At 35.4% G+C, this 72,089-nt stretch overlaps 1 protein-coding gene, 1 long non-coding RNA gene and 1 pseudogene across 3 annotated transcripts in view; 1 reads left to right on the top strand and 2 right to left on the bottom strand.

Annotated features, from left to right (window-relative positions):
• Positions 1-11,309, bottom strand: part of LOC141596671 (mediator of RNA polymerase II transcription subunit 12) — a 14,070-nt gene extending 2,761 nt beyond the window's left edge. Inside the window, exons 1-12 of one of the 2 annotated variants that reach the window (XM_074416891.1) lie at positions 10,964-11,309; positions 10,752-10,807; positions 10,428-10,633; positions 9,710-9,769; positions 9,340-9,445; positions 9,074-9,142; positions 8,941-8,994; positions 8,565-8,672; positions 7,635-7,784; positions 6,321-6,653; positions 3,883-6,200; positions 636-3,218 (exon numbers count right to left, since the gene is read on the bottom strand). In XM_074416891.1, coding sequence (XP_074272992.1) covers positions 636-3,218; positions 3,883-6,200; positions 6,321-6,653; positions 7,635-7,784; positions 8,565-8,672; positions 8,941-8,994; positions 9,074-9,142; positions 9,340-9,445; positions 9,710-9,769; positions 10,428-10,567 — 5,921 coding nt within the window. In that variant the 5' untranslated portion in view covers positions 10,568-10,633; positions 10,752-10,807; positions 10,964-11,309. The remainder of the gene's footprint in view (positions 1-635; positions 3,219-3,882; positions 6,201-6,320; positions 6,654-7,634; positions 7,785-8,564; positions 8,673-8,940; positions 8,995-9,073; positions 9,143-9,339; positions 9,446-9,709; positions 9,770-10,427; positions 10,634-10,751; positions 10,808-10,963) is intronic. The other variant, XM_074416892.1, reaches the window with a different exon arrangement.
• A 34,936-nt stretch (positions 11,310-46,245) lies between these two features.
• Positions 46,246-66,965, top strand: LOC141594961 (uncharacterized; annotated as a pseudogene).
• A 3,760-nt stretch (positions 66,966-70,725) lies between these two features.
• Positions 70,726-72,089, bottom strand: part of LOC141594262 (uncharacterized) — a 2,232-nt gene continuing 868 nt past the window's right edge. The window contains exon 3 of the long non-coding RNA XR_012522084.1: positions 70,726-70,891. This is a non-coding gene — a long non-coding RNA (uncharacterized LOC141594262). The remainder of the gene's footprint in view (positions 70,892-72,089) is intronic.

Genomic DNA, 72,089 nt, shown 5'->3' with positions numbered 1-72,089 from the left:
TGGCATCCATAAAATTATCAAATTATGTTGAAACAGACAACAATAATGAAAGCAGGGTGCTCAAAAATTAAGCACAAAAAAGAATTAAATCTAAGCAGTACTCAGAACTTAGATAGTGATGAAAGCAGCATGTCCAAGAAACAGTGGAGAAATTAAATTAGGCGACATTTTCAAAAAGATGAAGAAAATATTGACATATAAATATATAATGACAGGAAAAAAAAAAAAAAAAAAAAAAAAAGATTATTTCATAGGAATAGTCCAAGCTATCGGTGCCCTTCCTATATTACTCCAAAGTCCAAACTTCAATATAACCCAATTTAATCCCCTATATCCCCCTCCCTTCCCAAATCAGACTTAGCTAATTTTTTTAATGACTATATCAGGTAATTTAGGGAGGAGATGAGTAAACAAAGAAGAAAGACAATGAATTAATTGAGAGTTAAATAAAGAAGGTATATAAGTTACCTGATATAGCCATTAAAAAAATTAGCTAAGTTTGATTTGGGAAGAGAGGGGGATAGGAGGGATTAAATTGGGTTAAGTTGAAGTTTGGAGTAATATAAGGTCACCCATAGTTTGGATTATTCCTATGAAATAATCCAATAAAAAAAGTGCATTAATAACATAATTACCCGTCTGCACAAATTGTAGGAAGCAGTCTCATGAGGAGCTGTAGCCGCAACGATAATGATGCTCGCAGTGCCATGGGTGAAGATGGAGTGGAATCAATTGCTACTACGGCTGCCCGTCTGGACAGGCCAGGGCTACCACCTTTCATGCTCTTGCGCGAATTAGATTTGTTGGAACTTTCTGTTCCAATAGGAGACAATCCCGTCTGTTTACCAAACCCAAAAGTGACCCCACTGATTTGCTGCTCAATACCATTCATCTGCTTTATCAACTCACTGGCAAACCTAGAGCGAGAATCATCAGTGCTTTGATCAATGCAGGGAAGAGCTAACTCAACAAGAGCTCTCTCGGTTACGAACTGCTGGTCAGTGTTAAGACCATCATGATCCAAAATCTTAGCGGCACCCCTGATATGCCTCTTGCAGTCTTCTTCGATCACTTCACCTTCTTCAAGAAACGGAGTTTCACACCTCCTTTTGTCTCTCCGAGTGCTTATGGAATCTGTGCTAGAATGACACCAGCCCCAGGGCTTCCAGAAGTGGGCCCTTGTAGAAAACCCTTTACTCTCTGCCAAGTTAACAAGACGCTGTCTGATAGATTTCCTTCCAAACAATACATCTTGACCTTCCAAAAACCATTTCACATGGAGCAGCATAGAATCCTCCAGAGATCTTCCCAAAAGATGTACAACTTCTGAAAGGAGAGGAGCAGCATCTGGCCTCACCAACAGCCTTGTAAGGACAATTGGAATAAAGTTATTGTCATTATCTAAAGAGCCAGCCTTGTCAGGATTAGGCAAAAGAGACCGCATAGCATCTGCTATTGAATGTGCATCATTAGAATCAAGTTTTTCAACGAGGGTCTGCTCGCTTAACAAAAGCCTCAGCTCAAGCCACTGCCAATGAAACTTAGCTGGTTGCAAGGTATCCAAAGCACGCACAAGCCTGTCAGATATTTTTGTTTCACTTTCAGCGATTCCAGGCAACCTACTACCATTGTCCAGTACAGAAATTGGCAATTTACAATCAATCAGTGCATTGAGGAAAAGTCTAGCACGCAGAGGAGCGAAAGCCTTGGCCTTCAAATGTCTATCAGAGCTATTCGACTCTAAGATGGATGCAAACTCAGAATCTGTAACGTCGGCACTCACAAGATCAAAGAAACCATGGGTATCTCTAAGACATATATCCCGAAAAGGTGCATGTTTTACTGCATCACTTAAAGCCAAAGTCAGAGATTGCAGCAATTGAGGAATCTCTTCTAGATTTCCCATGGTAAAATTGAAAATATAGGGCCTCCAGATTATGAATGCCAACAAAGAATAAGCAGGGGGCAACACCAGATTAAGAGGAAGTGTCCGTTGCATCCTTGAAAGAGCTAAAACAGATGATTCACCAAGAAGGTCCACAATGAGACCATCACAAACTGTTCTGCAATTACCAATAAGAAGCCTGAACCAATGAACATAAGCTTCAACTGAACTTTCTACCTTAAGCACACCGACAGATCTGGTAGTCCCATTAGCATGGGATCTTGTATTCCTCATAAATTGCATCAAATCTAAACCTTCTTTAAGTCTAAAGACTGATACCATTCTCTCCAGGCTAGCAACCCCGTGAATGACAGCCCCAACAACAAGAGCAGACAGTGCAGCTGCAGTCTTCGTAACCCTTCCAATAGCGACTTTCGTCGAATTACTAGGTACATCATTTAATGAATTCACATTAGATTCTTGAGTATCAGGTGATAACTGAAACTGCCCCCGAGCACCTTTTGGAGGGAGAAAATTGGCAGTGAGAGCAGAAGAAGCTTCTGAAGCGAGAGCTATCTCAAAAACACGGCTATGTCTCTCGCCAAGTGCTTCCTTAAGCAGGCAAAGGCAATTTATGTGTATCCTTAGAATTCGACGAGCAAAACTCAGTGAACCCGTAGGAGCAGGAACGTTTGCATGATTACTGACGGCTGTGAAATCAGGCATTTTTGCTATAGCAGGCCCAACATTCGCGACAATAGCAGAAACAGCAAAAGATACCAAAGATGGGTCTCCTTCTTGGGCAGCACCCCCAGTTTGCCTAATACAGTCCATAAGGCCCGCGATGATTTGTTGAGCTATATGATATCCATCATCCCACCTGTCAATGCCAGCATTTTTTTGAGCAACAGCGGCAAAAAGCTTTCTCTCTTTGCCAAAGAGATGACGTACTGCATCATCGACAAATCTCTGCACTATGTCTCTCATATTCATCCCAGTTCTGGATAATCGGTTTCCAGTTATCTTTTGGCGGATAAAATCATCAGGATCTTCAACTCCTGCTGGAACAGCAAAAGAAATTCCAAATTCCCCATTTTGCAATTTTCCAGATTCAAGTTCAGAAAAGAGTCTCTTGTCACACGTAGCTTTGCAAGTCTTCTCCCACTCTAAGACACTGCCAACACTGCCAAATTTCTTCAGCAAATACCTAGCATACAAAAAGGTCGGCGAACCCGAAAGCCTTCCATTCGAGGCCAAAACAACGGTCGATCGTTGCATTGCAGCAGACAAGATATCGGGAACCAGATCCACCGCAACAAGTACATTCTCATACCTGTAATACGCAATTTTCACAATACATAAATCAGAAAAAATGTTTCAAAACAACCACATCATCCAGAATATAGTAGATCGGGATATCAAAACTGAATCTGAATGGTTATAAGTTATATAATGGATGAAAGGATTACAGCCCCCACACACCAAAAAGAAATTAAAAAGTAGTTCTTCGTAACAGCTACACCAGAGTTTAGATGTAGTGGTGACGAATCTCATCAACTTCACCAATTAGTCAGAAGTAAATACGACAAAAATATATAAGAAAAGTAATGGAAAATTGCAAACAAATCAGCAACAATGAACACTGATTGCCCAGAAAAAATACATGTACGTAAATTAATATATGCTTTCTTTTGAGGGAGATACATGTGTTTAAGGGTGTGAAATTCTGTGTTTTCATACTTACACTGAGAGTCTATGAGCAGAACCAGCCTTCGACACACACAGCTCAACAACGTTTCAGGCAAATAGAAACTTAAATAAGAGATATAAGAGTAATACAAATACAAAGAGAACCACAAAGGAGGCCCCATCACAATGACAAAATGACAATCACAATTCATGAAGGAAGGAGAGCATCCCTTTCTAAAATTAAAAGCTCTACAAGAACAGTATACAAGTGAAGACACTCAGAAACGAATAAATGAAACTGAATATACCTTCGAATAGCTGACAAGAGAAAGGGTTCCTTAACTTCACATGTATGGCTTTCCACATTCCTCGGCAACATCATCATATTCCTTCCACCATGGACAGGAGTGGTGAGATTACCAAGAGCTTTGGGCAACAGCCAAATTAGAAATCTGAGTGCTGAAGGTAAATCAGCACAAACGTCCATGAAATAGAGTATGACAGATAGTTCATCCTCACCAAGCTTCCACCTTATCGAGCTCTTTTCATCAGCAGCAGCAGGTAAAGCTTTATTCACAGGGCCCAATTTCTCAAATGACTTATCAGACTCTTCAACAATCCGCTTTACTGTACTTATAAGCCAAACAGCAATACTCCTCTTCTCCACAAATTTCAGGCACTTCAACATCTTCCCAATTGAAAGAATGTCTATGCCACTGGTTGCCTTGTTATTTTCGGCATATTTAGGAGCTTCGCCTTCCATAACGGGACAATGGTGAGGACATACTATCCTATTATCACATATATGGCTGGTTGATGCGCCCTGACTACTCTCAATTCTAGCAGCAGCAAGCTGTGCAAGACTTTGTGTTTTACGCACCGATTTTTGCCTCCCTCTAGATGCCTGCTTGCTCTGCTTAATTGGCTGATCCACTTTAATCGTATCCAAAGACTTCACCTCCTTCTTAAACCACCAAATGTCTTCTTCTGATTGGTATATTGATGACCCTTGCAGAAATGAATATTTCTCCTCACCTACTTTCTGTCTCTTTGCCCTTCGACATTCTTCACACCCAGGTGTTCCTTCTATCATATCTATATTGCCAGAAACCAGTCGAGCTGTTCTTTTCAAGCTCACCTGAGATTCATCAACTAAAGCTTCAGCAGAAGACTTTGGAAGAAGCAACATCTCCATGATTATATGTTTAATTTCCTCAAGATCTCTATCATTCTTCTTATTTTTCTCCTGAGGCAAGTTCGATGACTGTAACAATTTCAGTTGGTACACAGAACGAGGTGAAGACTGATCAATTTGATATACTTGAGATTCTCTTGGTCTCTTAGATGATTTCGCAGTGCTACTGGATTTTTTGTGTTCATCGCCAAGTAGTCCACGAAGAAGGAGCCGCCTCTCATTTGAGTAGACATGTATCGCTTCAACAAGAAGTGAGCGATCAGAAAGCTGTTCTTCATCAAAAACTTCACACAGACAGGAGCTTGGAAGTTGTTTCAAGATACGATAATGCCTCCTTCGTCGGTCCACGTCAGTCACAGGCCCATTTTTATCCATTATCCCACTAACTAAAAGTTGTCGGACATATCCCGAAGGAGAGAAAATTCCAGCACGGGTTAGTTCCGTGAGAAGCAGCTGCACACGCTTAAAACCTTCGCCTTTGTAGGCTTCATGTTGATCCAGCCAGCAAAGTATAACATCATGCAACGGACCAGGACTTTCGAATAAATCCGATGTTTCGATGCTTACATTCCCTAAATTATTATGATTGAGCTTATTCTCGGACCTTTTCTTGCCCTTCTCAGATCTTTGCATCTCTCGCGTTTTTAACTTTAAAAGCCTAACAGCAACATATATTTGGGAAAAGTCTTTTCGGCCAGTAAATTTCAGATCATGAAGTGGGATAGTTCTAAAATCTCTGAAGTCACAGGTACACCATTCGCAAAGAAGAAAAACAGAGTAAACCAATTGTGGGCCGAGAGATCTAATCCCTTTCAAGGACGACCTTAAGCAAGAGCTTACCTCTGCAATCCAACCTTCTCCAACAGAGGGATCAGAAAAACCTTCAAACAGACACTTGTAGGCCTCTTTCACATCACCTTGCACGAGAGCATTATCCAAGGCTTGAACTACTTTGGCCACATTCTGCCCAGAATAACCCGGGCTACCAGCCTTCGCTAGATATATCGCACGTTTCTGGATTGACGAAACTATGCGATGGAACCCTGAAGACGAATATTTAGTGCCGGGAATTTTGTTTCCTGCTAGACCATTCTTTGAACGATCAATGTCTATCGGTGTCTTACAAAACGAGTTTCCAATGTCGTCTAGTGGCATCATGAGACGCTGGGGCAAAGGAAAGCAATCCAAAGCAACAAATGTATCCGGTACCGACAGAATAAGAAATTGAAGCATTTCAACGACAGCAGAAATAGCATAGGCTTTTTGCGAATCACCTACTAGATCAGAACCTCCTGTTGGAGGAGGTTCTTTGAGAAAACGAAGAGTGACATCCACAAGTTTACGCACATATGTCTGACATGAAGCAATGGCCTCCAACACTCCATATATAATTGGCAGCAGGAATTGCATTATCTGGAAAAAATCTCTATCCTACAGCAGACAAAGAAAATACTGTCACAAATAAAACGTGTAAATCTACTGGATAAAAGATCTCAAAATAACCAAATAACTTAGCTAGATTCAATGAGCTTTTAAGCCAACAATGAGTACCTTAAATTGGAGGAAAACCCAATCTATAATTTGAGAAGGAAGAACAAGTCCTTCTGACAGGTGGCAATTCAAAATACGAACCACATACCACCACTTGAAATTCAAGGAGGGCTCCTCAGCCTCGATAGCAAAAGATGCTGGATTCGATTTTAACTGTGATGATCCCCCATAAAGCACCTGTTGTGATCGATCCCTACTTTGAGGAATATGCTGAGAATTACTCTTTGAAAATTTTTCATCCAGAAGAGAATGCAAGTACTCGGTGATATCTTTTGTCCAGAGCTCTGAACGTGACACCTGAATTCTATCAGCGGCAGAAGAACTGGGTCGGATCTATGGAGAAACAAATACTCATGCCGTCAAATGGATAAAACCGTAGGCGTGTTACAAAGTTTTTCATGCCATATAAGCAGTGTAACAGAACAAAATTATGACAGAAAGACTCAAGAGAACATACAAACACAAAAGCATATACAAAAACTTAGGCTGTTAACTGTCAAAACAATACAATCACATTTCCTATTTCAAGTATATCAGTTTACTACAATGAGGCCGCAATCATAGGATAAGTTCTAAATTTTTTCACAAAGAGGGCCATTGCCCGAATTCTTATATCAGAAATTTAACAATTAACATTAATGCATGAATAAAAAAAATGCAAATCAATCTTCCTACAACATTAACTGTTAATAGCAATTTTTAACTAAATTAGTTTTAGAATTTAGATGTTCAACAAAATGCTAACCACCGCCTTTCACTTTCAATAAATATCTTCACATATTACTAACTTCTCCTTCAAATCAAAATTAAATAAACAGTTGATGCAACCACTTACTTCTTCATAAGATATAAAATAAACACAATCCCAAATAACGTCCTTTCTCCAGCTCGTGAGTGTTATCAAGTCATAAGAATATACAAAATCGGTGAGAATAGAAATGTGTACATCTTGCACTCATCATACAGTTAAAAATCATGACAAAAGAATTTCCCTTAGTTTATTACAAAAAAAAATAAGAGCCATAAATTTGTAGCAATCAATGTATTAAAGCGTGTCAAAAGCCATGGGATGTACACAATGGGGACCAAGTCATTCAGCACATGACAAAAACCCGTGAGTGAAAATGCATTGAGCTAACTGTCAGCTACACAGAAAATAACTTCCAACAATACAGTTTTTCTCGTCAAACAAGCAGCCATAATGATTGAATCCAGTAAGCAACTACCACTAATTCCAAAAATGTAGATCTTTGAAAATTACACAATAAATATGACCCGTTAACCAAAAGAAGGTTCAACGCTTGTAGGTTATACCTGATTAAGATAGGTTACTTTAATAAACCATGTCGCCCTTAACAAGGGAACGTTGTTTTTTATGAGTATTTCAAATAATGACTTCTTCCTATAACCATGTGGAACATGATCAGCCAATGAGCGAAGACTTTTGTGGTATTGAGATAAACCCTGAAATATAAAAGAGGATAGAGTTAGGACATACAAACAACATATAAGAGTTGGACCCCAATTAATTTAGTCAAACAAGCTTTCGTCTTGCCATCAGTTAAGTAATTAACTATAATACGCTCCAGGTGAAAACAAATCATGCTTCAAGGTTTTGTATTGTAAATGAGAATTATCAATCGACACTTCCCCCTCATGTGAAAACATCATCACCCAACATCCATCACAGATAACCTCTCCAACAACAGACGCTGCAGGTGGAAACGGCTGGTTTGGCCGATATAAAAACAATATCTGACAAAATGCACCATTAGTTTGCGCTAGGCCTGTCATAATATGCTACTTCCCTGAACACCATTACCACAATTGCAACCAAAACAACAATTTAAGGCCATGCCCATTGCACAGTCAATGAGTGAACATTCCAGGTCCTTGTGTCCTACTTTGCTGAACGAGGCAACCTCAAGCAACAAATTCTAGCACGCCACAGTTAACACTCAACTCTCTCCTGCTCGATTTTCCTCAATCAGTGGTCCTAACATAGTAACATCTCTGTAATACAAAGCTATTTGACCCATAAGCCGTATCGTTATATGACCTCAATCTTTTCTCTTGCTAATATGTTGTTCTCACAGTTTTTCAGTTCACTGTAATACTGTAATAGGCATGCTCTAAAATGAACACCGAAAATTATAATTTGACCGATCACTACACATGGGTACTAGAATATGAAGCACCAACATAACCAATAACACCACCAAGAGGCTGAAGACTCAAACCAACCTCAATCCATCTCTTCTTGAAGTCTTCACTACACGATTTCTGCTCCGGGAAGACCGACGGTCTACTCAAAAGGTTACCGGAAAGTGGCTCTCCATAAACCTGACCAGCCTGCATAGTACAGAAAAGATTGGAACATGATAGTAAATGAGCCCAAAAAAAAATTAATCACAGCCGCAGTATCGGCTATTGCTCACTATATGCAGCCAATATTGCTTAATTAAGGTAAAATTCGATTGAGGAGATCTTCAAACCCTCTAAACAACGGTCGCATTTCAGTGTCACTACCTCGATTCAATACCCATGAGGCCGTGAAATAATTACGTATAAAATATAAGCAACACAAGAAAACAAAAGCTATGTTAGAGAAAATAATTACCTTGCGCTTCTGAGCTCGAGACTCATTGATAGCCCTAAGTCGTTTTCTAATAGCCTGCCCACAAATAATTAAAGATGTAATATATCAAATAAGCGATAAATGGAGTACTCTATAGAGATGGTCAGTTGCTCACCTCTTTGCATTTGAGGATAACGGGCCTGGTGAATGTATTAACTTGTGTAACCGATATCTCTTTAGCTTCCTGAAACATACATCATAGATGATCGGTGTATACCATGAGACCATGACATCAATGACTTAGAAAACACGTGAAAAGTTCATGTCCTTTTTAGCAATAGTATCCAGGAGATTTGGGAGGTTAAACATGAAGAAAAGGGTACATTAGCATAAGCTTTATAAATAATTGATCAATCCAAAAAAGATGATTTTAAAGTTCACCTCGAGCCCCTCAACTGTTTCTCTGTATCCAGATTGCACATACTCTTTGGTAAGAGTCTCCTCCGGACAGTCTAAAGTTTGTGGATGGAAGTCAGGTGGACCAAGCCTAAATGTAAAATAGCAATACAAAAAAAATAATGATCAGCATAATGGACAGTCTTATTAAAAGAATTTCCACCTGCATTTAATTTGCACTAGGAATTCAACGAGACAATGAAGAATATAGTTTAATTAACATAATTCAGGCATTCAGATTTCAGCATAACTCTTCTGAATGATAGCCGAATAGTCAATACCATGTCTTACTGGTAATGAATTAAAATGTTCCCAGATTATATTAAAGTATACACATCTAAAGATAAGAAAGTACCGAGAATTGAGCCCCTCCTTCTCACACCTTAACCTATATGGATGAAGTGGTGTCGCACGCCTGAAATTAAAATGAGACTAAATTATAGTATTGCAAAGATCATCAATGGCCTGCTCAACGCATTGCTTAACAAAAAAAAGTAATCAGAATATACTCAGATATTACAACACCACCTGCCATAAAACATTCATTTAACTAATGATTCCAACCACACCAAGATCCTGGAACAGCAATGCAAAAAATCACTCATTTGCAGATTACAAATGAAACCTAATGTCCTCAAGACATAAAGCCCAATCCAACAGACCAAACAATTAAGTTTGAATCTTCATCAAAGGTACAGTCTCTACTCTCTATCATAGAATTATCTCTTTGGTCTCTACTCTCCATTATAGAGACTATACTACACAGTTTCCTTCCCGGCAATTTATAAAACAAGATCTGATACAAACGGTTTTAGCATTTTGCATAGGAACGGCTATTTGTGAAAAAAAATTCTACTATCACTTTTAAAATACAAGCTCAATATTCTTCAGTCATAGCCAAAAACGATAAATCACCAACCAACACCAATGGCTCAAATTAAGTACATGTCTCATCACACCGTAGCACACACACAAGTTCAACAACATCGCAGGAAAGCATAGCATACGAATTTAAGAAAGTAAAAAGATCACAACTATACACAAAAGAAGCTGAGAAACATGTCTGTTTATACCTTGAATTAATGGAGAAATTCGTAGACGAATCACCTCGACCGGCATCTCGACTAGAAATGCCAGGACCACCACTACCAATAACAGAGTTGTTGTTATTACTAACTGCACTAGTGCAGTTACCAGGATGATACCTTTGCATTTCTCCTAGCTATAACCAGCATACTTTCTCCACCATTTACCCTACTTCTAGTAAAAATTATTTACCCTGAAAAGTAAAATTCAAAATTAATCAATTAACAATATAAAAATCACAACTTTATAACCAAACATACTAAATTTCAAACACTTATCACACCAAAGATTAAATATAAAAGCTCAATTACCTGCAAAAACAAATCAGCAACCCTAAAACCCTAATTGGGTACTCCAAATCACAACCCTAAAAGTAAAATAAATTGAAATTAGGGTTTCGGAGCTACAGGATCGACTGTTCAATGTAGAAATAAGAAAAGTAAAGTAGGGTTTAATAAATCAATAAATTAGCAAAAATCGATATAAAATCAAAAATTTACGGAAAGGGTTGATGAATCTTTACCTTTCGATTGAATTGAAGGAAGCAGAAGAATCAAATATAAGAGTTCAATGAAATTCCAGAAAAAAAAAATTACAGAAAATTGGAAAGTAATTGAAAAAAAGATTGAATTTTGGGGGAATTGAAGTGTAATATATGATCAATTGAATAAAAGGGTTGATTAATTAGGTCAAAGGAATTGAAAAGAAGGAAGATTTGAAGACTATTGCTTGCTTACGGTGTTGAAATCGAAGAACACGGGGAAAAAAGAGGGGAAAGGGAAATAAAGATCTAATTTGGGGGTTTTTATTATTTTTCTTTTATTTTTATTTTTTCATTTGATTTGCTAGTGTAATTTTTTAATGTTGTTGCCACTATACTACTTTTGAATTGAAATTTAGATATGTTTTTTTTAAGTGAAAATTGTGGGTTATATATTTTGTTGTGAGGAAGTGATGAAAGTGAAGTAATTAGATTGGGGTTTTATAATTGTTTGTTGTTCACTTGTTCCAACTTCTAAAGTATCTTTGATTTATGTTTAATAATTGGTTTATATTATGTAGTTGTTTTTGAAGATTTTGGATTTTATGCAAGTGCTCTATTGTGTAACGGGTGTGGAAGACTTGTATTTTAAGTACTTTTCATTGATCGAGAATTTATATAAGAGCGAGAAATCTAGACATACGGGTACGTATTGAACTGATTTGTTAGTTACATATTAAGTTAGAGCGCGAAACTCTGGTATAAGAATGATTATGTTGTATAGTAAGTGTGTTGTTTATGTAGATAAAGGCGGGAATTGTGGTAGAGTGGTAATTAGGTCGCGCCAAAAGTAGTTAATTAAGCCTAATAATGGTGTAATTTATTAACTTTTAGTGTGATACTAGTGTGAAATACAAGTATAGAGTTGTTTAAGTCACATCCATAGTAGAATGTTTAACATGATAAGAGTGCGGAATTGAGGTAGTTGATTACCAATTATGTGAAACTAAATTAGGTAAATCTATATAAGAAGAGAAGGAAATCTTGTGATATGAAGAATATAAGGTAATGTAAGAGAATAAAACTATATATTCTTGTATCTTATTTCATATATGATGTTTATATATATATATATATATATATATATATATATATATATATATATATATATATATATATATATATATATATATATATATATATATATATAGAGAGAGAGAGAGAGAGAGAGAGAGAGAGGATCGGGTGAGGCACCTCGTTATGGCGAAATGACGTAGCCTCACCAAATTCCTTAAACTTGGGCGGACTGATTAACATGGACTGATTATCAATGTTCATTGGGCTGGATATTTGGGGTCATTTTTAACTTTTCATTTGGCCCAAATATTTTCTCTATCTAAAATAAACAATTAAGAGCACAAATACTTTACTCTCTCTCTAAAATATAACACACAACGTTGCAAACGATTTTCAAAATCTCGTTTCCAAAAATCCAATCAAAGAACATCAATTGCAGCAATGATTTCCGTAAGAAAATTGTTCGTAGATTTCATCGTAACGACATACAAAGAACGCGATTTCAAAGAATTTTCAAGAAGATTTTGATTAATTTCCAGGTAATTTCATAATTTTGATCAAAATTGAACATATTCATATAATTCTGTTAATTCACTCATAAATTGATGATATAAGGCTCGATTGATCAAAATTGAGCGATTTCCAAAATATAAGGTTCAAATTTTATTGATGATAATCTAATAGTAGGCAATACTCAATACGCAGAGTAATTAGCTGTTCTGCCAGTATCTTAGAACTGCTACTGTAAATGTAATTCGTTACCAATTCGTCACCTACCGAAAAATCAAAATTCAGAAAAACATTTATTGTTCAATCTTACTAGAATTCAATTTTCCCCCCGAAATTGTTGCATATGTGGTAACTGTTGCGAATCTTGACGGTGTAGTTTATCGCGTCTGTTTTTGTGATGGTCGTACGAGCATGAATTTATCAACAGTTGTATTGGTTTGGCCTAGAATTTGCCTTATCCATCAAATATGAGTATCAACTTCTTCTGAAAAGCCTTTGATTGATGAAGTCTTAGTCTAGTGATTGGGAGTTGGGACTAGGGATTTGAGGTCCTGCAATTTCTTTTCAGGTTTTGTAATGTCAAGACATCCAGAACTCCTCCCCTACCAAATCCAGACGAGCCTAAGAATGTGGCAGAGGCTATTGCATCATGGGGCCTTGAATATGTGGTGATTACAAGTGTTGACAAGGATGATTTACCTGACCAGGGTAGTGGTCATTTTGCTGAAACTGTGCAAAAGTTGAAGATCTTGAAGCCAACTATGCTGATAGAAGCCCTTGGTAATGGAAACTTTTGAGCTGTTATTTTTGAATCGTGCTATGTAGTTTGACTCGTACTGCTGTTTGTCAACATGCTGTTTTATTATTTTAAAGCATATGCTACTGTGTGTCCCAAATATACGAAAAAGTCTAAGCAATATGCACTTAACAATCAAGCAAGTCTTGTTATAGCAGTACGGCCCTAGTAGAATACTCTGTATATATTGTGGATCATCAATTGTTTTGTCATCTCAATTTCTTTCGGACTTGCCAGGCTTCAATGCTCGTAAATCAGATAACTCTCTCGTGTCTCATCTCTATTTCCAGCAGTGATTAATCAACATCACTCCAATCATTCACTCATCCCTACACCCTAAATTCCTCATCTTCTTTGACTTTTGACTCACTTTAAGACAATATTATTCGTCTTAAGTTTAAAACGGATCAAGTATCATACCACTTGTGTATACAAGGCAAAATATATTGTTTTTCCCTATGTACTTGATCCGTCTTAAACTTAAGACGGATAAAGCCATCTTAACACGGGTAATCAAACCCGAGTATTTGAAACACAAAGAGGCTCAATGTGAGTTTGACTCGTACTGCTGTTTGTCAACATGCTGTTTTATTATTTTAAAGCATATGCTACTGTGTGTCCCAAATATACGACTCAAGCCTCAATTTTATACCACTTGTGTATACAAGCCAAAATATATTGTTTTTCCCTATGTACTTGATCCGTCTTAAACTTAAGACGGATAATGCCATCTTAACACGGGTAATCAAACCCGAGTATTTGAAACACAAAGAGGCTCAATGTGAGTTTGACTCGTACTGCTGTTTGTCAACATGCTGTTTTATTATTTTAAAGCATATGCTACTGTGTGTCCCAAATATACGACTCAAGGCTCAATTTTGATCAATCGAGTCTAGTGATTGGGAGTTGGGACTAGAAATTTAATTTAATTCACCTCTCTTGCGTTTGGAATGAAATCACCTATTTTGCTCTTGTTCTTATTTTGTGAATCCTAGACCTTGTTTTGTGAATCTTAGAGTTTATTTTGTGAATCTCAGACCTTGTTCAGTGAATCTGAGAGCTTGTTTTGTGAAACTTGGTCATCATAAGTGGTTAAAATCACCTTTTTTGCTTTTTTCCTTATTTGGTGAATCTCAGACCTTATTTTGTGAATCTCATACTCATTCAGTAAATCTTAAGGCTTGTTTTGTGAAACTTGATCATCATAAGTGGTTAAAATCACCTATTTTGCTCTTTTCTTTATTAGGTGAATCTCAGACTTTGTTTTGTGAATCTCAGACTTTGTTCAGTGAATCTTAGAGCTTGTTTTGTGAAACTTGGTCATCATAAGTGGTTAAAATCATCTTTTTTTGCTCTTTTCCTTATTTGATGAATCTCAGACCTTATTTTGTGAATCTCATACCTTATTCAGTGAATCTTAAGGCTTGTTTTGTGAAACTTGATCATCATAAGTGGTTAAAATCACCTATTTTGTTGTTTTCTTTATTAGGTAAATCTCAGACTTTGTTTTGTGAATCTTAGAACTTGTTTTGTGAAATTTGGTCATCATAAGTGGTTAAAATCACGTTTTTTGCTCTTTACCTTATTTGATGAATCTCAAACCTTATTTTGTAAATCTCATACCTTATTCAGTGAGCATTAATTTAATTCACTTATCTATACAATATAGTTAAAATGTTAGATTAAAGCATTTAATTTAATTCCACATGGCATTAGCATTTGATTTATTTTCACATGATATTTTATACCCCATTAATTTCTATTCATTTTTATTGATTATTTAATTATTAATTATTAATTATTATTAGATTATTGGTTATTTAATATAATTATTAAAAAAATGAATGATTACTAAGTCCTTACAAAAATGTCATTACATATTGTGTGACATACAAATAAAGAAAATCAAAAGACATCATTAATATTCTTAAATTAAAAATTTGATGAGCTAAAAAAAACAAAAAAAAGATGTAACTTACCAATTCACACAAAAGTTTCATAATTTACAATTATATTTCACTTTTTATGTGAAACGCAAAGCTAATATTCTTAAACTTGGTCATAAGTTGTTGAAATAACCTATTTTGCTATTTCTCTTATCTTGTGAATCTTAGGCCTTGTTTTGTGAATTTCACAGCTTGTTTTGTGAATCTTAGAGCTTGTTTTGTGAAACTAGAAGGTAATATTGTGAATCTTGGTCATAAGTGGTTGTTGAAATCACCTATATTCCTCTTTTTTTATTTTGTGAATCTTAGACCTTATATTGTGAAACTAAAAGGTAATATTGTGAAACGTGGTCATAAATGGTTGAAATCACCTATTTTGCTCTTGTTCTTATTTTGTGAATCCTAGGCCTTGTTTTGTGAATCCTAGAGCTTGTTTTGTGAATCTCACAACTTGTTTTGTGAATCTTAGAGTTTGTTTTGTGAAACTAGAAGGTAATATTGTGAAACTTGGTCATAAGTGGTTGTTGAAATCACTTATATTCCTCTTTTTTTTTTGTGAATCTTAGACCTTATTTTGTGAATCTTAGAGCTTATATTGTGAAACTAAAAGGTAATATTGTGAAACGTGGTCATAAATGGTTGAAATCACCTATTTTGCTCTTATTCTTATATTGTGAATCCTAGGCCTTGTTTTGTGAATCCTAGAGCTTGTTTTGTGAATCTCACAGCTTGTTTTGTGAATCTTAGAGCTTGTTTTGTGAAACTAGAAGGTAATATTGTGAAACTTGATCATAAGTGGTTGTTGAAATCACCTATATTCCTCTTTTCTTATTTTGTGAATCTTAGACCTTATTTTGTGAATCTTAGAGCTTATATTGTGAAATTAAAAGGTAATATTGTGAAACGTGGTCATAAATGGTTAAAATCACCTATTTTGCTCTTGTTCTTATTTTGTGAATCCTAAACCTTGTTTTGTGAATCCTAAAGCTTGTTTTGTGAATCTCATACCTTATTCAGTGAATCTGAGAGCTTGTTTTGTGAAACTTGGTCATCATAAGTGGTTAAAATCACCTTTTTTGCTCTTTTCCTTATTTGGTGAATCTCAGACCTTATTTTGTGAATCTCATACCTCATTCAGTGAATCTTAAGGCTTATTTTGTGAAACTTGATCATCATAAGTAGTTAAAATCACCTAGTTTGCTCTTTTCTTTATTAGGTGAATCTCAGACTTTGTTTTGTGAATCTCAGACCTTGTTCAGTGAATCTTAGAGCTTGTTTTGTGAAACTTGGTCATCATAAGTGGTTAAAATCACCTTTTTTGCTCTTTTCCTTATTTGGTGAATCTCAGACCTTATTTTGTAAATCTCATACCTTATTCAGTGAATTTTAAGGCTTGTTTTGTGAAACTTGATCATCATAAGTGGTTAAAATCACTTATTTTGTTGTTTTCTTTATTAGGTGAATCTCAGACTTTGTTTTGTGAATCTCAGACCTTGTTCAGTGAATCTTAGAGCTTATTTTGTGAAACTTGATCAATAAGTGGTTAAAATCACGTTTTTTGCTCTTTTCCTTATTTGGTGAATCTCAAACCTTATTTTGTGAATCTCATACCTTATTCAGTGAATCTTAAGGCTTGTTTTGTGAAACTTGATCATCATAAGTGGTTAAAATCACCTATTTTGCTCTTTTCTTTATTAGGTGAATCTCTGACTTTGTTTTGTGAATCTCAAACCTTGTTCAGTGAATCTTAGAGCTTATTTTTTGAAACTTGGTCATCATAAGTGGTTAAAATCACGTTTTTTGCTATTTTCCTTATTTGGTGAATCTCAAACCTTATTTTGTGAAACTTGGTCATCATAAGTGGTTAAAATAAATGGGAGTATGATTTTCTTTCACATTCTTTCAAGATGGAATGAACTAAAGCAGAACATATTCAAAAAAACCGCAATTAATTTTGTTCCTCAACATGAACGTGGAAAAAGATCAGAAGCTATATACACAACTATACTAGTACGAGCAAAATACCAAAGTGACAACTATTTCTTTTCAAATAGAAAGCTTAACCAAAAAATGGAAAGTTCTAAGGTAAGGACTAGAGTACACCTCGAGAATCAATTTCTTTAGTCGTTCCTCTAATGGCATGGGGAGCAGAAATAAGGGAATAACTCACATGATGAAAACTAGTGGAATGATTTAATTATTTTAAAACCAATTAGCTCAAATGGCAGAGCGTTGTGCAATGCACAAGGTGTGGGTTCGACTCCCATGTTGGTTATTGATCGCCATCACTTTCAAAGCCTAATTGGTATTTCTCTAGTGGACTTTTGGGTTTTGGCCTTTTCTGTCATGTCCAATTGCACCCAATTTAGATAATTTCTGACTCAAAATTGTAATCCTTTGCTCCTTTAGTGGCTCTGCACGACGTTTTGGCTGATGCACGCCGTTTGTGCACATCTAAGTTTGAGCTTCTTCTACTCATCCTCAATTTTGCACATCTGAGTACGGATTTGGCTAACTCATCCTCAATGTTATTGTATTTAAATTTAATACACTAAATTCTTAAATTAACTAGGCTATATGAGATTCGAACTCATACCTTTGTGCAAGATTTGCACATTGCTCTCCCATTTGAGCTAATAGCCGTTAAGATATACGAGTACATAACAAAGATTAAATAAAAGGAACCTTAAGCTAATAGCTAACAAAGATATACGAGTACATATAGTATGTTCATTAGATGGCTGGAATATTAGTGATCTAGTACCAAATTGGTAGCCAACATGCCTTAATAGTTGGAAAACAAATATTAGGTGGTTGTTTGAAAAAGCGAGTTATAAGGTAATAGTTTGCTACTTTTTTCGTTAAAATTAGCTTTTGCCGAACGCTAATGGAGAAAAGACCAAATTAAATAGGTCTTTGATGAGGACGAGACTACAGAAGGGACTAGACTAGCTCCATGATCCATCCTTAGGTATCCATTTGAAAAACATTAAGGCGGCAAGTAATTAGCTGATAGATGCCACAAATGAACAGCAACCTATTTCAATATATTATTATCCTAATGACTCATGCTTCTGCCGGTAGGATAAATAAGAGAATTGGATGTAGACAACCTTACCTCTTTATTTACAACACTTGAACACTGAGAGGTTGTTTCCGAAACCCTCGCAATAAAAATTGCGTAGGAGTTGCATTAAAAGAAGTGCTACTTCCCAATTAAAATAGCTATTCCCAACTCCCTTTTTGGTCAATATTCAGTGGAGCAAGGAGTAACAACTACATATTTATATATATAATATCCAATGGTAAATTGACATACCTGGATTTCTATTTGCTTTTGTATCCGTGATCTCCTAGCCGTTGAAAGCCTTTCATTAATAGACTCATGACGAATCGTAATTTTTGTCTCCGAGACAGGTATAAAAGGATCATCTGCATTGGCCACATGCTCATCTCCCGACATTGAATTTCCGTCACGCTAGATTCGTTGATATCTCTCCAAATGATTCATACATCTTTCTCTTTCCATGACTCGATATGCAAACATCTGAAGTGGGATTTCCGAAATAGGTTGTGCCTCATTGATCATCCAAGAAGGAAAATTCTTTAGAAAGGCGACTCAATATCACAAAGAATCAACCGGAGGTACAGGAGCATCCGGATAGCTATGATCTAGGTTCATTACTAGGAACCTTTTTATGTATCAAGTATTCGGAAATGGATGAGAAAGTTGGCCGTTGATGTGGGTCCGATTGCCAACATTTCTTTGTAAAATTTATCATGAATTTGGGGCAGTGATGTGGGAAAAGTGGTCTTTCTCCGGCCCTAATGTTTCGAGTCATTTTCTCACCTTGCAGATGAGCATCGTCAAAAGGGACTTTTCCGCTTAAAAGCTCGAAACATACCATACCAAAACTGTACACATCTGACTTCTCTTTATACTTGGTATCTGCGTCATGTCTTCATTCCTCTTGTCCTGCTAGGACTTCGGGAGCGTACCAGATATATGATAGTGCCTCACTCGAGTTAATTTTCTTATGTTTGGGGGTCGTTACTGATGATGGACCAAATTTTGAAACTTTTACATGGACAAAACCTTCTGAAGAGCTACCTCTTGGTTTGACGAGTATGTTTGAAGGATTTAAATCCCCGTGGAATATTTTCTTCGAGTGAAGATACTCCATCCCTCTTGCAATCAAGCATTATGTCAATCGCAACCGGGACAGAAAGTGGTATTCTCTTTCTCGGACTATAAAATTCTTTTATATGGCTACCAAGATCCCTGCTCATCATCTCTGTAATCATGAAATACTCGTTCTTTTCATCATCGTTGAAGCCACAAAAATATGTATAAATTAAAACCAATTTAACCGAACGGAGGGAGTATATAATTAAGTTCTATTAAACCAATTTCCTATAGAAACTATAATGAACATTGAACCTGTTATCAAAGAAATAAATAAATACTCATGCCGTTCAGTTGAATTCCATACGTTCACTTAAAATACACCTCATATATATTAAACAAACGTATGGAATTTAACCGAACGGAGGGAGTATATAATTAAGTCGATGGCTTTCAAAGCTTGGAAGATCATAAATCTTAGAAGGGAAAAACAAAGTGCCAACGTAAGAAGACAGGTGCTAAAATCTGGGAAACTTAAATAATTGGTAGTCAACAACCCTATAAAAGACTTGCTTATATAGTTATATGCATAGGCTATACCGCAAGAAGCAAAAACAAGTACAGAATGTAAATTGAGGAAATGTAGTACGCTTTTGCGAGCTTAGAATCTTATACTTCAATTCGACTAAAATCCAACAGGAATGATCAAAACACTCACGCCAAAAAAGGATCATCTTTGAGATACTGGAACAAATGTATCGCAATAACACCTTCATGTGATAAAATGATGCACGCAGTTAAAATTATACATAGTTATTTGAAATGGATCACTACAGACTACACATAGGTTACCTGGGATAAAATTTTCGCACATTCGCCATGGTTGAAAGTTCTCTTCTCGGGATGCAGAGTCAAACTTTGTAATAATCTGTTCTCCAATTCTGCCATAAAAACCGTGAGCACATAGTTGATGTTTTAAGAAGATATTTGCTTCTAAATCTATACGCAGATTAACTTCTCACTTTTTTGGTTTTTCAGGAAGAAGGATAAGCATAATTCTCTGATTAAAAATGGCAACTGCTAGACATTTAAAAGTGAACTATGAACTCTTCCGACGTTGCATTGGTAGATAAGTCGACCAAAATTTTTGCCAATCCTCATCAACTGGTGTCAACGATAAAATCCTCGTTGCAAAAAAAAAACAGACCTACCATTGCAATACTTCAAGATTGGCAAACGGCCACTTCCAATCCTCTACTAGCAGTGGCATTTCCAATGTTGGATTGTGCTCCTATTCCTTGTCTTCCTATATCTTCTTCAAAGAAAGTGCCCCGTTATAAGATCATGGGTTATAAAAACTCGCACGTCCACTTTAAAAATAAAAATAACAAGAAAATATAGCGACCCGGATATTGAACATCATATATATAACGACTAACGAAAAAAATATGTAAAAAGTAATCAGGTAAGCAAAAGCACAACATGTAAGACCAGGTTTATGATATGAGTTTGACATCTTACGTAGCTTCGAGCAATTGAAGTCGCCAAAGAACACGATCACATCGAAAAATAGCGGTGAGAGTTCCATAAGGTCACCGGGGTCTTTGTTGAACTCCATCATGTACTGCAATTGTTTCAACCATATATGATGAATTAGACCAGTTCAACAGCCTAGTTTTTAAATGACATCAAAGTGTAATACCTTTATGAGATCAATAGTTTGATTGGCGGTTTCTCTCTGGGAGAGCCCAGTCCAGCAGGACAAATCTTCCATTCACTGTCAAATCCAAGAAAAGAAAATGACCACACTGTCTGCTAATTTGTGCAGCAAAGGAAACAATATTGTGTTCATATTAATAAGAACACCGTCCAGCAGGACAAATCATGAATACATCAGTTGCTTAACACGCAAACAACACATAACAATCATCACACAGTTTCTTAAGCTGAGACTAACTGAAGAAACCAAACAACACATTAACCAACAATGAACAATGATTCCTGCCTGTTAGGAGAGTACGGAGAGTCAGGTACGCAGAACTGTATCCTTGTGACATGTGGTTTTAAGGACAAACCTAAGTTACCTGAAATTGGTCATAACTAACAGTGAACAATAATAATAAAACTTCAATTGCGAGAGTAATCGCGCAGAAAAGGAACGCATAGAAATCAATGGAAGTCGAGTGAAGGAAGATAGAAAAACAAGAGCAGCGATAATTTAACGAATTAAATAAGTTTATAACTAAAAATTGCGAGAGTAATTAAAGTAATTAAATAAGTTTATAACTAAGAATTTAAATCAAGCAACAAAATCAAAATCTAGTAAAGAAACGGAAAGGAACATACGAAGAAACGGAGAATCAACTTAAATAGATTGTAAGTGTTCCTACTGTGCTTGATTATGCTCAGAAAAGAATCAAAACCTGCATAAGAACAGCGAAAATTTAATGAATTAAATAAGTCGATTGAAATTTAGGTAAAAATTACGGAATGATAATAGAGGTCGAAAAGCTTAGCGAATTGAATAAAAAATTAGGTGACCGATATTACCTAAATTGCGGATGATAATAGAGGTCGAAAAGTTTAGTGATAATGGCGGATGAAAGCTTAGTGATAATGGCGAATTGAAGACGGAGCTCGGATGATAATGGCGAATTGAAAGACGGAGCTCGGATGATAATGGCGAATTGAAGACGAAGCTCGGATGATAATGGAGGTCGAAAAGCTTAGTGATAATGGCGAATTGGAGCTCGGATGAAGACATGTTGAAGAGAGAGAAAATGAGAGGAGTAAATGATTGTACGAGGGAAAATATGCTTGTTAGTTGTTAGTGTTAAGAGGTATTTAAGGAGACACGTGTCAACATCTTGTATGTCTTTAATTTTTAGATCCAATGGTTTAGAAAGGATTCAAATTACTCACTCTAAGAAGGGTGCCTCACATGATTCAATCTCTCTCTCTCTCTCTCTCTATATATATATATATATATATATATATATATATATATATATATATATATATATATATATATATATATATATATATATATATATATATATATATATATATATATATATATATATATATATATATATATATATATATATATATAGAGAGAGAGAGAGAGAGAGAGAGAGAGAGAGAGAGAGAGAGAGAGAGAGAGAGGATCTCGTGAGTTTGGTTCTTATGGTGAGTTGTGAGTTTGAAAATCTGGACCATTAGATCTTACTCAATCTACGGATAAGATTGCTTGACCCTGAGTCTCTGACTTTTATTTTTTAGTCGCTCCTATTCTATTCTCTTTCATTTTAATTTCTTCATCCTTTTTCTAACCATTTTCCAAATCAATTTTTTTCTTATCATCGATTCATGGCCACACTCAATCCAAATCAATTATTTTTCACCTAAATTTTCCCCCAAATCTGAAACCCTAATTTCGCTAATAATCTTAATTTTATCCCCGTAAATTTGATTATTAAATCAGCTCGAATGGATTGATCGTGCATTATTGTTGTCTCAGTATTTAGGCTTGATTTTGGTGCGGAGGTGAGATGTAGGCGGCTGATTTCTGGCCAGTTTTGGGTCAATTGAAGTTGAGCGAGTTAGTGATGTATCCTCGGAGGTAACGGAGACAGTGGGAGGTGCCGGTGGGCTTGGTGGTGTTGGGGCTGATGCTGGTGGATGGTGGTGGTGCTTGTGTTTATGCTTCCTCTTATTCTTTCCTTTTGAGAGTGATGTCGGTGTGCTTGGTGGTGCTTGGTGGTGTTGGGGCTGACTGTTCAATGGTGCGCGAATCGACATCACGGCAAGGGCCGAATGAGGAATCGAGATGAGTTAGGTGGTCGTATTGGTTGTTGGTCTTTGGTGGTCATGATGATGGAAGGGAGCGGTGCCGTCAATGTTGGGAGATGCGATACGGTGGCGTTAAAACCCGATCGTTCTCAATTGGCCGATCAAATAGCGACCAAACTATATTATTCCGTAGTTCGATCAAAAAGCTTCTTTGTTGCCTCAAGCAGTTCACATTGAAATGCTTTGCTGGTTTCTTACAAAACTTTTTTCTTATTTTGTAGAAACTTCAATCTGCTGTTGTATCAGGTATATTTCATTCTTCCAATTGAATGTGGTTGATATATTTTGATCGCTATCCATATTAAAGAATGAAATAAGATTCTTTTCTCTCTTTTCTCTCTCTATTTTTTTTACTAGCTGCTATATTTTGCTTATTCTAGTGATAAATAACTTGGACGAGAATGCTATCTAGTGCTTAGTTTTCTTGAAAAGACAATAGTTTACTCTATTAAAGCCATAAAGTACACTATTTTACTCTATCATGGAAAGGAAATGGTTTTCGAAAAAGTGGTAAAGCATGCAACTTGCAAGCTAGCTACATTTAACTCCTTATAAATTCAGATTTCTTTCAAATCTGTAATGAAATCAAGCCGGCCATTTCTCAATAATGGGTTGATCTTATTTTATTCTTGTTTTTCTTTTTTCTACACTTTTGTTCCTTTCTATTTTGTCAGGTACGCTCTTAGATATAAACTTGAATATTACGTATAGTTCGAGTGTACATCACAATAACATCACAATAACAGTAGAATAACAGTACAATAACAGTACAATAACACGTGGTAAAAAAAAAGGAAAAAAAATCAAGGTCGTAATAAAAATTAAAGTGGCACCGGAATAACATCACAATAACACTAGAATAACAAAGACAATAACATGCGGTAAAAAAAAAAGAGAAAAAAATCAAAGTAGTAAAAAAAAAAATCAAAGTAGTAAAAAATATCAAAGTGACAATTTAATAACATCACAATAACAAAGCAGAATAACAAAGAGAATAACAACACAATAACACGTGGTAAAAAAAGGGAAAAAATCAAAGTCGTAAAAAAATCAAAGTAACAAAGAGAATAACATCATAATAACAATGAATAACAATAACAACACAATAACATGTGGTAAAAAAAAGAGAAAAAAATCAAAGTCGAAAAAAAAATCAAAATAACAGCAGAATAACATGACAATAACAGCGGAATAACAATAACATGTGGTAAAAAAAAGAGAAAAAATCAAAGTCGTAAAAAAATCAAAGTAAAAAAAAAAGCACAATAACATCATAATAACAGTATAACACGAGGTAAAAAAAAATAAGAGTAAAAAAAATTTCAAGTAAAAAAAAATCCGGTACAAAAAGAAAAAGAAAAAAAAATGTAACATAATGAGTAAATTAAAGAAAAACCTAAAAGAAAAAAAAATCAAAGTGGTAAAAAAAAGGCATAATAACACGAGGTAAAAAAAAAAAAAAAAGTAACATTAGAAAAAAGAGAAAATAAGTAAATGACAGTGTTTTTATATGACATGTAAGATTAGATCTTGGCCATTCATCTCTAATATAATCTAGTGGTTGAGATTCCCCCAACTCACAACTCACCATAAGAACCAAAATCACCAAATCCAATCTCTCTCTCTCTCTCTCTCTCTCTCTCTCTCTCTATATATATATATATATATATATATATATATATAAATAACCTTAGAAATGGATATACCTCTATTCCTTACAATAATTATACCTATGGTAGTATCATAGGAACTTGTATTCAAGAGGGTTTAAATCTATGTAATGAGCTTAAACTAAATCAACAATTAAAAAGGCAAAATCTTCTTGAGAAAGATCAATTAGGAGAATTTTGCAACCAGTTTGGTATGGATGTATCCTATCCTAAAAAGAAAAATATAATAAAAAGAATTTTAATGAACATCCTTTTTATAGAAAAAGAAGGAAAAAACATCATTATTCACAGGCAAAATTAGATAAAAAAGCTGAGAGAAAGACCTTAAGAAAATCATATAAGAAAGCTAAAAAATGGGAAACCCCAATTGTATGTTATAAATGCAATAAGGTGGGTCACATAGCAAAAAATTGTTGGGTTAAGAAAAAGATTTCTACCCTTAATATTGATGATAAAACTAAAGATGAGCTATATAAAATACTCCTTACAGATAATAAATCAGATAGCTCTAGTTCATCTTCTGAGGATGAAGTAAAAATAATGGATGAAGATTCATATTTATCTGAGTCTTCTGATACTTCTAGTTCAGAATGTGAACCATGTTCCCAGAATAAACCATGTTTAAAAGAAGAAAATGATCTTTACAATTTAATATCCCAATTTGAAGATCATAAGATTAATATGTTAGAATCTCATCACTGGGTTGAAATTTTACAAAAAATTAAAGATCCAGAAGTTAGGTAAAAAATTCTTGATCTTATGGGTGAAACACCTAGTAGTTCTAATAGTTCATTTAAAACCCAAAATGATGATAAGGAACCCTATACTATGAATGAACTTTTTAAAGCAATAAAACAAAAGAAATTAGGTTCTAAACCTACATCTCTACAAGATGTTCTTAATGAAATAAAAAATCTTAAAGCAGAGATTAAGGATATTCGTGAAGACACAAAAAGTCAAGATATAAGAATATCTAATCTTGAAATGTTACAAGTCCTTAATCAAGATAAAGAATTAAGTAATAACTTAGAAAATATTGTGGAAGATAATAAAGATATAGAGAAACTTAAAGGATCTGCGGAAATGGACCAAATAATTTCTCCAGAACCTAATTCAGAGTTTTTACAGACAATTGAATCTGTTATTCATCAAAAATGGTATATAAAAATCAATTTAAAAATTAACAATCATTTTGAAAATAATTTAATTGCTCTTGTAGATAGTGGAGCTGATCTAAATGTTATTCAAGAAGGATTAATACCAACTAAATATTTTGAAAAAACCTCTCATACTCTGTCTCATGCGGGAGGGGAAAAGTTAAATATTGAATTTAAAATCCCTAAGGCATACATTTGTGTGGATAAAAAATGTATTGCTTCATCTTTTCTATTAGTAAAAGATAAATTAACCACTCCAGTTATACTAGGAACTCCTTTTATAAATCAACTTTATCCCATAACTCATGTGGATAATGAAAAAATTATTGCTACTTACAAAGGAGATTCTATTACTTTTAAATTTATTACCAAACCTATTACTAAGGTTTTACATCAAATTTATGATCATTTAATAAAAAAAGGAAAAGCAATTAAATTTTTTAAAACAAGAAGTTACAATACTAACTCTTGATGAAAAATTACAAAATCCTAAGTTACAAAGCAAAATTACTATTATAAACAATACTTTTGCAAACACAATATGCGGGGATCATCCCTCTGTGTTTTGGGACAGGAAGAAGTATGTCGTAACTCTTCCTTATGAAACAGATTTTAATGAAAAAAACATTCCAACAAAAGCAAGGCCCTGTCAAATGAATTCAGAATATTTAGCCTTATGCCAAAAAGAAATAGCTTCTTTATTAGATAAAAAATTAATTACAGCATCCAAATCACCATGGTCGTGTACGGCTTTTTATGTTAATAAGCATACAGAGCAAGAAAGGGGTGTCCCTAGACTTGTAATTAATTATAAACCTTTAAACAAGGTGTTAAAATGGATTAGGTATCCTATACCTAATAAAAAAGATTTATTAGACAGATTATATGATTCTGTGGTATTTTCCAAATTTGATTTAAAATCTGGGTATTGGCAAATACAAATACATCCAGATGATAGGTATAAAACAGCTTTTAATGTCCCATTTGGACAATATGAATGGAATGTCATGCCATTTGGCCTGAAAAATGCTCCTTCTGAATTTCAGAAGATTATGAATGAAATCTTTAATGATTATGTAGACTTTATTATTATTTACATTGATGATATACTAGTTTTTTCCAAAACTATTGAAATGCATTTTAAGCATTTAGATACTTTCCAAAAAATTATTATTAGAAATGGATTAGTAATTTCTAAACCAAAGATGTCACTTTTCCAAACCAAGATAAGATTTCTTGGTCATAACATAGAAAAAGGAAGTATAATTCCTATTAACAGAAGTATTGAATTTGGATCAAAGTTTCCAGATGAAATATTAGATAAGACCCAGTTACAAAGATTTCTAGGAAGTCTTAATTATATATCTCCTTATTATAAAAATATTGCTGAAGATACAGCTATTTTATATGATAGATTAAAAAAGAATGCAACTCCTTGGACAGAGGACCATACAAATACTGTTAAAAAAATCAAAGCTAAAGTTATATCTTTACCTTGTTTATCTTTAGCCAATCCCCATTGGGAAAAAATTGTGGAAACAGATGCCTCAGATAAGGGGTATGGTGGTATATTAAAACAAATAGAACCAGTTAGTAAAAAAGAACTCCTTGTGCGATTTATTCAGGTAAATGGAATAAAGCTCAAGGTAATTATGCTACCATAGCTAAAGAGGTATTAGCTATTGTTAAATGTATCTTAAAATTTCAAGATGATCTATATAATAAATCTTTTATAGTAAAGACTGACTGCAAAGCAGCTAAATATATGTTTACAAAAGATTTTAAACATGATGTGTCAAAACAAATGTTTGCAAGATGGCAATCTCATTTGGCACCTTTTGATTTTCAAATTATTTATAAAAAAGGTGAAGACAATCACCTTCCTGATTTTTTAACAAGAGAATATTTATGATCAAGATATATCAATATTATTTACAAAAAGTAAGACCTATGATCAACATTACATATCAGCATTATTTACAAAGAATAAGACGACATAGGGAGATAAAATACCAATATGACTATTTAAGGCCAAGACCTAGCTTTAAGCAACCCTTAAGAAAAAGGCTTTCAGTCTATTATATAGACTGTAAATATAGAACTTTGGAATTATATCGTTTACAAACTCATGAATGTATTGAAGGATTTATATACGATTAAAAATTGTCATATGCTTTTAATTAGGGTTGTTCCTTATGCGAGATATATTTCGATGGAATTATCCTCTTATAGAGGACGAGGAACCTCTTCCGAGAGGAAGAGGCGGAGGAACCTCTCGGTAGAGGTAGAGGACGGGGACAAGGACCTAACATCCTTGTTCAATATGGTAATCAAAGGTTGGTTGCAATGGAAACCAACAGATCAGAAGTAATAAGGAGACCGGATATACCCGGAAGTTCTTCTTCGTACTCATCAGCAGTACAAACTATTATCAAGAAAGAGGATGATATGATCCTCAATAATAAAGAAGAAAGAGTTATTCTCCTTCTGAATGAATCTGATAAAGAATGGGAAGCAAATCCCTGGTATCTGCGAAAGAGATATCTCGATAAATGGGTTATACCTGGAAACATACAATCTACTCTCTTCTATGAAGAGATTCTTAAGAATAATGACTGTACTTTTAAACATTTTTATGCAGGAGAATCGATTAAGTTCTCAAAAATTATTATTGGGAAAATACATCCCATAAACGAATGGGGAATATCCCCCATGGAAGAAAAACCGATTATGGTTAATAATATTCAAATGAAATATAATTACTGGGATTATGTCCAGGCCTTTGATAAGGCATTATTATATGAAAATGAGTTTCAAACTCATACATGGTTTATTAAAATCAATGTGGACAATATGGATGTCCCTTCATGGTTTATTAAATGGTGGAATTTTTATGGCACTACCCCCGCAATTCTTCCAGAACTCTTTAAAGAGTATTTTGAAAAATGGCAAGGGCTTAAGCCCTTTGGTCAGGACTATATTCCTGAGGATTTAAAATTTTTTATGGAGTTTTCCATTCCATGGATATGGGGGGCAGTTCCTACAACGGGTTATACCCAAGATATATTCTTTCTTAAAAATAAGTCTTATTCCAAATTTTGGAAGACAATGATGGAGGTTGATGCAAAAGGTGAACTTAACTCCATCATCACAATTAATTTGTTAAAAAGTAAGTTAACCTCTTACTTAGAAGATAAGGAAAAGGCTGATAAAAGCCGAAGAGGAAAGGAAATTGATGCTGTCATCAATTTATGGGCGGAAGAAGATTCCCTAGATGTTGAGGATATGAGCGAAGAGGAGATTAGGGCGGCTTACCAAAAAGCCTACCAGAAAGCCTTAACAAAAACTCTTAAGAAGAAAAGAGACGATGAAGCCTCTACTTCTGATATGTCAATGACGTCATTACACAGCCAAACCTCATACAATACCCTGATGCAGGATGCTCAGGATCCGGATGATGATATCACACTAAGCAATGAAGATAGGAAAGCAGCCGCGTGGCTGAAAAATTCAAGCAAAGCTATCTAGAAGCCGGACAGGTGTATAAGACAGATGTCCAAAGCTGTAGAAGCTGTAGATAATGATAAGTATTAAGTTTTATCTTTTATAAAGTTACTTTTGTAAAAGTAGCAATAAGGCTGTCGGTTATGACGTAAGTGCTTACGCACTCTTAATTGTCTTTTGTTTTTCCCCTGCCTATATAAGGAGGGTTTGTATCTTAGTTGAAGGCATCGGGTTTTCTACTGCCTTCTCTCTCTCTCCCCTTGTAAAAATTCTCTCAAATAAATAAACTTTCTTCTACTAGAGAACAAACCTTAAGATTGTAAGTATTTTTTCTTTTATCTTTTTGTTTTTCTGTTTTTAATTAAAAAATTTTGAGTTTAAGGATGAGCCTTTTAGGCTAAATCCTTTATGTTGAACTATGACTATCTAAAAGAATTAATTTTTGTTCTTCCTGGCAATAATACTCTTGGTGATGATGATACTTGAAATGATGATACTTTTCATACTCTCTTAAGATCTGGCTGATAGTTTAAACTTTTTCTGATTATTGTAAACTCATGGGATCGTCCTGTTTACCCGTGTTAGCCTGTGATTGGCGTTTTAGGGTGTTTGGAGTGGTCATTGAGTTTATAATAGTCTTCCTGTTTAGTCAAAATTATCTATCTGGCTAGATGAACAGTGTATGAACAGTGCCGTCACTTCTGTGATCACCGTCTCTCTCTGTGACACATCCATAACAATAGATAAAGTGAAGAGTTACAATGGTTGATGAAAGGTAACAATGAGTAATGGTGAAGGGTACAATGGTCATCTACAATATACAATTTATAACACTCCCCCTTGGATGACCGTTAGCTAAAATAATATGATGTCTCGCGATGTGCAAGAAATGATCTCATAAAACCTGGGAAAAACCGCGGCGAAAGAAAAAGAGTACAAGTTATAACGCGTTTTTACCCCCCCCCCCCCATGATTACATAACTTTATATATTTTGAAACGGTCCATGCTTTGACGTCACTTCTTGATCGTTGAAATAGATCATTCGTAATTAACAAACTTGAGAGCTTCAATCAATAGACATTCTTGATAATTTCAATCATCGGACATTATCGGAACTCACAATTTGGATATAGTCTTTCATGATGATTTTTTTATCTTCATCTTAAATATTATAGTCACGCTTGTAATATAAATTATTCTCAACATAGCGGCCCATTGAGTGTTCAATTCGAACTGGAACCCAACAGAGAGAAGGGCCTCATTTAGAAAGTCTTTAGTTAAATATGCAACTATTATTTTAGATGTAACATATGACTCAATGGTAGAGTTTCTATCACCAAGCATAAGAGTCGTGCGCTCGAATCTTGGAGAAGACATTTTTTTTACCACTTATTTTGTTTGTGAGCCTGACATACTTATAAATATATCCCTCCATAAGAATTAGTTTATTCCTCAATCTCCTTAAGTCAAAGGGTAAAATTGTTATTTTTACGCTTTTTGTAAATTACCCATGAAGAAAAGACATACAAATGGAATGAATGAAGTACATATAATACTCCCTCTGTCTTAGTTAATAATTTGTGTGTACTCTATTTTGTGAAGGGAAATAAAGCAAACGAAAACTAATCATTGGGACAAAAACCAAGTGCAAATGATTTTTTTTTTGAATCCTAAATATAATACTTAGGGCCTCAAAATGAAATTTGGAACAGGGCCTCCAACTTCTTCCGGCCGCCCCTGATTCTCAATATGTTATTCTCAATATGAGAGAGGATGATAACATGACATGAAGTTGGGCACTCAGATGTTGTTAAATTGCTCTTATTAGGTGTACATTGTATTTACAAGTTGTGTCTGATTTGGTATTGTGAACGTGTCCATTTAACAAAAGAAGTGTTCTTATGGTTGTGAACTTGTGATGAATTTTGATGGTTGTTCCACGAGTGTGGATAAGAGCTAACTTTGATTATCCATATTCATCTTCTTCTCATGTAGAACAACGGTAATATGTTTTTGATTTTGTACATCATATATTTATCTAATGCAAAAGCCAAAGTCGCTGACATGGCATCACAAAATTTGATCTCAAGATGACATGTCAATTAATGAAACAACTAAGTTCAAAACACAAATATGGCAACAAATTTAAAGCTTCCTATAATAAAAATGAATTTAAAATAAAATATGATGTATTCCCTATCAAATCATATATTTATCTAATGCAAAAGCCAAAGCCGCTGACATGGCATCACAAAATTTGATCTCAAGATGACATGTCAATTAATGAAACAACTAAGTTCAAAACACAAATATGGCAACAAATTTAAAGCTTCCTATAATAAAAATGAATTTAAAATAAAATATGTTGCATTCCCTATCTTCTTTAAAAATATTTTAGTTGATTTTATAGTTAACTTATGAACAACTCTAATAGTAATCCAAATATAAATTTTATAGGAGTTTTTTTGAAAATCATTTTTAAAGTACTTTTTTTCCAAATTACACGGGTGTAATAATTTCCAAAAGCATATACAGGATAAAGTGGGCTGAGCTTATCAATTACGAGTAATTAGTGGAAAATGGAAATCATTCATTTTGAATGAACATATAAATGTTTTAAAGGTGTTAATAGCAGTATGGCTCAATACATCTATATAACTAATTTTATCAATCTTGAATACTTCCTCCATTCAACTCCAAACTACCATATTGGTTTTTGCATACTATTCACAAATGAATCTTCAATGCAATTTTCTCTCAATATATAAGTGAAAATATATTCTTGTGGAATCTTATTTGATTCGTCTTTACGAGTACATTAAAAATATGTAACTTTTATAATTTTTGCATATACGTAGCTAATGATATTTACCGCGCAAAACATGCGTTGGCAAACGTGAAAGTGTACTATGGTAGTTTGGAGTTGAATGGAGGAAGTATATAATAATATACAAAGACTTAATTTTTGTTATAAAATATTTATTATAAAGTATTTGATCAAAAATAAAATTGGTGCTATTATATGCAATGATTACTCCTAACGTTCAAATAGAATATAATTACTAAAAATTAATCAAATAATTTAAAATAATGATACATTTACAAAATATCAAATTTTATATCGGTTACAAACATATTTAAACTTGACTTATCTTCGTCACAAAGTAATGAATTATGTTTTTTAGTTATTTGTATGTTTTGCATAATTACATATAATTGCTAATTGTGAGTTTTTTTATAGCAAACCCGTGAATTTTCACGGGTTTAAACCTAGTTTCGATTTATTGTTAAGACGTTTTGTGGATCTTTGATGACTTCATGATATTTTTATGTCAAATGCTTGTATGCGGATCTAGTATGAGAATGTGAGGTTTTATGCGTTTATGAACTTGGAAAATATGCTCATGTATCTTTTTTTTGGGATGAAATACGTGTTATTTTTTTTTCAAAATACATTTATGAATGCGCGAGTGGTGGTTGGGTTGATATATGAGGTTTAATTTAGATTTTTATGTGATTGTTAGTAGATAATAGAGGTCAATATATTAAAATGTAAATGTCTATTTATTTGATTGATTCGAAGTCTTTGGTAGGGTCCAGTGATTCCAAATAACTTAATTGAGATGGTTGTCTTATATTCTAAACGAATGGTAGCATCATTGTGAACTTGTGGTAGACATAGTTTAGGAGTGTTTGGTAAGATGAGAGTGTGGTGATTAATGAAGTAGCGATTCAGGTTTTGCTTCATGTTCTCCTTAACGTATTGGCATTGACCTTTTTAAATTCACTCCTAATAGTTTTATTATTGGGTGCTGATCTAGCGTCTCTAATTAGGTTAGGCATGTGTTCTAGTCTCTTCATTGAAATTGGTAGATGTGTGGTTCTTGTACCCCACTAAAGTAAGTATTTCTCAGCCACTTCGTACCAAAAAAGCTGCACAAAAAACTCTCATTCTCCAGGCTGTTATGCACGTATTCTGTTGCTCAGAGTTATTATTATTGACAGTCTGATCCAACCTTCTCACTTTTTGGATGGAGTTGTATCTTCCCGTTTATATTATCCACTTTTGAATTCAAATTGTCAATAGTTGTTGAGTATAAGGTAGCTTCATGTCCTTCTTGGGTGACTATCTGATACCCGTCGTTGTGAGTACCAAAAATAAGATTTATAATTTCCTATTAAGACTAACCTAGGCTAGTGGTAACAGGGTCGAACCACAAGGAGGCGAATGTAATTAATAGCTGTCTATTTCTAGTCTAAGGTAACGATTGTGGGGGTTTGAGTTGATTTGGTCTATACTAATGGCAATAAAAGACAATAAACTAAATAAACGGTTTAAACAAATAAAAGAGGGGTACCAGGATGGTCGGTTCGTTATAGTTTCGGCGGCAGCATACTAAGTCGGTCTGAATCAAACACATGTGAGGCGGGAAAACAAAGAGGTCCTCTCGGTCCACTCTTAACAAATAGCATCTTTCGATCTTGCTATAGGTCCCTAATATCACTAATACTAACTCTCGTCCTGAAAAGTGACTAACGGTCTAAACTTTACCTATCTTTCGATCTCAGCATAGTTTAGTCATTTTAATTGGTGATCTAACAACTGTCCCTATCTTTCGATCTAATGGGTCAGTCAAATAATAAGCATCTAACTAGTCGCATGCATTCGATTCGTTAAATACAACATTAAAATCAATTAAAACGAAAGGTAACCTCACGGGGTCAGTCGATCGACCAGGTATGGCAGTCGATCGACTGACACGCGATTTCAGTCCATATTAATCTACGCCGCCTACGCTATAATTCCCCTACATCCTAGTACAAATAATTTAGCTACTCATGCTGAGGGTGATAACAACAATAAAACTAGGGCATAAAAGTACTGAATTCATAATTAAAGCGGTAAGATAAATAATTAACATGCAACGATAAAATTGGCTTGGAATCTAACTAGCAATTCTATACTAACAACGAAATAAAAGTGAATCGAAATAAGGCAGAAGGAATACCGAGATTGCAGAGGAATGATTAAGAATAAGAATGAAGTTCCAATGCTAAACAATGTTCCAAACCCTAATTCTTTGAATGAATAAAACTCAATGTTATTGTGTAAAACTTAGATGATATTCGGATCCCTAAAACTGGTGTTCTAAGTTACGTTATATAGCAAACATACGTAACACTTATTATCAAAACCTAAACTCAATGGGCTTGCGCTTCCTCGGTCTTTTAATTCTCGTCTGGAATAGCGGCTTGGTCGATCGACTAAGCATGGCAGTCGATCGACTGACTAGCAGTGCACAGTAGCTTCTGGAACCCGCAGGTTGGTCGATCGACTGAAGGTAATGGTCGATCGACTGCTATGCTGCTACTTGGCTTCTATAATCTCGTGGATTTGTCTTTTGGGCCTTGAAATGCGCACCAAGCTCGTTCCTTAAGCGAATACTTCACGTCAATTGCAATGCAGGATAGTCGGGGACGGATTTAGCTCAATTTCCGTTGAATTCTTCACATTTCTGCAATAAAGTACAAAAGCACGAAAGTAGACGGAAATGGGGGAAATGGTTGCTTAAACTACACAAATGAGCTCTGAAATGCGTGTAAAATGAGGTGTAAAACATCATATAAAAGACACGCATCACTATCGTCTTTACCACGAAAGCTAATTATTTGAAACAATATTTTAAATGATCTCTCTCATGTATTTAGGTAACGATAGCAAAGTCAATAAGCCTATTTAAATGGTTTCTCTTTTGAGGTTTAGTAGCAGAAATGCAAACTAAGGGTCCAACAAGAGACAACTGATTTCTCTGGAATTTTTTTTTGTGAACCCAGGGTAAATCATAACATTAACCAACAAGACAATCAACAACCCCGGGCAACTTGCCGATCCATACTGCCGCTAAGACATGCGCAAGAGCACGGACTACTTCATTATGAATACGACTTATATGCGACCAAAAAATAGCTCTAAACGAAGAACAAATGTTTAAAATATCATCTAAAATAAAGAAAAATAAACTATGATCCGTCTTTGGCATCTTGAGCGCCTCAATCACTTCCAAGCAATCACTCTCCACAATAACCACGTCATGACCCGCCGCAACTGCCTCCTCGAGCCCATCGAGCACCGCAACCACCTCCGCTATCCGAGGATTCCACGCTTCTTTCCTTTGTATCGACATCCCCCACATCACCTTACCCGTATCATCACGACACACCGCGCTCACTCCCACCCACTCCATCTTTCACTCCCGTATCAACATTCAACTTAACCCACTCCCTCTTCGAAGCTTGCCAACCACTGCACCTCTCCACAGCCACCCCCTGCGCTCCCCCATCACCAGCGATAACTGAGGCCACAATGAAGGAAAATGAACTAAGGGGAATAGTCCATTCTTATACACTTTTGCATGGTTCGTGTTCTTATCATCCACACTGAAGTCCATACATAACAGGTCTATGTAATTCTGATGTCTTTTAAACTACATCTAAAAGTAGACCTGTCAAACGGGTCGAGCGGTTCGGGTCCCGGGTCGAGCGGTTCGGGTCCCGGGTCGGGTCATATACGGGTCATGAGTCTTAGGGTCAGAATACGGGTCAATAAATAATTTTTAACGCCTTTTTTTTAATGATTTTTTAAATCAAAACAATATTTTATAAAAATGTAAACATATTTAAAATTAATATTTTAATCATATTCAATGTTTACATTAATTATATTGACATAATTATTACAATACAGTATTTTAATAATTATTTTATTATTAAATATTATAAAAGTTATATAAAATTGACTTTTTAATTATATTTGTAATTTTAAGTAATAAAAATAATAATTTTTAACTATTTTTTTCGAATATAATATATAAATATTATATTTAAAAAATTCGTGATTTACCTTTGACCTAACGGATCGATCCCTTCTGGTCTGATCTCGACTCTCAAATAACGGGTCATTTTGGGTTCGGGTCACCGGGTCGAAATTTTCGGGTTTTAACCGTAAAAAAAGGGTCGGGTCGGGTCAGTCGGCCGGGTTTTCGGGGTGAGTTCAGAATTTGACAGGTGTACCTGAAAGTATATTCTTTTACATGTATTCCTTTGGGAAAGAAGTTGACTCAAAATTTCAAATAGATCTATATTAAAACTATAAAACAATAACCACTAGGACACGTGTCCTGTTGTGGTTAATCTTCAGGCTTCAGCAACACTTTTCCCGCCTAACTCTAATGCGATGTAATCTTAGTTGGACTTGATCTAGGAAGCATTATTTACAACCCAATTCTCGTTCTTGATACTTCTTCGAGAAAACCAACATTTTGTACGTGATTTACATCAACTGAATCATTAAAATAGAGAAATATCTTCAATCTAATTAAACAATTAAACAATTATCAATGAATTAGCCAATATACAATTATTATTATCCTTTGCCAAATATACAATTATTCTCCAAAATTCTATACGTGATTACATTTAACTGACTGCCAAAATTCTTTCCGTATTTTACATTAACTGAATCTTTAAAATAGAGATATATCTTCAATCATATCATAATGTGCTACAATTATCAATCAATCACCCAATAACAATTTATTCTAACTAAATAATATTGATATTACAAAAAATTCTCATAATATATTCACCATATATTACTCCAGAAATCTTAGTCCAACAAAATAGTGCTGTTTCACAATCCTTAAAATTTTATATCGAAATCTGCCCTAAAATAGCTTGCAAACTATTAAGCACATACAATATATCTCTCCCTATATATACTACTTAATAAATCAATGTTGATAACCTACATTTACATACCACACACAACATCAGGCCATCTTTAGCATACATGTCTTCATTGGTAGATCATGATATGATTAGGGCAATCACTCCTGAAAAAGGGTCGTGGAAAATCAAAAGTAAAATTATCTACTCGTGGGAAAAAATCGTTCCAAAAACTGATGAAGACACTAACCTTGATTTTATAATCACCGATTATAGGGTAAACAACTTATAATAACTTAATAAATAATTGGATTATTTCATAGGAATAATCCATCATACGGGGTGCCCTGCAAATATCACTCTATCCTATCAGTAATTTCAATTAAATTCATCATATCCACCATTCTTCCCATATTCGTTTAAGGAGACGGGCAACTTGAACAGCAGGTCACCCTTGTTATTATTAACACACTTTAAACACACCAAACACACTTAGTACAAAAAAAAACACCAAACACACTTGAGCCAAGCTTAGTCTCGGTTTCGATACCACAATCAAATCAGGCAACTCGAATTGGGTTCGTTTCTAGGTTGTGAGCCATGTGATGCTCGATTGATGTTGGTGATGGATTATTCATATGAAATAATCCTAAATAATTTTGTTCTTATTTGATCATATGAATAATCCATCCTATATGAAATAATTTTGTTCCCATTTGATCATATAAATAATTTAGGATTATTTCATATGAATAATCCATTTTATGTGTGCAAAAATTATAGCCTTTCTAACTCATTTTGTTCAAGGATATTAATTGATCCTGAAATACCCAAAGTTCGTGAATTATAAGAAGATTTTCCTTTAACCAACTACGCCACAAATAAAATAACTATCTAACTACTAATTTACTAATTCGAATATATATTGGTAACCGTACATGAAAATATTTTTCGTACCTGTTGTTTCATAAACACACAGGTAGGACTTAAGCCGTCGTCATCCATGTTAACTCATCTTTCAAGCCGCTCCGAGAAAATTGCAAATGAGCTTCTTGATTTATCGGATCGACGCACACTTGCAGAGATTAGAGAGATCCAAGAGGTATGCTAATATATTTATTATGATCCCCTTTTATGACAAATATTTATAAAATGTTTAATAGCTAAAGTCTCCCAAAACTCGTATTGCCAATTTTATGTCTTACTATAGGAGGGGTACTTTGTTACATTGGCAACCATTATCGCAATTGATACTGACTTTAATTAGGTGGTATCTAGAGCGCTGCAAAACCTGTAGATATCCAGTGGAGTTATATAACACAGGAAGGTGGCTTTGTGGCAAGTGTGAGAGATATGCTATATTTGTGGTTCCGAGGTGCTTCTAATCTTTTTTTTTAAAAAAAAAAATTATTAATCAATCAGAATACACCTTATTCTAGGCACCCTAAACAATTTTTTGATGTATTACATAAATTATAGCTTATTTACGTATATCAACTTTATACCTTACATAATTTCTAATATTATTTATATAGGTACAAAATAAGAGTTAATGTTGTCGGCGAAACTGAAAATGCCACGTTTACACTGTTTGATACTCATTCTACTGATTTGATAAAACACTCAGCAAAGCAGTTGAGAGATAACCAACTAAAGGTACATCACTTAAATCTAACTAAGGAATGACATAATCAATTGAGTAATTGTAATAATTCATAATTACTCAATTTTCAATTCTTTTTTTTGGACAACAAGGGGATCCAGAAACATATCTAAGTTAACTTAATGTACTTCTTAATAGAAGATTTTTGTTCAAAATCAAGGTCGATGAAAAGTATAACCTCAACAAGGAGTGGAAATCTTATGGTGTCAACAAACTATCTGAAGGGAAAATTTCTGGAAACATCTAAGACATCAGAGGTTAGCTGTCGATATTATAATTCGAATTTCCACCATATGTTATATAATCTAACAGTTTTAATATGATTACATTTGACAGAAAAGTAGTTTAGAAGGGGATTCACGTGATGAAAGCATATTGCAAACTGATAAAGAAAAAGTAATGACTCATCTGATATGCCCATTTACTCAACAACTGATAAAATGGATTCGACCACAATCATAATAACCATATGGCTGTATAATATATACATGTCAGGAATCCGTGCAAAGCACCAATGAGGATGAGTTTGTGGCGAATACATTGAACATCACACCCGCTAAACGTAACATAGAAAAGTGTGAAGCTGAAGATGAAGCCCAATTGAGCACGACCAAGAGACATGTCATTGCGAAGTGGCTAGCAATGAAGAGTGATTTAACTACTACTACTACTACTACTACTACTACTACTACTACTACTACTACTACTACTACTACTACTACTATTATTATTATTATTATTTAAAAAAAAAAAAAAAAAGGATGCGCGCAGCTTTCATTAAAATGAAAACAAAAATTTACATGAAATTGGTGGCGAGCCGAGAGACAATCTGGGCTCCCACACCCTTAGCAACAGCAAAGCTAAGCCTAGTAAAAATGTAAGCGGGCACCCGAACTCCCGCATCCTGAGATACCGATAATTTCTGGATCCGCTTGAGCAAGGCAACAGCATCTGAACCCAGCTCCCCAAGCGAAGAGAAAGAGAAAGGAAGGAAACCATAACCCGCTGCCGCACACAAATCCCCGTACTTAGCACACTTACGCTGAGCAGCATCAGCGACAACCCTGCCAGGCACAAAATCCGTTATCCCAGTCTGAGTCAAAGGAGAAGACCCAGTTAAGTCAACGCACACATCCCGCCCTCTGTCCCAAGAATAAAGCAGCAAATCCGCAGGACGAAGAGAGCCACCATGCCCATCAACCAAACCGATATCAACCTCCTTTCCCGCAAAGAATACCGGATCTATAACGTATGTCGAAAAGAGTGTCCCGACAAGGTTATGCCGATGTTTAACGCCCACAAGATCAAAGACAAGAAACAAATAAGTGGTCCCCAAAAATATCCTCAAAGAAAAACCCGAGAGCAAGCAGACAGGGCCTAGATACCGTGAATAACGGAACACCCAGACGATACCCAAGCACACAACGATAAGTCCTCCCGTTCATAGTCTGACCCAACCCCGAGATAGGAACCGCACGTAACCAATCAGAGGAGTAAGAACCCTGCTAAGACTGCCATAAAAGCAAGCTGGCGTGGTGTCAAAGAGAAAACAGACTCTGAGGCAGCAGCAACCGTCGCGAAATAAATGTCTGCCAATTTCTTCATAAGTTTGGGGGCAGCAATTTCACTAGGATTACCTAAGATACCAGAACCTGTAGTCACAGTAAACACCCGCGCGACATCATCAAAAGCAGGGCCAGCAACTACAATACCAGAAGGGCCGAGGAGCTTAGCCTGCAAACCAGCAGACGGTGGAGGGAACCTGTAGTCACATTATTATTATTATTATTTTTTTTTTATTATTTTTTTTGCAAGAATTTATAGTCCATATTATTCATCCTCAAGGGGGAAAGAACAAAATAGACAAGCATTCCAGGCAAAGAATATCCCCTAAAGGCTAGACTAATCCTAGAGTAAGATTAGTCTTTGAATAGCCTGATCATAAGCTGCACTAGTAACCCTATGAGAAATTCTAGCACTAATATTGAAACGAATAATATGTAGTATTTGAGCTTCAGTATGTTCCACCCCTGGAAAATGCGAGCATTTCGTTCATGCCAAAGCTGATAGCATGTAGCTGCAATGCTGCTTCTGATCCAACCATTCTTCCAATGTCTAGGGTGTTGCTTTGCAGCACACCAAAGGAGCTTATCTGTGGGAATAATAGACCTGCCCGTCAGACCTAGCCAAGTGTAGATGCCCTGCCAAATTTTCTGAGTAAAAGAGCAGGTAGAGAAGATATGTTCATGGGTCTCTAGACTGCCTTTACAGAGAATACACCAGTTTACCAGATGAAGACCCATGCGAGCAATATTGTCAAGAGTAGCAAGTTTATGTTGTAAAGCCAAAGTAGTGAGAACTCTATGGCTAGGGATGACGAACTGATGATGCAGTGCAGGTGCCCAGTCAAGAATAGGCTTGTGCTTTCTAAACCAGTGATAAGCTTTGGCAATATTAAACTTGCCCTGGAGGGTCCAAGAGTGGACGAGACTACTAGCTGCTATAGGAGAGTGAGCATGACACAGAATCTCCTCTCTAACAGCTATGATGCTTTTTAAGCTCTCAGAGTGATAATCTTTAGATTGGATGCTCCAGATTGTATCAGTAGAAAAATAATAAGCTGCAGTCCAGGTAGACCATAACCCTTCCTGCTGAGAATCAAGAGTTCAGATCCATTTGGCTAGCACACTTTGTTCCAGAAAGCGCCTCCTTTATGTCCACCCCTCCTTCATTCCAGGGAGAACAAATATCAGACCAGCTTTTAAAGACCAATTTCCTATGCCCATCCTCTTGATTCCAGAAGAAGTTTTTGCAAAGCTTGTTAATAAGTTTTACTACATTCTTAGGTAGCAGAACAGTAGCACACCAGAAATTAGCGAGACCAAAAATAAGAGAGTTCAAGAGCTGAGCTCTTCCAGCATAAGAGAAGAAATTAGTAGTCCAGTGATGCAAGTGAGCATGAATCTTGTTAATCAACGCACCATAATTATCAAAAGAGTTCCTAGAGCTGTGCAAAGGTATGCCAAGATATCTGAAAGGGAAAGTACCCTCAGAGAAGCCAGTGTGCATGAGAATTTGGTGTTTGATATCATCAGTCACCCCTCCAAAGTAGATATCTGTCTTGTCATTATTAGCTGACAAGCCAGACCAGTTAGAGAAGTCATTGAGTATTTGCAAGACTGCAGCTACAGATGGAACATCACCCCTTGTAAAGATCATAAAGTCATCAGCGAAAATTAGATGAGTAAGGCCAAGCTTAGTGCACTTAGGGTGAAAAGAGACATTGTGCTGAAGACAAATCTTCCTCATATATCGAGAAAGAATCTCCATACTAAGGACAAAGAGGTAAGGAGACAGGGGATCCCCTTGTCGAAGTCCACTCTTGCCTTTTAAAAAACCATGAACAGATCCATTAATTTTGATGGAGAACCAAGAGCTAGTGATGCACCCCATGATCCACTTAACAAAAATGTCAGGGAACTTTAGAGCATGTAACATTTGTTGAATGAAATCCCATTGAAGGGAATCAAAGGCTTTTCTTATGTCTACTTTCACTAAGCATCTTGGAGTGAGGTACTTCCTCCTATAACCCTTAACCAAGGATTGAGACATCATAATATTCTCATGGATGTTCCTCCCTTTAATGAAAGCAGCCTGCTCAGTACCAATTATGTGAGGAAGAATGTTCTGAAGCCTAGTTGTGAGAATTTTACTAATAGTCTTGTAAAAAGTGGTGCAACAGGAGATGGGATGGAAGTCCATGACAGTATTGCAAACTGTTTTCTTAGGGATGAGAGTAATAAGAGTGGCATTGGCTTGTTTACTGAGTCTGCCATTATTATTATTATTTTTTTTTTTTTTTTTTTTTATTATAAGATGCGCGCAACTTTCATTAAAATAAAAGATAAGGTTTACATGAGATTGGTGGGGAGCCGAGAGACAATCTGGGCTCCCACACCCTTAGCAATAGCGAAGCTAAGTCTAGTAAAAATGTAAGCGGCTACCCGAGCCCCCGCATCCCGAGATACGGAGAATTTCGATCCGCTTGAGCAAGGCAACAAAGACCAACCCAGCTCCCCAAGTGAAGAGAAAGAGAAAGGTAGGAAACCATAAACCGCTACCGCGCACAAATCCCCATACTTAGCACACTTTCGCCGAGCAAGATCGAACAACCCGGCCCGACAAAATCGCCAACCCGATCGAGTCAAAGGTGAAGAACTTGTCAGGTCGACGCACACATCACGCCCCCTGTCCCAAGAATAAAGCAATAAATCCGCAGGACGAAGCGACCCACCATGCCCATCAACCAAACCGATATCAACCTCCTTCCCCGCAGAAATACCAGATCTATAGCAGATGTCGAAAAGAGTGTCCCGGACAAGGTTATGCTGATGTTTAACGCCCACAAGACCAGACAAGAAACAAGTGGTCCCCAAAAACATCCTCAAAGAAAACCCGAGAGCAAGCGGACATGGCCCGGATACCGTGAATAACGGAACACCCAGGCGATACCCCAAAGACACTACGGTAAGTCCTCCCGTTCATAGTCCGCCCCAACCCCGAGATAGAACCGCACGTAACCAATCGAGGAGTGAGAACCTGCCGAGACGCCATAAAGCAAGCCGGCACGGTGTCAAAGAGAAAAAGCAGACTCGAGGCAAAGAAGAACCGTCGTGAAATAAATATCTCCAATTTCTTCATAAGTTTGGGGCGCAATTTCACTAGGGTGACCTAATATATCGAAACTGTAATCGCGGTAAACACTGCGCGGCATCATCAAAAGCGGGGCCAGCCTACAACACCGAGAAGGGCCAAGGAGCTTAGCACCGCAAAACCAAACAGACGCAAGCGGGACGCAATAAAAGCATAAAATAAAACATCTCCCGCCGCATAGACACCTAGTCCACCAAGATGAAAAGGGAATGTAGCAAGGCGCCACTGCCAATCCCCAAAACCCGGCCCTGACGCGGTGACAATACGTTCCAAGCTAGAACGCAGAGCAAGATCAAATGGAAGATGGACAGACCCAAAAACATTAGGGGAGCAAGTACGAAGGGAGAAGTAGAGCTTAGAAATACCAGTACAAGCCCGAAGAAGAAGCAACTCACACTGCGGGTCCTCAATCCTCGCAACCAAGTCCATTAGCTCAATGGTCTTAGTTACTCTCGTCGCCACAATCTCACTGCTAAAAGCAGGACAAGTACTGACAGGTCCTCCCAATACAGTAACACCACGCAATGGCCGAGAAATAGAAGTGGGAAAACCCCGAAGCGCTCCGTGGGTCCTCAACAGGCCAAAAGACCTCCGTCTTGGAGACATTAAGGTGTAAACCAAAACGAGGGCCATCCAACCTAATCAAGTCCAAAACCTTCCCCACCTCCAAAGTATCACCCACAATGGTGCCATCATCTAAGTACCATGCCTGCAAAGTGAGGTCAAAAGTGTCCCGGATCTTGCAAACCAAGGGATGCAAAACCAACGCGAAAAGCAAAGGCCCCAACGGATCACCCCGTCGAACACCCCGACAAGACCACAAGCAAAGTGCTCCCCATAAAAAAGGCGGGCCGGCCGGAATAACAAAACTCCACCCATCGGGAGAGAGCCGGCAATGACGGCGGACCTCCCGAAGCATGGTCGAACGGTCAACAAGGTTGAACGCATTCTGAAATCAACCAAAGAAAGATAGAAAGCCCCACCCGAGCCCCCCGAGCCTCAATGAGCTTGCTTCAAGGCATGCAAGATAGCCTCTCCTCCACCTGGACACCCCCACCCCGAATCAAGCCCATCAAAATAAGAAGATAAAGACGGGCCAACCATAGAAGCACCAACCTTAGAGACAAGCCGTCTCCGCACCGTACCAACAAAGAATAGACGAACTCCACCACCCGGTTTAACGAGTGGTGTGAGAGGGCGCCGGCAATGTACTCACCCGAGGAAGATGACACCTACCCTCAAGAAAAAGATTAACCACCCTAGTAATAGAAGCGATCAAATCATCGAGATAGCCACATCGCGCCACTCAAACAAATCCATAAGGTGTCAAGGCACGAAACCATCCCTCCCACAGAAGTACCACGAGGGAAGCTCAATCATATCTAAGACCACCGCCGAAGAGGCAACCGAGGGTGGTGATCCCCAGCAGAGGAGGCAATGAAGGAGGCGGGGCGACAGGATGCTTCACGCAAGGCCACGAGAGTGGCATCGGAGTAGGGCGACCCCAGGAAGAAAGCACTCGTGACATGAGCGAGCAGATAATAGCCATCGAAACCTTCCGCCGATCGCGAGGTTAAGCTCACTCAAATTCAGATCCTCATCCACGTAAAATGAAGAAGGACCTCATCAAAGCACTCCCAGAATAACCGCAACCCCCTCGGTGTCCCCAAACAAGTACAAACCACAGGCAATACTCTCCTCCCGATGCCGACGCCGAATAGCAGACCGACACTCATGATTACTCCGAGGAGCGAAAGTCCTGAGCAAACAAAGTGGTAGAACAAGCAAACGAACCCAGCGGGAGAGATCACAGGGGGCATCAGACACCGCATCCAAGGCCCCTTTCAAAGCCCGGGCAAACCCAAGACGGCACTTAGGAGGAATAGATTTCACGGTGCGAAGGCGTAAAGACAGCAAACGATCCAGCGAAGATATAGACCACTGAACGAGCTCCACACTATCATCAGAAGAAACCGAAGTAGAAGGAGCCAAAAGTCTCGGAATACCATGAATATGGAAGGTGTAAATGCCACCAACACACCCCGGATACTCCACAACATCACCCCGACTATGCCGACATCTTGCTCTAACAGTACGGGTCATAAAACACACCCCACACAGCCAGAGCCCCATCCGTCTCAAAGAACTCTCGGCATTGGAATAAACAAATCAAACTATCGCAAGAGTCCGACGCGTAAGGTCCAACGCACGGTCATGACAATGTCGGGCCAAATGCTTCTGCCAAGCTGCCTTTGTAAGGCCATTACCATAACCATCCCGACACCCATGAAGACCCGAAAAAGGACAATGGTACCGCACAAGCTCGGGCATGAAGGAAGAAAACCTCACACCCTACCTGCACAAAACCGATATAGCCACCAAAACAACCACCCGAACAAAAACCACACCGCAACCGCACAAGCGGCTGAGGCAAGACACCACTCCCGGGCAAAGTGATCACCAACACACCACCCACTCCGGCGATGATCAACAACCACCCCAAGCAACCCCAAACCCCACGGCACTATCACCCTGCAACACCCACCACAGACCACAACCACCACAAGGCAAGAAAAAGAAACAAATGGCCGACACAAGACCGATAGAGCAAAAAGAGCAAAGAACCACGAGAAAAAGGAAAAAAGAACGGAACCCTAATGCGAAAAAGATCAAAACGAAAAACAAAAAACTCACCGGAGTGCAAGCATGGGCAGGGATGTCAGCCACCACAGCTATGACCGGCGACTTGAGGTCTGATGGCCAAAGGGTGGTGGCACCGTGAGTTAACCACCGCAGTGTGCAAATGGAAACCACAGAAAGATGACAAACACCCCACGCAGAAAACCCTAGACGCAAAACAACCACAAACCACCAACAAAGGGCTCCCCCAGCACCGGCGACGTGAGGTCTAATGGCCGGTGAGAATTGTGGGTGATATTAAACGGTGGCGTACGTCGGGAAAACAGCGAAAAGTATGCCCTAAACAGCTGTCACACAAAACCACACAAACCGAAACCGCAAAACACCCACCACAGACGAACCCTCGACCGACGGCGTGATGGGACCGGCGTGAGAAGACGGTGGTGGCAGTGGGGACGGCGGCTGCAGGTGCGGTGATGTGATAACAGCAGAGTTGCAGGGTTCGTAATCGCCAAATCGCCTCAAAACGCCTCTCTCTCTCTCCTCACTATTTATTATTATTATTATTTATTATTATTATTATTATTATTATTATTATTATTATTATTATTATTATTATTATTATTATTATTATTATTATTATTATTATTATTATTATTATTATTATTATTATTATTTAAGTTATGAGCTACTGTTATTTACTTTGTCAAACTTTAATTATGTTTTTGGTATTAATTCAAAGTTATGAACTATGATAATAAGGTTTCCTAAGTGTTACTTATAACATTACATTTATATTCTATAATACAAATAATTTAAAGGTTCATAGATTGAGTAATTTATACATTCACATTTATGTACTCCTTTGACAAAATATGTTAGTACATATCGCATGCTACTTCAAAAAGTGGTGGACATGTTTTTGTAAAATGACATACCGGTACATTAAAAAAAAAATTAATTTCCGACAAACGAACCTAATAATCGCATTATTAGAGTGCTAGATTCCTTAAGTACAATGTTACCCTCAACAATAGTTTCATAGGCTGAAAGATCCTATAACTATGGCTACTCTTTACGATGAGGGTATTCTTATGATATCCAACATAATAGGTTAAAATAAACCAAATGTGTTTGGTGTGGTGGTTGCTCACCTTATCCCTTAACCATGAGGTTAGGAGTTCGATCCCTGCCCATGGGAATGGAGCAAACTCTTTGGCCAACCGTTTACTTCTTCGTGAGAACACCCGCGATGAGGGGATTATACACTGTTGTCTACGGTGGACACCCCGATTTATTTACAAAAAAAAAAAACATAATAGGTTAAAATATATTCCCTCCTATTTGGAATAACTGTCCCATTTGGACAATGGCACAAAAATTAAGAAATGGAGTTAAAAAATGAAAAGTATTGTATAGGGGTAAGAATATAGGAGAGTTAAATAATGAAAAGTTTACTAATAGGATGGGTAGGGGTGGTTGGGATCGTAAATAAGAAAAGAGTCAAGGGTAGGAAATTCATTAAGCTTGTCCAAATATGGTAAATGAGACAATTATGTAAATAGACGAAAATGGCAAATGAGACAGTTATTCCGAATAGGAGGGAGTATAATTTGTACACTTCTAAACCATATATTCTCACCATATTATTTTATTCTAAAAATAAGTCAATGCTAACTGAAGATAGTATAGCTAATCTTACCATATGAAATCTTACCATATAATGGCAGTATGACGATCCTATAATAATAATAATAATAATAATAATAATAATAATAATAATAATAATAATAATAATAATAATACTACTACTACTACTACTACTACTACTACTAATAATAATAATAATAATAATAATAATAATAATAATAATAATAATAATAATAATAATAATAGTATGAGTCTACAGAAAATATTCTAAACCTTATTATTTTATTGTAAAATACTCATCCCAACATAATATATACATTCTGACCATATTATTTCACTAGGTAGTATCCCGCGCTTCGCGCGGCCTATTTTATAATTTTATTATTATAATTGATGAAAAATAATATAATTCATATATAAGCTTTAATATTTTTACTTATAAATAAAAATAAATTATTTTTTCTCAACTTAATTCTTTTAGGTTTAACTTCAATGTTTTAAAATAAAATACATACAATTTTAATTAAAACTAATAAGTGATTATTAATTATGCATGATCAACGTTTTATAAATAAATTTGTGACTGAGCAAATATCATATTAATTAAAATAAAATTTATTCGAACAATGCAACAATCAACACTAAATTCTCAAATTATATCATTTCATGATACGTTACGTACAAAATCAATTAAATTGTTCAAAATTATGTGGAATTTTATGTAATTTTTAAGTTTTTATGTATAAAGTGTATGTGATATTTATGTATCAAATATATAGAGTCCAAACTCAACTTATTCAAATGTTTTGATTGTGTCTTGCATGTGCTATGTGTCAAACATATCGGTAAGAAATTTGCACCTTTTATTTTTTTAAACAACTATATATAATGATGTTTAAGAGTTTACCTATAAATAAAATAAGTTGAACTTTCTCAAATATTATTTTTTGAGGTTTAACTTCAAAGTATTTAAAAGATAACATATAAAATATTTAACTAAAAGTAATATTTAGTTAATCATAATCAATATTTTATATTTGACGTATACATATTTAATTTAAAATATTAAAGAAAACTGTAAAGTATTTTGTACTTTTTCATGTCTTTTATAATACTATATTACTTAATAATTATTATTTTTGTTTTGATTATTTAAATGCAATCGCGATCAGTGTGTACATACATACTCATACAGATACTCGTTATCACACTATATAAACCTACCAAAATCTCGATCATATGTAATCAATTTCTCTCAATATAAATATTTTCATTCCCATAGTATAAAAACATATGTCGTAGTAGTTTCTTTCAGGTCTATTTTTCATAAATCAATGACTATTCCAAATATATTTTTCTTAATGGATTTAATGGTCTAACACTACTACAGATACAGGCTATGACAACGGGTAAAAACCGTTGTAAAAACAAAAAGCGGACGTTGTTAAAGCGGCCGTTGTAAAAGGTATTTACAACGGTTAAGTTATTTACTAAAGCCGTTGTCGAAAGTATTCACCACGGTTAAAAGCCGTTGTTGTTGCGTGTAAGCCGTTGTGAAAAGTTTTTCAAAAATTTGGTGGGAATAATATAACAACGGTTATCATATAAAAATCCGTTGTTGTATCTTTCCCACCAAAATTGTGAAGACTTTTAACAACAGGTATACGCTAAATAACCGTTGTTGAAAGATGTAGTAACAACGGTTCTTCGTTTAAAACCTGTTGTTGAATATTATGCGCGGGTATTTGTGAAAGGTATTTACAACGGCTCTTATTTTAAAACCTGTTCTTGAATATTATGGTGGGTATTTGTGAAAGGTCTTTACAACGGTGTTTGTTTTAGTAACCGTTTTTATTACGAACTCCTAATTTTTTTAAAAATTAAATTTGTTTCATGCCATTCAAAAACCTGCATATATCAGCAGCACTATATATCAGCACCAGCATAAATCACAGATGGGTTCATCAGAACTCAATAGATTCAATTCAACCATAACAGCAGTATCATATATATATATATATATATATATATATATCAAGGAGTTAAATTTACATGAAATAAGAACATTCCCTAACTTCAACAAAAAATTTACTAAGCTGATCTAAGCATTGAGTATCATGCATTTAGCCTTCAGCATTGCTATGTTCTAAGACGTATTTGCCCAACATGTCCCTTACCTCGTCTATATGTTGCCATTTGTACTGCTGAAGGTCTTGTGGCGCGTTGATTACATACTGCGGAAAAACCAAAGACAAGACATTATTGTAACAACATACATCATTCAGCATAGCAACATCATGGTATAGCAGCAAGCAAGACAACAACAGCTCTAATTTAAAAAAAGTAATAAACACATTATTAAATTACTAACCTTTTCTGGAATTAGGATATATCTTCGCATAATAATCTCCAACATGAACCGACAAACGTAGTATCCATATTGTATGCTATCCGGTTGGCGAGGGACCTATTATTACATAAAAACAAAGAGACGAGAGAAGGCTCACATCAGAATCTTGAACTTTACGTATTGTATTAGTATTAAACACAAATTTTTGCACTTAAGGTATTGTATTTGAGCACGTACCCCTGTTATCGTAATAAAAGTAGGACCATCATCAGAATCTTTCGTGAGTTGATCCTGCTCGTTAGCTCTTTTCTTCTCAAAGGTCTTTTTTTTTTTAAAAAAAAAGGAGGCAGAAACTCATTTTTTTAGGGGCAAAAATGAGCTTTTTGCAATAAATAAAAATTAAAACTTAATGTTATTATAAATAAATCAGTATTATAAACTTACTTAATAATCAAGCGCTTAAAAGTCTTGCTTGGTTGATTATGTATAGAGTCCAACCAAAAAACTTTCTTCTTCGTCGGCATGATGGCTGCTAGCACCCAATGAGTCCTACATCAAGAGACATGCATCATCATTATTAACAAGTACATATATTAGTTATGAAAATGCAATTGTAGGGGGAAACGTAATATTAATTTGTTTATTACCCGTTTTCATTATAAGGGGCAAAAACCAGCTTCTTGGTTGTCGCCAATTGCTGAGCAATATAATCTACCCGATCTTCGAACGAAAAAATCGTGATAAACATAGATAAAACATAGGGGCACATGAATCCGTATTGATCACATGGAATCTTGTTCTCGGGGATCACTCTCAATTTCAATATCCTACATTATTACGGTATTAATTCCGGTATTTAAAACACTATCTAGTAGTCAGAAAATTAGAATATGAAATTATTTATTAAGAAACTTACTTCATCCAAACAAATAGGTGTTGGACATCAATCTCGTCTAGGCCAGCCCAAATGGCTAGCATCTCCCATGACATAATTGCTTCGCGTTCAATCCCTACAATATGCTCCTCGAGCGGAATAATTATCAATTGCTCGTTTTCTATGCGCTTGCAAGCCTCCTCATGTAGTTTCCTCATCGTCACCGTTCTTACTTTTAGCATGTAATCCTTCCCAGAATATTTTGTGGAGTTTAAACTCCTAACATCTTTCAGTTCGGGGAAATAATGATTCTCTGATTTTGTGCTACTACCACCAGCCTACACATGTAGATAATTAAAATAATAAAAAATCCAAAGGTAACATATCCTAGCTAGATAGTTGGAGTAATAAAAATAAAAGAGTACTTAACTAAATACCTCATCAACCCGCTCTTTCAATGATGAGGTAGTAGTAGCAGGCATGACTGGGGACTTAGGCTTATCCGTCTTTTTTGTCCCCTACACAAAGTTTTCATGCTTTTTAGAAATACAGAAAAAATATAAATAAAGGGAGGTTTTTAAAAAAATGGAGAAGTTAATTAAATACATCATCAAGTTGTTGTCTGGACGAGGTAGTTGGCATGTCCGGGGACTTAGGCTTATCCGCCTTAGCCGGTTTTTTTGTTCCCTACAAAAAATTTCCATGCTTCTTAGAAATACAGAAAAAATATAAATAAAGGGAGGTTTTCAAAAAAATGGAGAAGTTAATTAAATACCTCATCAAGTTGTTTTCTCGACGAGGTAGTTGGCATGTCTGTGGACTTAGGCTTATCCGCCTTAGCCGGCTTTTTTGTTCCCTACAAAAAAAAAAAATAACATATAAATTTAACATATAAAAACATTAAACAATTAAAAATTTAACATATGAAGGTATTTTTTCGAACCCCAACTTCTTACGGCTGAGGCGAAGACGAACGAGCCAGGAAGATGTGATATTCAGGCCATTGGATGAAACTTCTAACCGCATCTCCCAGAATGGTAATGTCGTCACGAACTGGGACGGGCAGTTGAAAGTTTTCATGGCCTGGAAAGATTTCAGTTATCTCCACTTTTCTATGATTTAGCAAAAGTTTTTCGCCATGAACAACCACTACGCTTTCATTGATTTGGTGGGCACTTCTACGAGAGCCCGCCAACACGCACAATTGGTTTCTCGAATTTAGGGTCAAGAAATAACTAGCCTCCCGTTTACGGCCTGAAGAATACACATACATTATTATATCCCAAAATTTAATAGAATTCATATAAATTTAACTAATTAAACACTTCATGCATACCTTACGAAAACAAAGAACTGACTTGAAGGGGATGTATGTTTGTTTTCCATCACCCATCTTCTCAAGTTACATCTCCTTTTCGGACCCATTATTTACCTAATAAAATTAACCAATGGCACGATGTCGGTTATAGTATTAGAGCCGGCAGGAAACACACCCCCGATCTTACCCAAAAAAAAGAAAAGAAAAATAAGGAAGTATTAGGTACCTGATCGGCTTTAGTTGTTACAACTTCAGAAGCATTAGGTACCTGATCTTTCTGAATCTCGTTGACCGATACTTCCTTCTCATGTATTGCCAAGGTAGTAGTGTTCTTGGCCTCTTGACCAATCTGTTGTACCTTATTACCCCCTTTAATGACATCCTCCATCATCTTCACTTCTTCTTCGGAAGGCTTGCCTCCAGCATTCATCTTTAGTAGTACGGATGCCAATAACTGAACCTGCGTGCCAAGAATGTAATGTTTCAGCAATTTTTATCCCAACAATAACATGTGAATTGAACTTAAATGAAAATAATAGAATAAATGGTACCATGTCAGCCTTCTCAGCCTTAGTCTTTCTTTTCTTCTTTTTCGGGGCAGTTGTCCCATAATATTTCGTTACTCCAACCTGTAACGGGACGCCCCTCAATCGACCTGGATGTTCGGGTCGGCCGATCGCTCTAGCAAGAACGTCATCACGACCATTGGGAGTGAATTTCCCTTCTTCTACCTCCTTCAATACCTTGTCCTATAATATATTAAATAAACTTAAAATTATATTTGTGACTAAAATAATAAAGTTAGTAATGAACTCGTCTTAATAAAATAATGCTTACTATGTTGGCCAACACTTCCTCATCATATTTGTCATGCGACCGGGATCCTTTAGGCGTGTGCCCTGCTTTATAAGTTACATGTCGATCCAAGTCGGTCACTTCCTTTGCCACCTACATATTAACATGGTAACAATTATACATGTAAATGTGTATCAAGTCCAAGTGTGATTAAAAAAATCAAATCTCATAGGGGAATGCATGCTACTTACGAGGTTGTCCTCTATCAATCTGTAACCGCCTCGAGAACCATACCATTTCCCATTCTTGCATGAAATGTTAGCACGATTTCTTCTGCTAATGGCCTTCAAATTATATAAAAGCGCAAGTAGATGAGATAATAAAAAGATTATATAAAGAACTCATTAATTAAAAAAATGATAGGTAAATCATTAAAAGGCGAGGATATTTAACCTGAAACTTCTCACTAGTTCTCATCGCTTTGAAAAGATCCCATTGTTCCTGACTGATGGTGGGACACTTATTGTCTGCCGGTGGGCTCTTACGCATCTCCCCCGTTGCCTTGTCCACATACAACCAATCCCTAGCAACGTCACACTTTCACTGCCTTAGGGCACCCCCTGCCTTCTGCATTAAATACTTATCATGACATTCATCGGCAATATCAAAGGCTTCCTTTATACGAGCCAAGTATAACTCCGCCAATTTTGGATTCAAATTTCTAACATCATCTAAATGGATAGGCACAAACTGTCTTGTGCAACATCCAATCCAACTGGATAAAAAATTCCCCTTCGAGCTCCATGTTATTTTAAGCGGCTCTTTAGCGGCTATAGCTGCAAGGACTTGCGGGCACTTCATAGCACCCCTCGCACCAGGCTTATTATTATTATCCCCACGCTTATTATTATTTTGACTTCTTTTCCGTTTTTCACCCATGATAATCCTAAAACCCAAATATGAATGAAATAGTAAATGAACAACTTAACAACGTCATGCAAAGTATTATCTAAAACCCTAAAGAGGAATGAAAATTTAAAACAACAGTTTGAGCTTCTAAAATCCTAAACCCTAATAAGAGGAGTGAAGTAGATGATGCGGGATGATAAAGATAACAAAGAAGACGAAAAACAAATAGATGCATGAAAAACAAAAAAGATGATCGTCTTAAAACCGTAATGACGAAACACAAAATTAAAGTGAACATACCTGATGATGATGATGATGATAAAGAGAACGAGCATGATGATAAGGGAAGGCAATGGAATTTGAGCGCCGGAAAGTGGGCGACGGCCGGCAACGAGAATGTAGAAAGCGGGGGAGAGAGAATAATAAACTCAGGATACCAACGGTTGAACTGGTGTTGTGTGTGTTTGTGTGGTATGTTGTATGTGTTTGTAAATTAGTTTTTTATTAAGACACTCTATTGACAACGGGTCCTCAAAACAAAACAATTGTTATATGTTAATAACAACGGGTCAATAAAAGTCAACCGTTGTCATAACTTTATTACAACGGTTAAAATATACCCGTTGTAATATATTTTCACCAAATTTACGCCAAAATAAAATATGTCTAAAAAATAAATGACAACGGGTAGGGGTACTACACCCGTTGTTGAAAGTAATAACAACGGATAATGTAAATATAACCGTTGTTGATAGTAATAACAACGGGTGATGTAAATATAACCGTTGTTGAAAGTATTAACAACGGGTAATTTAAATATAACCGTTGTTATTGTTGAACCTTTTTTTTTTAAATTACTGTAATTCCATTACAGTCCAAACCTATAACAATACATACTGTAACAGCAGAAGTACTATATACTGCAACATTATTTAGCAATTTCAACAACAGCATCCACATCTAATAATAAGATCAAGAAAAAACGACAACACCAGCATGCATGCATACTGCATATCTACAGGATTTACCATGCTATGCAAATTTGGGAATCTTTATTTAACAATGACCATTGGTTCTATTGGCTTTTTAAAGCTACCAAAAGCTAAAGACATACAACACATCTCAAACTTGCTATAAATTCAGAAAAGAGGCATCCCATTAGCTCCCCACAACTCACAAATAAATTAAACCATCAAATTACTGGTCTGAAAATGACTCAAAATGTTGGTTGTTCATATCATTGTGTCCTGATGAATGCCCCAGGCCACATAGATATAGACAATGGAAAATTTGCTGCTAAGAGCTTTAATCCTTTGAGGAATAAGCTTATTGAGCTGGGATACTCGGTCAGCAAAGTTAAGCAACAATGGGGGCCATGGAGATTCAAAGGGAGTCTACTCATTCAGTTTGGAATATCACCTACACATGCAGAATCAGCATTTAAGTTTGACATGATGTTTTAACTCAGAGGCCATGGCAGGAACGACTGGAATGCTCCGAATAGGTCAACACTCGAACCATACCTCTGGGTAGCCACAGACTTGGATGCTAAGCTTCTGAAAAATACCGTGGACTATGTCCAAGTGCCGTATGCGACCATCATTGATGGGCAGCAGTCGGCCAGGTTAGAAAGCGTCGATGCCTACCACCAGGTTGTGGCTATTTTCCAAGCAATGTACCCCTAAAACTGTGTGTGTTTGTATCCGCCTATCATAAGTCGTGTGTTATTTGTTGAGTGTAAAACTGTGTGTGTCTGTATCCGCCTATCATAAGCAGTGTCGTGGGCCTGTATGAAAAGGCAACTTGAATAAAGATAATGTGTAACCCTGTGGTCTTGTAAGATTTCCAGTACGTTTGTATTAAATATGCAGTTCCTTCTACTAATCTGTTCAGTGGAGATAGTTATTTTAAAAAAAAAAAAACTAAAAGGAAGATATATATATATATATATATATATATATATATATATATATTTAAAAAATAAAAATAAAAATAAAAGCTACTATTTCATTATAAGATACAGTGGGTAGATCATATGAGAACAAAGGAAGTAATAACTTACATTATGGACCATATTAGGATCGGGGACGTTTCTTGGATGTCATAGTTTCTTCGTTAACGCAAATAACTTCACCATGGTCATCACACAAATAGATGCTTTCAGTGTCCTCATGATCAGTGTCAACATCGTCGAAATAAGATACATACGGTGGTAGAGTGATCCATTCCCTCAAAAACGACATCCTAATCATCATCACCATTATCGGATGGACTACTCCTTCTACTCCTTATAGACATTACAACAGACCACCTCTTATCCATAGGATTGGTGACATAGAACACTTGTTTAACTTGGGATGCCATTATGAAAGGATCATCCTTATTATTGCCAACCTTACCCACATTAACCAACGTAAATCCCATCTTATCCTTTCGGACACAATGTATGTTGTTATCAACCCAGTTATATCGAAACAAAGGCATTGTGAAATCAATGTAATCTAGTACCAATATTTCTTGAATAACACCATAATAAAGGCACTTTCACCAAATAGGCTTTTTATCTTTTGAAGTAGCAAAGTGCATTGCCTCAAATTCAGAACTCACACCACTATTTTGCATTGTGCTCAACTCATCTTGGTCGCGGATGTAAAAAGTATATCCATTAATGGCAAAACTGCTGTAAAAGGTGACTCTGTCATTTGGACCTAAACCAAGACGTAGTAACCTAGGAGAGATGTCATCACCAGTTTGATTCGGACACTCTAAGACAATATTCCTAAACCACTCTTCAAACGTCTTCGTATGCTCGTTTGCAATCCACTTCTCGGTCTTGTTTGGGTGATCGTATTTGAGCTCATCTTTGTATTGTTGAATATAAGGTTGCACTTCATCTTCGTTGTTTAGCACATACGTATGTGCTAAATGCAACATTTCACGTGTCACAATTTTTTTCAACCCGGCCCCTAATACCTTTTTCGGTCATCCAGTCACTATGACGATTCTTAGGAACGCCAATCAACTCCTCAGGGGAGAGATGAGCGTAACAATATGAAAGAGCTTCGTCTAAAATAGCGCGTTCAGTAATACAACCTTCCGGACGATACCGATTAGATGTATAGTCCTTGTAGACTTTCATCAATCTTTCGAAAGGATACTGGTATCTCAAGTACACGGGCCCAAGGTACAAAATCTCCCTAACCAAGTGAATGGTAAGATGAATCATGATAGTGAAGAAAGAGGGTGGAAAATACATTTCCAACTGACAAAGAGAGGTTACAACGAGGTCTTGCAATGAATCCGCGTCATCGGGATCGATGACTTTCTCGCATATGGACTGGAAGAAGAGACAAAATCTAGTTATAGCATATCTTACCTTTTCAGGTAAAATGGAACGAATAGCCACAGGTAGTAATTGTTGCATCAAAGTGTGACAATCATGTGACTTTAACCCGGTGAGTTTTAGGTCTTGCATCGACACTAGGCTTTTGATGTTCGATGAATAACCATGTGGCACTTTAATTCCATTCAAGCATGCATATAACTCTTTTTTCTCATTCCGTGAAAGGGTATAAGCTGCTGGCGGTAAAAATGTACGATTACCTCTCTTCTGTGGTGCCATCTCTAGCCCAATACCCATCATTTTCATATCTTCCCTAACTGCGGCGTTATCCTTTGTTTTACCGGGAACATTCAGAAGGGTATTGATAATATTATCACAGACATTTTTCTCAATGTGCATGAAATCGAGGCAATGCCTGACCTCCAGGTCAGGCCAATATGGAAGTTTATAAAAAAATATGGATCTTTTCTTATACCCACGAGTAGACAATTTAGAGCCGCTCTTCTTCCCATAATCTATCTCAATATGCTTTATTTTTTGATAAACTTCATGTCCACTCAAAATTCTAAAAGGTTGACGAAATTCTTGTCTTCCATTGAATGCTTTCTGCATCTTGCGATAACAATGGTCATGATACAAGAACCTCCTATTTCCCATATACACATACTTATGAGAAGACTTCAAGTATTCAGACTCGATATCCTCCCCACACAATGGACAAGCCTCTTTCCCATGAACTGTGTGCCCAGAAAGGTCGCCATAAGCCGGATAGTCAGATATTGTACACAATAACATCTCTCTAAAATTGAAAGTTTCGTTCTTATATGCATCAAATACTTCTATCCCACAACATTCGCAAATCATCTAGAAGAGGTTCTAAATAGACATCTATATCATTTCCAGGTTGTTTAGGGCCGAAAATTAACAACGACAACATCAAATACTTTCTTTTCATGCACACATATGGAGGTAAGTTATAAATAGCCAACACTACTGGCCAAGTACTATGTTGGCTACTCATGTTTCCGTATGGGTTCATTCCATCAGTGGACAGTACTAGACGTAAGTTTCTAGGTTCATTGCCGAACTCAAGATACTTAGCGTCGAACGGTTTCCATTGCATACCATCTGTTAGGTGTCTTAGCTTTCCATCATTTATTCTTCCTGTTTCATGCCAAGTTAACATTTTTGAATCATCGGGATTCGCATAAATCCTTATGAATCTTGGTATCACTGGAAAATACCACAACACCTTAGCCGGGATCCCTTCCTTATCCTTATAACGCCACTCCAAACATTTAGGGCAATTGGTTAAGTTTTGATATAATTTCCGATACAATATGCAATCATTTGGACATGCATGTATTTTCTCATATTTCATACCCACTCCTCTTATTAGTTTTTTTGCCTCATATGTCTTAACAGGTAGAACATTACCATCTAGAAGCAACTCCTTTATCAAGGCTAAAAAACTAGTGAAACACGTGTCACTCACCCCATTTGCCCCCTTGATATTATACAACTTCACCACAGCCGACATTTTTGTGAACTTACAACCAGGATACAGAGGTGCTTCAAACTCACACAACTTCTCATACATGTTGTTAAGGTCATCCCAATTAATAGTGTCATCACCTACATCTTTAAAAGCATTCGACTCATTATCATTCTCTTCATTATCTATAGACCCAACATTCAACTTCTCTGCTTCCAACTCTTCCAACTAAAAAAACTCGGCAAACTCGGGATCATCACTTGGCCTTTCGTGTACCTCAACATCATCTTCTTCAAAGCTATTCTCATCCTCTAATGGTTCTCCATGAAAAATCCAACGTGTATAGGATCGACTAAATCTCCACTTTTCTAGGTGTATTTTAACGTCCGGAAAAGCCATATACCTAATATTACCACATCTTTCACAAGGACATTCAATACTAGAAGAACCTTTTAAATTGTTCGAAACGACTTCATAAAATTCAGCTAAACCATTCTTATAGTTGCGGTCACTCACATTTGCATCAATCATCCAAGTTCGAGTCATTTTTCTACATTCGTAATATATAGGCAACTAATTCAGAAAATCCAATAATAGGCAAACAAATAAACGAAATTCAGGAAAGCAATTAAGCTAAATTATCAACAAATTAGATAATAACCCAAAAAATTCACAAATTCAAAAATAATCGACATTCATAGGCCAGGAAATTGAACATACAATCCTATATCTATAAGTGTTGCTAAGAAACATATATACCTGATTGATAAACACGATGAGGGAGAGAAGACGGTGACAACAGTGACGGAGATGAAGACAGAGAGACGATCAGGGAGGAATGGAGGATGATATTAGTGTATAGTAGCAGTATTAGCTTGTGTTCGTGTTTTGTAGCTTATAGCAGAATAAAGAAATCTGTTGTTCTTAAGATTTGCATAACATTAATAACAACGGGTATTCAGTCTACAACCGTTGTTAAAATATAATAACAACGGGTTCTAAAAAAACCGTTGTCATTACTTTTCACTAATTTTGCGCCAAATTATTAACAACGGTTAAAAACTTAAAATGTATTACAGATTCAACCGTTGTTATTAGTTTTTATATTAACAACGGTTTTTAAAGTATGACCCGTTGTTAAAACCAATAACAACGGTTAACACCATAGAACCGTTGTAATTAAGTTTGGTAAAATTCGCGCCATCCATTCTACAACGTCTTATGGTGATTTTCATGAATAAGCGTTGTTAAAGGGCCGTTGTAGTTGCCTGTATTTGTAGTAGTGTAAGTATTATATCTTTCTCAGAATATTTTTTACGTAAATGTAAAATATTGTGAGACACTTACTTTAATAATCTTTACATGTCGAAATATTTCAATAAATGTAATGAAAATTATACTCATATGAAAGCATTTTGCGGAATGAACGTATTTATTTACATTTTAGAATTTTTATCAATTTTTTAATATAAATTTAAAATCAAATTACTGTAATTGTTATATGTAATTTTATAATACATTTATTAAACTCTAATTAATACTTTGCTGAGATTTATGTAGCATTTATTATGTTTATATTTAATGTCCAGCTATAATTAATACTTGTATTTAATGATGGGTTGACAAGTGGCGCATCCACAATGCTTCAACCCAGTTTTATATATACACTAGATAGTATCCAGCGCATCGCGCGGCCTGCTTTAAAATTTTATTATTGTAATTGTAGAAAAATAACATAATTTATATATGACCTTTAATATTTTTAATTATAAATAAAAATAAATCAATTTTTCTCAAATTTAATTTTTTAGGGTTAACATCAATGTTTTAAAATAAAATACATATCATTTTAAATAAAACTAGTAAGTGATAATTAACTATGCATGATCAATGTTTATAAATTATTTTGTGACTGATCAAATATCATATTAATTAAAATAAAATTTATTCGAATAATGCAACAATCAACATTAAGTTCTCAAATTATATCATTTCACTATATGTTATGTTACAAATCAATTAATATTTGTTCAAAATAATGTGAATATAACTTTATGTAATTTTTAATTTTTTATATATAACGTTTGATATTTATTTATCAAACATATAGATTTCAAACTCAACTTATTCAAATGTTTTCATTGTGTCTTACATGTGTTATGTGTCAAACATATCTATAAGAATTGTACCTTTTGTATTTTTAAACAACTATATATAAATGATGTTTAAGAGTTTATCTGTAAATAAAATAGGTTAAACTTTCTTAAATAATATTTTTTGAGGTTTAACTGCAAAGTATTTAGAAGATGACATATAAAATATTTAACTAAAAGCAATATTTAGCTAGTCATAATCAATATTTATACTTGACGTATACATATTTTAATTGAAGATATTAAAGAAAAATATAACACTTTTTCTACCTTTTCATGTCGTTTATAATACTATATTATTTTATAATCATTACTTTTGTTTTGATTATTTAAATGCACTCGCGATCACTGTGTACATACATACTCGTTATCTCATTATTTAAACCTATCAAAATCTCACATATATTCAGTTTTTCGCTTCATTCCCACATAAAAACTTATCTTTTAGTAGTTTTTTTTTTAAATTATGTTTTTAATAAATACAATGACTCTTCTAAATATATTTTTCTTAGGATTTAATGGTTAAAGTTTTATAACTTTCTCAAAATGTCTTTTTACGTAAACATAAAACATTATGAGACACTCATTTTAATCATCTCTATAAATAAAAATATTTCAATAAATATAATGAAAATTATACTCAATTTGAAGCATTTTTCGCAATGAACGTAATTATTTACGTTTTAGAATTTATATCAAAATAATTTTTTAATAAATTTAATATCAAATCACCATAATTATTTAATTTAATTTTATAATAAAATTTATTAAATTATAATTAATATTTTGTTGAGATTTATACAACATTTATTATGTTTATATTTAATGTTCAGCTGTAATTAATACTTGAATTTAATGTTGGGTTGAAACGTGGCGCATCCACATCGACTCAAGCCCTCAACCAATATATATATATATATATATATATATATATATATACATATATATATATATATATATATATATATATATATATATATATATATATATGGAGAGAGAGAGAGAGAGAGAGAGAGGATCAACTAAGTCCACTATATGTATTTGAGTCCATAAGTCCTTATAAGGGTCATTGGATGAAGGTAATGGAAGACTAGGATTTGATGTCAATATGTGGCTACAAATTAATCCCTCCACCTTTTCTCTAATTAACTCATCAAAAAAAAAAAATAAAAAAAAATACAAAACCCAAATAAATCATTTATTCATTTCTTCTTCATTCACCACCATTACCACTACCCCACCCGACACCCCACCGCCACCCACACCCACAGCCGGTAACTTTTATAAATTCGTTTTTTTTTCCAGATTTTGCGTCTCATTATTTCCGTCACTTTTTTTTTTTTTTTTTTTTTTTTTTTTTCAGATTTTGTGTTAAATTTGTTGTTTGGGGTCGGTTTATTTTATTTGTTAATTTTTGTTGTTATTTATTCTTTTCAAATCTCTTCTTGTTATACGTATTTTTTAAGATTTCGGGTTTTAAATCTCTTTTTTTTGTGAGATACTTTTTTTTTCATCTAAGATCTACTAAAATATTTTTCATAAAATTTGTTGTTTTAATCTTAGCTATATAAAAATTCTTATAATTTGTTGATTTTAATCTTATATTTCACATTTTTATATAAAAATGATATGAAATGATTAAAGTTACACAGTTATAGGCAAAAGTTATACTGTTATGGACTAAAGTTATACAAAAATGGACTAAAGTTATACAAAATTGCCTAAAGTTATACGAATATGGACTAAAGTTATACAAATAAGGACTAAAGTTATACAAAAATTGACTAAAGTTGTACAAAAATGGACTAAAGTTATACAAAAATTGACTAAAGTTATACAAATATCTACATTAGGAATGTGTTGAACTTCTACTCAATGAATGTATAACTCTAGTAACGCTATGAGTGACTTCTACTCAATGAATGTATAACTCTAGTAGGAATGTGTGTAACTTCAATGAAACTATAACTTTTGTTTTCTCATTGCTCTTTGTTGACAAATGGAATATTTAAGCATAACAACAAAAAATATAAGTATAGCAACAAAAAATAACAAATAAAAACCAACACTATAAATTTGAATTTATATAAGTATTGTTTGTATAAATTTTATCCATATTTGTATAACTTGAGTCCATATTTGTATAACTTTAGTCCATTTTTGAATAATTTTAGCCCTTATTTGTATAACGTTAGTCCATATTTGTCCATTTTTGTATAACTTTAATCCATTTTTGTATAACTTTAGTCATTTTCGATAAATTAATTGGAGTTTTATATAATTTTATGTAACTTCAGTCCAATTTGTTTTACGAGTGTAACTTTAGTCCAAAATTGTGTAATTTTAGTACAAAATCGTATAACTTTAGTCCAACAAACGTATAACTTTAGTACAAAATCGTATAACTTTAGTCCAACAAACGTATAACTTTAGTCCAAAATCGTGTAACTTTAGTCTATAATAGTATAACTTCATTTATTTTTTGTATAACTTTAGTCCAACAAACTTATAACTTTAGTTTTATATAATTTTATCATCTGAACTTTTAAGATTAGAAACTAAAAAAACCAACAATAACAAAAACAAAAAAGAATCGAAAATAACTTTAATCCATAATAACAAAAACCCGTTAATCTAACAAAAAAACCGTATATCTAAGAAATAACAAAATAACAAAATCATGATTCATCAAAATAAAAAATTAACAATGAAAAATAAAAATTAAATTTATTACTAAAAATTAAAAAAACCGTCTCACAACAACACCAACACACAAATTGTATAACTTTAGTCGTAAATTGTATAACTTTAATGTTTTAAGGGTTTAACTTTAGTCGTAAGTTGTATAACTTTAATGTTTTAAGGGTATAACTTTATTCGTAAATAGTGTAACTTTGATGTTTAAAGGGTATAACTTTAGTCGTAAATAGTGTAACTTTAATGTTTTAAGGGTATAACTTTAGTCGTAGATAGTATAACTTTAATGTATTAAGGGTATAACTTTAGTTGTAAATAGGGTAACTTTTATAAAACCAAATAAATCTGAAAAATTAAAATCAACAAATCTAAAACCAATAGATATGAAAAAAAAATATGAAAAAAATTAAAACATATCTAAAAATATAAAAACTAGATCTAAAAAAATAACAACCCACTAAAATAAGTAAATAACAAAAAAAAAAACAATAAACCAAATAAAATCTGAAAAATACAAAGAAATAGACAATAAACACAAAATAAAGACCCACAAAAAAAATAATAAACCAAATAAAATCTGAAAAAAACAAAAAATAGACAACAAAAAATAGGAACAAATCAAAACAAAGACCCTCAATGCAATAATAAGACAAGATTTAATATACGAAATCTGAAGTTACACATAATGACTATTAAAGTTGTACAAAATGTCACTGAAGTTATAAATTTAAATACTTCGTATTTTAAATATCTTCTTAAAAATTCGTCTTATTAATTCGTTTAAATAATGAATTTATAAGTTATAAGACGAGATTTAAAAATATGGTACTCAATAAACAAATCTATAAATAAAAAAAAAATCGAAAACGATAAAATTAGCAAAAACATAGAAAAGGCAAAGGTACTCAGAGTACATCATCATCAAATAAAAAAAAGACAAAACAAAAAAAACCCATCATCAAATAAAAAAAGAAAAACCGATCGGAATCGAAAACCAGCAAAAACAATCGAAAATAACAATCGAAGAGGAGGTGGGAGCAGGCGGTGGTCGTGCGGTTGATATTGGTGGTTGTGGGTGGTGACGCGTCCAGATCTAGACGTGGAGGAGATGTGGGGAGTGAGGAGGTCGTGGCAGGTGGTGGCGGCAGCAGGAGGAGGGAGGTTGTGAGGTCAGATGGAGGTCGTCAGTGGTGGTGTTGGCATGATGTGGTTGGGTTGGTGAGCTGGGTTAGGAGATGTGGTGGGGTGGCTGGGTTGGTGAGCGGGGTGGTTGAGGGAGGGTGGCACGGGCAGATCTGTTGTGGGGATCTGTGGTGATGAAGGCGGTGGTTTGGAGGTCAGAAATGGTGGCTGTCGGGTTTGGGAAATGGTGGCTGTCGGTGGGGTGGTGGTGTAGGGATCTGTTTTGTTTTGGGGGGTTTTTTTTTTAGTTTGTTTTGAATTGTTTTTTTTGAGAGAGGATGGGAGAAAAATGAGAGAGAATGAGTGAATGAGAGAGAAGTGAGAGAGTGAATTATGAGGAAGTGAGAAGAGAGATTAGAATGGTGAAGGAGTTATACAAGATTAGAAGAAGTTGTACAAGATTAGGGAGGGAGATTTATGGCCATCCATTGAGATGCAATCTCATCCACCCATTCCCTTTATCCAAAGGCTCTTATATGGACTTAGGGACTCATATGATATGAGGGACTCATGAGAACCCTTCTCTCTCTCTCTCTCTCTATATATATATATATATATATATATATATATATATATATATATATATATATATATATATATATATTCGGGATCCTGTGAGAACCATCAAGATAATGAGAACCATGAGAACCACTTATATCTTAAGTAAATACGGACGATTGGGATTAAGTCGCCTATTCTCAATCCTTCTAACACCGTCATTTTACTTTCTTTGCTTTCTCGCTCCTCTGTCTCTCATTTCGATCTCGTTTTCGCAATCCTCCCTGCAACTCATACTATCTCTCTCCTCACCTCCGCATTCATCTCGAATTGTACACTCAACCGCCATTACTGTGACTTCATCTACAATGATCAACCGACTTTTTCTCTGCTGCTTCCATCTTTGTTTCTCTAGTTTCATTTACGATTCTCTTGCTTCATTCCTTCAAATTTAGGTAATTTCTCAATTTCCCCTATTTCTTTCTTATTCCTCAATTTTTACGATTTTTATGATTCAAATTAGTTGATTAGGGATGCATTCACCTACTCGATATTTATCCGGTCTTAATATGAGAGGGACAATATACATTCAGTTTTTAGGGTTCTTGATAGGATGAAGAGGTACAATTTGGTTCCGAATGTGTTTACTTATAATTGTATTATTAAGCGGTTGTGTGCTAATGAGAAGATTGAAGAGGCTTATCAGCTCTTAGAAGAGATGATAGAAGCGGGGGCAATTCCTGATACTTGGAGTTACAATGCAATTATGGCTTTCCATTGTGATCGAACCGAGGTCAATAGAGCTCTGAAATTGTATTCTAAGATGGAAAAGGAAAATTGTAAGCCAGATAAGCATACATATAACATGCTGCTGAAAATGTTAATTAGGATAGGAAGATTCGACAAGGTCGAAGAAGTGTGGGATAGTATGCCAGTGAGGAGCTTTTATCCTTCAGTTTTGACATATGCTGTCATGATTCATGGCTTCTTAAGAAGAAAAACAAGTTAGAAGAAGCGTGTAAATATTTCGAGATTATGATTGATGAAGGAATCCCACCTTACCCTTCGACTCTCGAGTTATTGAAGAATCGACTGATAGGATGGGGAATTTTGGACAAGATAGAGATATTGGCTGATAAGATGAATGGAAGTAGTTCTTCAACAATAAAAGATATGTCCATGACAATGCGAGGTCATAGGTCTAGTCGAAAGAGAATTGAGCAAGATAACTCGGAACTTAGTGAAGAAGAATGGCCCTTTAGACCTGATGTAACATGATCCGAATTTCTTACAGGGCGCGCTACTGATTTCAGCTTCGATCATTAGTTTCTTAAGATACTTCATGTAATAATGTAATGTAGAATTGTCATGTTTGATTTATCAAAATAACTGTTTTCATATCTTCATTTTTAAAAGTTATCTATATTGTAAAGGTTATTAGCTCAATGGTAGAGCGATGTGCATATTTTGCACAAAGGTATGGGTTCAAATCCCATATAACCTAATAAATAAAAACTCCCATGATTTTATGATAGCCGTCACGTGTACATGCATGAATAAGTGTTATATGTGTATGAAATAAGGTTCTATGTGCATGAAAAAGTTCTTATTATGATACTAATTACTGTTGGTTAAGGACATTAATTTTACATGGGCATGAAATAAGATTATAAGTGCATGAAATAAGGTTCTATATGCATGAAATAGGGTTCTATGTGCTTTAAAAAGTTCTTCAGTTTCACCAGTTGGTTATATTATGTTACTAATTATTGTTGGTTAAGAACATTAATTTTTATTATATGTGCATGAAATAAGGTTATATGTGCATGAAAAAGTTCTTATTATGATACTAATTACTATTGGTTAGGGACATTAATTTTACATGGGTATGAAATAAGATTATAAGTTTATGGAATAAGGTTCTATATGCATGAAATAAGGTTCTATGTGCATTAAAAAGTTCTTCAGTTGCACCAGTTGGTTATATTATGTTACTAATTACTGTTGGTTAAGGACATTAATTTTCATTATATGTGCATGAAATAAGGTTCTATGTGCATGAAATAAGGTACTACGTGCATGAAATAAGGAAAATGATCGTGAAGGAAATTTAATGTATTTATCGGTGTTTTCAAGGCATTTTAGGCTTACGCATAGAAACTACCTGTCCTTGGCAATTACAATGTAAAATAATGTAAAAGAAACACCGTTATTTCCTAGCCAATGTGGGAATTGAACCCACATCTTGTGCATTGCACAACGCTCTCCCGTTTGAGCTAATTTGCTTTCAAAATAAGTAAAATGTGCATCCTGTTTTGCAGCCTAGTAACTTCATAGTAAAATAGGATGTATCAGATATCTATGTGAAGGCATTGCATGTTTCTACAGCCAGAAATAAGAGTTTTAATGATGCTTATTTCTCTGTCTTCAATACTACTGTACTTCAATCAGTTTAAAATCGAACTTTGGTGATTCTAATTTGTCAAAAATAAATTTCAGGTATGCTATGAGTGTTTGTTGAACAAGGCCAAGAACTTTATGAGCGGGTAAGAATTTCATCAACTTAATTGTTGCGACCTATGCTACTTAGACTCGGCTGAATTCAGAAAGTTGATGAATGCTGCTCTGATCTGCAGGTGGCACATTTGCCTGATAATGCAAATAACTATCTGACAACATCTGCCAACATACGATGTTTAATCCACTTCTATCAGGAGAAGAAACACGAAGAATATTCAAGTTGCTACTTCATTTCCCTTGCAATTGGAAGTGGAAATTGATTATTTCAGTTTGAGTTTCAGATTAATGCATTAAGTTTGATAGAAACTCATACCCGCATAATGACTCGACATAGCAAGAGTCGAGCCAAACCGACCTCAGAATTCACACATCTCTAGTATGCGCATCTCTATTTGCAGCAAAAACGAAAGCAAGCTAGCAAATTTAACACCTAAATAAGCATCAAAATCTACTCGGATAAGGCCTCGAATTTCTTCCCAATAATCGACTCAAGTCTGAACATCCTGTAAAAGCCCATAGTTGTACGAACTGGGAAGTTCAGAAACAAACACTTTGAGCATAAAATTGGGATTTTGGAGGGTATTTTGCAGAATTGAGGTTGGAGCTAAGGCGGGTTTGTTGAATAATAGGTAGGAAGACATAAAAAGTGTACAGATAAGAGATATAGAAAAGAAAAGCTTGTAGATGGACCATGGACCATACGATGATGATGATGATTTTGTCATTGCAGCAATGTTTTTTGCTCTCTAGAGAAGTGCACAAGAGGTGCAGAGAGTATAATTATTCATATTTAAGATGGACAGTTGGGTGATATATTGGATCAACTAGTTCTATGTTGACTGATGCATATACTGACAAAATTAATTAAAAAAATTACTAATGTATATGGGAGAACATCCAAAGACTAAGTCCATCAGCACAAAATGCTAAGTAAATCATCTCTGTAGTTTTATTCTATTATAATTACGATGCTGACATTGAGAGTTATTTATATTTCCCATACTCCTAATCAAAATTAATCTTATTGAGCTTACTACTCTAAACCTTGATAGTCAATACACACTGGGATGGGTGATGGCCTCGGTTATATCCATTCGCCTTGTCGTTGATGTGGGCGTGGGCGTGGTATAGGGTGGAGCAAATATAATACGAAACAAAAGTAGACTAAAGTTGAATAAAAAATTTCAGGTTGCAGTCATCGAAAGTATTACACACACAAATGAAAAGTCTATTATCGAATTAATGCTGAGTAAATCATCCTCTGGAAATCGACCATAACTTGAACTAATTGAACCCAAAGAACGAATTTTCAAACCTAAATTTCACAAATTAAACAAAATGATGCAATTAAAGCAATTAGGGATTAGAAGACACCTGAAATTGGAGATATGATGCCAATTTAACCCTCCTTGAATCAATTAGAACAATAGCACACTCGGTTTCGATGCAATAGCTGCGTAGAAATCAACTCGAAGCAGCAAATCGACACCGAAAGTGTGAGAGCAAATAACAGTGATACAGATTTGGTTTGTTGCGGTGGTCGCCACAACAGAGGACGACAGAGGTAGAGGTAAGGATGACGGTCATCGTAGCTGTAAGCAACGGAGCTCGGATATGCAGTGCTGGCAGAGGTGTGTGTCGCAGCAGGGGACGCAAAAGAGAAGAATAAGTGTCGCATTAGTGAGCGACGAGGACAGGTGGTGGGCGATTGCGGTGGAGCGGAGCTTGATGGTCGAAGAGAGAGAAAGAAATATGAGAGAGAAAGGAAAATTGGAAAATGAATTATGTTAGGAGGGGTTGAGGTTTGCTCGACAATTTGGGGGATGACTCAGTCCAGTCGTCTAGTATAATTAGAGATCCAAGGGCTGTGAATGGTTCTCATAGTTCTCATTATACTACTGGTTCTCACTGGATCTCGACTATATATATATATATATATATATATATATATATATATATATATATATATATATATATATATATATATAGATTCGGGATCATATGAGAACCACTAGGATGATGAGAACCATGAGAACCACTAATAATACTACTAATATTAACATTACTAATTAATATTACTAATAATATTACAACTTTACGCGCTCAACTCCCCAAACCCTTCAATTTCATTCATTTCCCAATTTTCCCTTTCTCACTCATCTTCTTCTCTCTCTACGACCCTCATCATCCCCGTTTCCGATCGTCGCCATTTCCGTTCGTCTTCTCCGATCGTCGTCGCTGCTCATCTCTATCCTACCTTCATCGTTTCCGATCATCTGCTTCTCATATTACGGTTCAATCCATTCATCACGAGCATTTTCGCGAGATTTATCAATCTCATTCCTACAAATTCAGGTACTATGCTTCCGATAATGGCGATTGTACTGTAATTTTATCATGCATGTATTTTATGACACCCTTAAATCTAGCCTTAATTAAATACGTAAATTCTACAAAAAAACTGGTAGGATATGTTTGTAAATGGTTCAACTAGTCCAAAAACCTGCAATTTCAAAAATTTTTCTTCCTAAACCATTCACAACCAATCCAACTCAAGAAGAGTGTCAAAAACCCTGCAATTGCTACAATCTAATTTACTTAACACCGCTAAAGGTAAGAAAATACATATGATACAACCCAAAATGGAAAAGGGAGACATATGTCCCTTCAAATTATATACAAAACCAAAAGTTAAAAGGTTATATACATAACCAAAAGATAAAAGGTTTCTACAAAAGAAAGCAAAACTAGGTCCAAGGTTCCTTGCTCACTAGCTCGTCTGTGACCCCAACAAAGCATCCACAACCTGCCAATCGCATTTTATACAAACACGAAAGCCACAATTCAGTGGGGAGTAACTTCGAGTCCTCCCAGCCACGAATCGTCAAAATTAATGTAACATGTAAACAATTTGATAAACCATTTACTTATCATGTATTCTAACAAATGACCCCTAAACCGACCAAACTAAACTATCATGTGAATCGATAACAAATAGTAATCCAAACTTTATCAATCAGAACCGGATTACATCTCACCTATTACAATTCATAAAATCACCATACAAGAAAGGGCAATATATCAAAGACAGGCATAAGTTCTTAGCACGGTCAATAGTCACTTTGTAACTCGAGTCTATACCACGAGGTAGGAAGGTAATCGAACCGGTATCTTGGCTCGGTTAATTAATATTAATAAAACATGGCCAAGACACAACACAACCCTAGCCTAAAATCTAAGCAGACCTAGACATGCGGATACACACCACCGCACCCAAGACCCACAACTTTTTTTTAAAACAAAGTGAAGTGAGTACCCTAAGGACACCACCGAAGGGTTGGCTAGTACTTGCGACCACTTACTATCAAAATAAGTAACGAGGTCATGCCCCAACTTGGATAAACATCCACTAGTCAGGAACACAAAGGCTATCAAGCAATGAACATATACTCGTCAAAGACTATAAAGACCTATCTATGATGAAGGCCGAAGTACTCACCTAGGACCTAGTCCCATAGTCCCACTTGAATACTTTAGCCCACACCACACAAGACTCACCACACAAGTCAAGTAAGACACCCACTTAACCATAAGAGGGCAATAAGTCCTACTTACAAACATAAAATCTAATATTCTATCATGTGAAAGGCTATATAAATGTCTATATACAGATACAATCCAACAGAATCCTCAATACTAATTTCTAATTCTAACAATAGTAATCATATTAAAGGCTTCAGGGAATCTAGGGCCATTTCTACAATACAAGACACTATTAAATTCAATAAGCTATACATGTGAACTAAAGCTTGATAAATGGCCTAAAACAAGAAAAATGCCGATTATCTAAATCATTCAACCGAATTTTTACCCGCAACCCCAGCCTGCGACAGTGCGGGTCAAATTGCGGCCCCAATCACTCAATTAATCGACATCGCATCGATCAAAGGGACTAAGGCTCGGTTTTGACAATCAACAAAACATTACAATTATCGCTATAAAAT

The sequence above is a fragment of the Silene latifolia genome, chromosome 8 (assembly GCF_048544455.1).
Source record: "Silene latifolia isolate original U9 population chromosome 8, ASM4854445v1, whole genome shotgun sequence".
Classification (NCBI taxonomy): Eukaryota; Viridiplantae; Streptophyta; class Magnoliopsida; order Caryophyllales; family Caryophyllaceae; genus Silene; species Silene latifolia.
This window is presented reverse-complemented; position numbering and strand designations above follow the sequence as displayed.